The sequence below is a fragment of the Leuciscus leuciscus genome (assembly GCF_965113295.1).
Source record: "Leuciscus leuciscus genome assembly, chromosome: 2".
NCBI classification, from domain to species: Eukaryota; Metazoa; Chordata; class Actinopteri; order Cypriniformes; family Leuciscidae; genus Leuciscus; species Leuciscus leuciscus.
In genome coordinates, this window is record NC_138726.1 from 6,250,036 (window position 1) to 6,322,124 (window position 72,089).

The window sequence follows — 72,089 nt, forward strand, 5'->3', positions numbered from 1 at the left end:
GTGATCTGTCATCAGTAGAGCTCACTGAGTTTGACTGAAGCCACAAAATTTGAGTTTTGCTCTTCACTTCTGCAAACTTTCCACAGAGCTGTCACAACTTCAGCATTCGTGACAGGAAAAACAGTAAGGTAAGAGAAGACTACATCTAAATGTATTTAAACAGAAATATTACACAGAAATATTTGTAAATAAAGGTTTGGATTATGAATATATTGAGCCTTTTTGGCCTACATGTTTATTATTAGTAGTAGTAGTAGTAATAATTATATGAATATATAATTATATAATTATAATAATAATAATTATTATCATTATTATTATTATAGTGTATGTATAAACCATTTTAACAGTGAGAAGATGAGCCTTTTACATATTTTTACCATATATTTTATTTTTAATTTATTTTTTGTATTTATGTCTGTATCCACAGAGTTGAAGAAATGACACTTCTGCTACTTCTAATCATGATCTATGGAGTGGATGGACAAAGAGGATATATTCCCCCCTTATATAACCAAGGTATCCACCTAAGTTCCTGAAATCAGTATATTTCATTATCATTAATCTTGCGCTTTAGAATATTGCTTTTTTACATCACCTCCCGAGAAAAGTATTTGCATAAAGTCTTCATAAATTTAGATCCACTTAAAACAATTTTGTAACAAATGCTCTACTCGTAAAAAAAAAAAAATTGTTTTATGTTTTTTGAAAAAAAAATCTCTTCTTCTCACCAAGGCTGCATTTATTTGGTCAAAATACAGTAAAAACAGTAATATTGTGCAATATTATTACAATTTATAAGAACTGTTTTCAATTTTAATACATTTTTGTATTTTAAAATAATGAATTTTCTGCATCATTGCCCCAGTCTTCAGTGTCACGTGATCCTTCAGAAATTATTGGTCAACTCCTGTTGTTTTTAAATGTGCTTTAGAAATAAAATGATTGATTGATTTTAATATGCCATTCATTTTTATATACTAAGGTGTAAGTTCATACAACAAATTGATTTAGTACATTTCAAACTAGTCAGTGTTCATTTGTATTTTTCCTTGTACAAATACAATAAATATTTTTTTTTAAATCTTTGTAATTTTATAATTAGTGAATTAAAGGCCCAAACATAACAACAACAACAACAACGACACACACAAAAAAACATAGGACCTTTAAACATACCTAAGTGTGGGAAAAAGATGAAAAGTGTCTGATTAATGCTTTTGTGCCACATCCAGCAACAATCATCAGCGAGTGTGAGAAACAAATGAAGAACTCTACAGAGATTCAGAGATGTCTAGAATCAAAGATGAATTATTTACCCACGATTAAACATGATTGCTCACAAAATAAAGCAACTTTGGACGCCTGCAATAGGTAAACACCTTTACCAATCTTTTTTTTTTTTAAGATCTAAATAATCTTGTGTTGACTTGGTTGTGTTCATGCTAATGATATAATTTTGCAGGAAGGAGAATGAAGAAATACACAGCATTATAGATATGACGGAGGAATTCTGGACCTACTATTTTAAGAACCTCGCTTTGACTGTGTTTAAGATGAACATCAAGACAAACGGTCGTGTACCAATCACCGCTCCAAAAGTAAGACTCTTCTCCCAAAAGTCTAAAAGACTATGTTATTTTATAAATACTTTCTTTAAGATGACGCTGACACTATACATGTTTTTATCTCATAGCCTTTGTAAGTGTTAATGATACAGAGAAATGACTTAATTCACTCCTTTTAATTTTAAGGTGTCTAATAAAACTCGAACAATACACATATGGATCCCAATGGAGCCTTTCCAGAATGTCTCCAAGGACCAGCAGAAAGTTGGAGTAGTAGCATATGATTCCAATGATCAGTTTAATGTAAGGTTTAACTTTGTTTTTCTGACTGTTTTATGGGACTATTAAACCTGTTGTTAACCCCTTCACTCTTTATCATATAACCTGTCTGTGGTTGTTTTCACAGCTGGATAATGATATAATGTCCGAAGTCATACGGATTGAAGTTCCTGGACGCGACATTGTGAATTTGACCAATCCACTTATAATACATTTCCCCGTCAATAATTACACAAATCACACAAACGTAAGCATACATTTTCAAATTTTCTTAAAATGGCCAAAACATTTTATTCATTTGTTAATTCTGTTTTTGTGTTGATATACATAGACAAGCTACATATATTCCTGTCAATACTATGATGAACAAGGTGAGTGGGAACTAAAGGGAAAATTGTCATCGTTAAGCTACATACCCTCGTGTCGTTATTAATCCATGTGCTGTTTTATTAATTCATTTATTTATTTATTGAAGAATCTTCATGCAATTCTTTTTCAACAGTTCAGAGTGTCAAGCTGCAAAAACAACAATAATTCTTTAAAAGTATCATAAATGTGGTCTATATGACTATATTCCAGTCAAACTGACTGGAAGTTATTACTCACTGAAAATTCTGCTGTGTGCTGTTCATTTTTAAATATCATTCATGCCCAAATGCATTCAAATATGGCACCTTTTAAGGCTGGTTCACACTATTACTATAATAATAGCTATTAGCACGCGCTGCAGTTATGTCGTCTCCTTGTGAAAAATGAGTAGCCTACACTTTGGCATACTTTTAAAAAGAGTAAATCATATATCTGAGAAGAATATACTTAAGTGCAAACTGAAAGTAATGCTTAAAACTTAATTGCTTTTCGTTTACAATTAAGTATTTTTGAGACACTTAAGTAGGACTTGAGTCCATCTTTATACAGTATGTAATTTCATAATTACTTTATGGTTAAATGTCCTGCTGAATATATACAGCAAATAAAAGTTGCAATTTAGTGCACTTAAAATATATTAAATGTAAGTGTAATATCAAAGAACACACTGCAGTTAAAATTATATCCAATCACTTCACTTGTGATTTAGTTAGTCAACACTTTAAAATAAGTGTATTTCTTTAAAGCATGACAAAAGATTATTAAAACATTATAATTTAAAATGTACTTATTTTGACATCATTGCAAAGTGAACTTTTTACAAGTGTTCATAAGTGTGTTAAGAAACATAGTCATGACAGTGTACACTTATGTGGCTTTTTGTTGCATTAAAATATGAATGAAAATAGTTTTTTTATAATATGCTTTCATGATTTGAGCTACAGTACAAGCACACTTTTTTCCACAAAGGTCTGGTGCATTCTTATTGGCTGCCAGTGTTTTAATAGTTAATCAGTTGGTAAAAAGTATCAACTTGTTATCATTATAGCTGTGGTGTGGACTTCCCTATTCCCTTCTTAGACTTCCCTAATTAGAACGATAATGAACAACTGGAACACATGAGCGTGAGCAAATTTGTGACATTTTAGTTTTGGGGTGAACTATCCCTTTAAAATTTGCACTAAACTGACATTTAAGCTTTGTATTATATTATATACTATTGTATTTGTTTTTTTTGTTTGTTTGTTTTTTTGTTTTTTTATAAATACTAAAATGTATTTACTTCACATGGAATATGTAGGAAACAGCACCTGGAGAACGGATGGCTGTAACACCACTCAGCTCAGCGATGATGTTGTGGAGTGCTCCTGTAATCACATGACCCCTTTTGCTGTGCTTCTAGTGAGTGCTGAGCCAATAAGAAATCATGCTGTGCTAATATTATTTGAATTTCATTGTTTTCATTTAAATGTTGTCCCTCCTTCACTCTGAATAGGTTGCCGTGAATAATATTGATGAACGGCAGTGGAAAATCTTGTCGTACATCAGCTACATAGGCTGCAGTCTGTCTGCGATCTTTTCTGCTTTCACTGTCTTGACGTTCATGTTCAACAGGTGCTGTTTCATTCACATTATACTTTACACTGATGTATGCATATAAACTCATCAAAGCCAAAGATGCATTTACAGTGGGTGCCAAACGTTTGAATATGCAACTTAAAATGCAAACAATACTAATAAAAAGTTTGGCATAATTACTTCTTTTTTGGGGGTGGGGGGGTGGGGGGGGTGTATCTTATGCTCACCAAGGCTGCATTTATTTAATGAAAAATACAGTAAAAACAGTAATATTGTGAAATGTTATTATAATTTAAAATAACTCTTTTCCTTTTAAATATATTTATAGTTGTAATTTATTCCTGTAATGCAAAGCTACATTTTTTGCATCATTACACCAGTCTTCAGTGTCACACGATCGTTCAGAAATCATTGTAATATTCTGATTTGGTGCTCAATTATAAAAAAAAATTTTTTTTATTATTACTATCAATGTTGAAATAGTTCCCTTTCGAAGTGGAACTGGCCCGGAAGCCAGCTTGGCAGTTTTTTTACGATCTGGCAGAGAGCGTGTTTTTAGCCCAGTCTTGTTCTGAGGAGCTAGACATGATAAGAGTTGAGATGGATATTGTGAGTCCGTATCCTACCTCAACCCCAAATATGAGAAGTTAGTTGATGTTTTGACCCGTGCCACAGCCACACTTAAAACAGATTAGTCGGCGGATAAGGAGGAATATGCTTTAGGTTGATTAGATCTAGATGATTCCACATGGGTCATACAATCTCAATTTTTCGAATTAGCTTCGTTTAAACAGGCGCAGGCGTATAATAATTTGGGTAAATGTATAAGCTAGATTTATGCCTATTTTTTCACATCTTCATGGACACCACAATGATTTCTCTCGTGTGGAATATTTTTCCTTGTAATTATGTATGGTTTGCAAAAATGGCAATTGCTGCGTCTGTGTGTAGAGTAGAGAAGCAAAGTGTATGCGCGTTGTGCACACGCTACATTATGGCCAAGCATGTGCCCTTAAAATAGCATCTGAATAACGTGCCACTGACTTTAGACTAGGTTTTTCCTGGTCTGTGGCAGAATTGTTTTCTGAAATTGCAAAAGAGCACCAGGGAAGTATTCTCCTCTTTTCGCTGAACCGCCCCCCAGGAGTGCAAGTTCATTCCCTAATTTAACAAAGTCTGTGGGGAGAAAAGGCTGCTGTGTGTCGGGTGCAAAATAGGAATGATGCATGCATCAGTGTACAAAGTCAATTGCGCTGGGTGCAAGATAGGGCCCTTAGAATTTAAAAGGGCTGAACACAGATATGTGAAGATCCCCAAGACTAAAGATGTGCTTGCGAGTTATCTCTTCTGGCTATCTCTCCACTCCATCCTCCTGGAAGGCTCCGGTCTTGCCATCGAAGCCCTCTCAGACTACATCTAGGCTCCTTGGCAAGGCATACGTGGCAACGGGCCAGGCCGGTGGTGCTTTGGACACCATGGCGTTGTTTCAAGCCTACCCAACGCATTCTCATCCCAAGTCGTCATATACTGACGCTTTTGACATTTCGTCTACATCGAACGCACATGGCACCCTTTAGCGTCAATATGAGATGCACAGAGCTTTGTTCGGTTATGGGTAGGTTTAGGTCTGGGGTAGGGTTAGGGTTAGACCGCTAGGAGGCGCCTTCTGGCCCATATCTATCTGCGTCTCATATTGATGCTAAAGGGTGCCATGTGCGTTCGATGTAGACGAAATGTCAAAAGCGTCAGTATATGACGACTTGGGATGAGATCGGGCTGGCCTTCCAGGCTGACCTGTTGATGGACCACGGCCAAGGCTTGGGAATGTCTCCAGATGCATTCCTGGAGCTCCGCCCTACTGCAGATCTTACCCTCCATCTCAAGGAGGAGGGAAAAGCATTTCTCCTTGATGCCCCGGATACTTTCCAGACTTTTTGGTACCGCCGTTGAGAGTTCAGGAAGGAAAAGGTTAAGTCAGTGGAGTTTGAGAAGTACATTTCTTGCTGCAGTCAGGGTCCTTCATCCCCATCTTCTGACCCTGTAGCCTGCCCTAGCTGGAGATAAACTCATGTGTGCTTGTCTGTGTGCTGTGTGAAGATTGCAGTATGTGAAAAAAAGAAAGATAAGGAAATTGGCTAGTAAACACAGTTTTCCTCCCTTCCCCTCTGAGGAGGGTTCAGGGTTGCAGCGAGCTGCTTTTGAGGAGATTAACAACAACAATATGTTTGTTTATGAGAAGAATAACTCTCCTCCCTCCTCAAAGGAGGAGGGTGTGGGGAACAGGAAATTTTATAATCTCCTCCCATTCCCCCAGTTGTGGCCTTTGGGCGGGCAGTATTGCTGTTTTTAGAGGAAGATCAATTCTCCACCCTCACCCACCGAAGAGGGAGTTGGGGTGCAGAGTGTTGTTACTAGAAAAGAATAAAGATAAGGGTTAGCCCCCTGATAATATATTTGGAAGTAGAGCTGACAGATGTTTGAGATGATTGTCTATGATAGTTATACTCTCTTCTATCACCTTCCTAGGTATCTGGGTATTAAGTGAGGTTACACTCCTTCCCATTGCAACGTTGTGCAGGTTGTTTCCACTCGCTGGCTAAATTTTTTGTTTCAGTGCCTAAGATTCTAGACTGTGTTTTGTCTCCAACAGGCACTGGTAGTTGGTATTGGCATCCCCATTGCGTCAGCTGGCATGGCATTGAGTTCCCTCGCATCAATGTGCTTCCCCATATAATCACATATGAATGAGCTGTACAGCAAGGAAAATGGGCATTACCGCTATTCGCGTCTCACTCCTTAATTTGTCTCCCCTCCGGTCTGGACCTGGAGGTGATAGTGTGGACATAGTGGGGGGACTATGTTAACATGTCTCCTAACGGTTCGTTAGGAGTAATGGGATAACAGAGCATAAGTGAACTTTGGAGGAAGAAGTGTTTGTATCACCACTGCCGTCCTTCTTTCTCTTTGGCCCCTCTAACTTGGAGGTAGGGTGTTGACAGGCTAGTGTCTACACACCCTTTTGATGATCGCTTCTCGAAAAAGCGCTTTCAGGCTTCCTGAAAGCACTTTCGCTATTTCTTCCTTAGACAGAGCAGGCAGTTGAGAGAGCACAGCTCTCTCTTGAGGCCTTTCCCAGTCCTTAAGGATGGGATACCTAACTCTATGCTCCCTTCAGTAAGGTTCCCCTTAGAACTGATGGCCGAGTAATTGAATGGTCAGGGTAGCAGTACTTTAGTCTGACTTCTTCCAATTGGGAATTGTTGGCAGTCACAGAGTAGCTGCAGTCTCCCTAGCTAGCTCTTCCCCCGGATCAGTTATGCAGGAAAGTATATGGAGGGTATTGAGCTGTGAATCCTTGCGCCTTAGCTTTTGGTCACTAGGTGAGTTGAATGGCAGCCTTTGGCAACAACTGAACTCGCTAGTTAATATCATAGCACAGTGACCAGGCATTTGTTTAGTATGGTGCAGTTGGTTTTGTGTTCCCACAGTGTCAACACCATGATCCAGCATCAAAGTTCCACTTCGAAAGGGAATCGGGTTTCCTGAGAAGGGGAACAAGGCACTGCATCATGGTGTTGATTGGTGTGTGTTCACACGAGTTTCAGTCACCAGTTCACGGAGAGCATTCCTATAGCATCAACACCAGGAGGCAGCGTCTCGTTCCACTTCTTAGAGAACCAGGTTACATACGTAACCTTGACGTTTTTGCTGCTTAGTATTTTTGTGGAAACCGTAAAAACATTTTATTTTAAGATTATTTGATAACTATAGTCAAAAACAACATTTATTTAAAATATAATTGGATAATGAATTATGGATTTTATTATGGATGTCCTTACTGTCACTTTTGATTAATTAAATGCATCCTTGCTGAACAAAAGTTTTTTTTTTTTTTACTTACCTCAAACTTTTCAGCCTTGATGAGCATAAGAGACTTCATTCAAAAACAATGTAACATAATTATACCACTGTTTTGACCTGTAGTGCACATGTTTCTCAGGAACGCAAGGGCAGAAGTGTCCAGCAGCATCCACGTGTCTCTGAGTGGCGCTCTGTTTCTCCTCAACATCAGCTTCATGCTCAGCGAATGGGCTGCCACACTGGGAATGGAAGGATTCTGCGTGTTTATCGCTGTGATGATACACTACAGCCTGCTGTCTTGTTTCACATGGATGGCTGTTGAAGCCTTGCACCTGTACCTTCTTCTCATCAGAGTGTTCAACATTTACATCAAGCACTACATGACCAAGTTGTCTCTGATCGGATGGGGTGAGTATAACAACATACAAAAACACAGCAGCCAAAGTCTCATAAGACAACTTTAACGTCAGTAAGTGTTCACAACCCATTTTACTTTCGTAATATAGGATACAGTATTTCAGAGTGAAATAGCGTATTTGATGGGAAAAGGTGTAGGACTTGATTTCGTCCACCGGGATGTTACCTATAGCCGTATTTCCACCGCAGGGATTAGGGTATAAATGAAGTTACCGGTAAATATTTCCCTCTCCCTGCTTGCAAGGTAGTACTTTTTCAAAGATTAGGAACTTTCAGGGGTGGGACTTGGGCACTGAACATGCTGATTGATTGAGTTCATGCCACATTTTAAGTGGTTGACTCCACGCAGCATTTTATTTCAGCCACCATTTTCTTACCACCATCTGTTGCGGTGGGTGAAGTAACAGTTGTTTGCTATTCGAATCAACAATGGAGTTTAAAAGATACGACTGATGGACCGACAACGAGGTTCAGGCTTTATTAAGTTTAAATTCAGAGGATGAAATCTAGCAGAAACTGTAAAGTAACGCGCAGTCCTACATCACCACCGGACTAATTTGCCTAATCTTCACGGTACTTTAGACCGCGGTGGAAACACAGACAGCAACAGGTCTGGGGAAAATGTTCCTGGGAAATAAGTTCCTGGGACAAATCGTTCTGGGTAATTTCCATGGAAATGCGGCTTATGAGAATAGCGGTGTAACGAATTCACTGGAGGCAAGTTGAGATGAGGACCCAAACACAAATTTAATTATCAGACATAAAACAAACACAAAACAAAAGCATGACCAGGCATGGAAAACTCTAAACTAAAACAGGAACACAAAACCAAGACTAGAAAACAAGAATCCGGATCTGGGATATAGAACAAACAATACTTGACAAGGACACAGGGCAAACATGAGGGCCTAAATAAATACATAGACTAATTACAAGACAAGGAACACCTGTGAACAATGATCAGACGATTAACCAATGACAAGAAACATGGTAGGATCACATGACAAACAGGGAATCACATGACAAGACACAGAAACATGTCAATGACAAGAAACAAAACCCAAACTGTGACAAGCGGAGGTGATTGGAAGAAAAGGATAGAAAAAGGGATTTGTGACAACAGATGAATACACTCTAAACAATGCTGGGTTGTTTCAACCTCTGGGTCAAATACAGACAAATCATACTCTTGGGTTTAAAATTACAATGTAAAAATTTAAATCAATAATTGGATTTGTCCATATTTCAAACATGGGTTGAAACAACCCAGCATTTTTAGAGTGTAGAAATGTAATTTAAGAGACAGAATTGAATTACATTATAATAAAAATCCATCCATCCATCTTCTTCCGCTTATCCGGGGCCGGGTCGCGGGGGCAGCAGTCTAAGCAGACATTCTAATAAACATTAAAATATTTATTTGATGAAAGATTGAGCTTAATATAGGAATAACGTACACAGATTATTCATGAATTTTAAAACCAGGAATTTGTGCTACAAATGTAAATATGCTCAATTTTTTATTTGAAGTTATCCATACTTTAACCTAATAGACCTGATAAGGAAATTTCGAACTAACATTGCCGTAGACCTTGAAAGCTTTGGAGCACTTAAGTTTGGTCTGTTCTTAAAGAAGACACTCCCACATTATTGTTGACCTGAAAAATGTATAAAAGCGAAATGGAAAAAAAGTTATAGATAAGTTTATGAAATTGTAATATGTACTGCACTACATTTTTTATACTTTTATATAACTATATTTTTTCAAGTTGTGTTCCAAATTTTAGCATATCTCTGCAATAGCTAAATGACATCCAGCTCCCCCTCTCTGATTGCAATGGGTGGAGCTTGACCTAGTTATGTTTAGGTTTAGGGTGTGGCTTGACCTTCAAGCTCCACCCATTTCACCTAGAGAGGACGAGCTGGATGTCAAGCTCCACCCACTGGCTTTGCAGTGAGCATGCCTCACAAAAAGTGAGATTTTGATTGGGTGCAAGTACCAAACTTTTCCACTAGATGACCTCCAAGCTCCATTAGCGTTCCATATAAGGAAACAACTATTTTCCTATATGGTTTGAGACGTACTTTGGTTCACATCTTTCTTTATGTAGTGTTTCTTTAGATTAACATTTTTTTTAGAAACAAAATTAAACATTTATTCCTACTGGTTTCTAAATAGGTTTCTACTGATCTTTGCATGATTTTTACATGTGCATCATCTTATAATAATGGTTTGAACTTGTCTTGTGATGTGTACTCGTCACAAATGTATGTCTATCAAAAGCTTTCCAATGGCATACAGTTTGTTAAGGTTAGTAAGGTTTATGACTGTTAACAGGTTAAGTAGAACAAAGTAAGCACAAAAAACTAGAGACAGTCAGTTGTATAAACATAGCCATTGTGTTAAGACAGTGTCTGAAGATCTTGTATGTATGGTATGACCCACTATCAGTTAGTCGAGGGGCAGTCATTCTTACTTTTCAATATAAAATTAGGCCAATCTACGTTTTTATGTAACTGATTTCAAAAAGTTATGAACAATATTAAAGAAAAAAAAAACTATGTCTAACTTGTAAGACTAGTCTTAGCGGTTTATGCAACCGACCCTATGACTATAATACTAGAAACATACAAACCTGCAATCTTTTCCTCTTGACAGGAATCCCTGCAGCTGTTGTTGGAAGTTTGCTGACAATTCAAATCACTAGTCCTCTCTATGGCACTAGCACTTTGACATTAACAAATTCAAATGCAACAAATGCAACAAATGCAGTGTAAGTACTCGCTTTATAACTTAATCTTTTCATTTTTAAGTCAAGTCAAGTCAAGTCAAGTCAAGTTTATTTGTATAGCGCTTTTCACAATACAGATTGTATCAAAGCAGCTTCACAGTATTAAATTTAAATAATACAACAAAGTTTGTTTCAAGAGGAATTTATTGATTGATAAAATTAAATTAAATATCCCCAAAATATCCCCAACTGAGCAAGCCAAAGGCAACAGTGGCAAGGAACCGAAAAACTCCATCAAGTGACCTAATGGTGTCCTAAAACTCCATCAGGTGACCTAATGGAGAAAAAAAACCTTGGGAGAACCCAGGCTCAGTCGGGGGCCAGTTCTCCTCTGGCATTTATGAGCTAGAGGCCGGATTGTAGTTTGAACTGTGGGATTATATGAATGCCTGGCTGAAGAGATGCGACTTTAATCTAGTTTTTTTTAGCTTGCTTTTAGCTCTTTTTTTAACTTTAGCATTGTTTATTGTATGCTGTACAGTTGCTGGATCAAAGTGCCTCTCGTCCTGTATGGCGTGAATCTTTCCTACTTCACCGTCATATTCCTGTTCAACTTAGTAGTTCTACTCAAAGTGTCCAGACAGATCTTTAAGCTAAAGCAAGTGGAGAAAAAGAAGCATATGATACCAGTGAAGGACGTGGGAACAGTACTGGGCCTCATGTGTCTGCTGGGAACAACATGGGGTTTGGGGTTTCTTGGCTCTGGATATACCAACTACATTATACTCTACCTGTTCTGCATTTCAAATACAATGCAAGGTAGGTTTACTCTTAATCATAAGCTATGTTTCCATCCACCAATATGTTAATGCGATTTTTGGAATATTGCATAGAAAAAGCTGGAAAGAAAGACCAAGATGTGCATAAATTCACATAAGTGCTCTCAGTCGAGGCATAAAATGTTTTATCCATAAAGAAGCATAAACTATGATGGAAACACATTTACTGAAGAAATCTCTTGATGCGCAACAAAAAAACTCATGTGACTTTGCCTCAACAGAGGATGTGATTGGATAACTGGACTAACCAGTGGACCAATCGCATTGCGTTTGTTGCGCTCTGAGGTGCAAGTCATTTACATTTGATGTCTGAAAAAAGAGGCACAGTGTCTTCCCGAATTGCAGCAACTTCCATTTTTATTACAGATATTTTGCGCCAGTTTCCCAGGAAGTGATGATTTTGTTCTCTTGAACACATGAAATGGAAACGGTGCTTTATTCACAAATGTTTTATGCGATATTCCAATTTTGTGCAGAAGTTAAATTCGCAACTTTGGATGGAAATATAGCTATAGAACCATAGAGGAGGTAAAAAAAGAGATATGTCTGATTGTTGTAAAATGTAAATGTTTTCTAATAATACAGTTGCCTTCATCTTTATTTTTTGGCAGGGGCTTCTATCTTTCTGTGGATGTGTCTGACAATGAGGCCAAACAAACAGAAAGCAGCTCATACCAAGTCTTTATCCACTGTGGACACCTTCACCATTGAGAAACAGAAGGAATAGCCCATGCCTAACATTTACCAAATGCAATCCTACAACCAAAATGTCTAATCTCAATAAAATAGCATGAGTTTTTTTAAGGCTACATGGCATAAAAAAATTTGGGATAGTTTTCTTTATTTTATTTTTTTATTATTATTAATTTTTTATTTGGTGCCACTAGAGGCACAAATATCCCACACTCTGTCTGTGTCTGAAATCTCCTCTACACCCTTGTACAGTGAACTATTTCAATGGGAGATAACCCTTTGGTGTTTGAAACCATAGTGGACATTATTGAGTACACTCATTTAATCCCATAATGCACCACAGGAATACACTCAATTGTTAGAGAATCCCCATAATGTGCTGTGAAGGCCCCAATACACTTCAAATAATATGTATAATTGCGTAATAAGTGGGTGTGGCTCTGAGCCTTCTCATTCATTCACTCACTTGGTCCATCTAGGCAAAGAAGACAACAGTAGTTGTAGGTATAGGTTATTCATGAATACACCAGAGTGCCTTTTATTGATTATAATTAAAATTCTGATTCAAGAAATAAAGAGAATATTCGATTACATTTGCTCAGCCATTTCAAACTTCTTTTCACTCCCCTTTTTTTAAATAGACAATAACGTTTTGTTAACATCACAGCTCGGCGAGAGCCGTTGAGATCGGTAAAGCCACAGTTTACTCCTAATCTCTGACCGTTTCTCTTCCTGATCTCCTCCATATCGCTTTAAAGCCACAACTTCATTGTCTATTTATAATGTAGGGGACGGGAAGCTTTAGATTCTAGAAAGCATTTGATTGGACATAAAATCTGACCAGAAGCTGAAGTGCAGAGTGATGTCATCAAAATCATTGATCCGTATTGGCTGAAGTGAGAGACTGTAAGTTCTGAAGGCTGTGGGCGGGGCCTATGGTGCAATGATGTAGAACTATTCGTCGATGTCTTGCTCTGGAGAAAGTCATATGCAAATATATTTTCCCATGTGACGTCACAGATCCCGCAATATCAAAAGGAGCGGGTGACGTGTCAAGCTCTGAAACTTGCAGGATGTTTCAATGGTACAAATACCTCTTATATGTCAAAAGATCAAGACAAATATGATTTCTCATTTCATGAACCCTTGAATTGTGTTTTTCTCTCTTTATTTGACCTTTTATAGTTATAGTTTTATAATTATATAGAGTATTTTATCATATTGATATTGTGTGAAATTGTATTGTCAATGTTAGCGTTTGTACAATTGTATAGAATGAGAGTATATGAGGTGATTATTTATATATATATATATATATATATATATATATATATATATATATATATATATATACTGTATATAGGGGTGAATTCAGGTTAAAATAGGACACTTTTCCCAGTCATCTCAATAGCAAAAAGTGTCTCAATCAACCTGAATTTATATATATAAGAAGAAAGAAATCAGGGGTTGGGAACTATGCTTTTTAAAACGGCAAACAAGAAATTACTTTTCAAAATTCTTGAAGAAATGATTCTTGTACTTTAGAGAAGTTTCGCTATTCATTTTATGGATGTGGGTGGCGAGTGTTTCCTTTGTACTGATCATAGTAAATTAAGGTAATTAATTTTTTCTTATACTGTACATTTATTGCAACTGCATATTTCATTGACCGTTTCATTTAAAAACAATGACTTGTGATTATTTTTTTTTTTAAATGTAAATGCTCTGTTTTTTAATTCACATTTAGCAATAAAACTACAAGTCTAAAAAGTCCATGTGTGGGATTGCTGAGTGTATTAGCAATGCAAAAATATTGACAGTACATTTTAACAGCTATGACTCTGCTGAATGCATAAAATTACAAAACTACAACATTGTGTTCAGATTCCACATTTTGTTAAGTTGCAGCCCTATGCTAAAATGCTTTTAATAATTTTTTGTTTTAATACACTCCACACCATATTATGGGGAATGGAGAGTAGATTGATGTTGAAAACAAATTAAAGCATTATAGCTACTGTGCGTGATGTTAGCCAGTATACCAATTTAAAGGCTTATCAGGAAAATGAACAGCCCTATCATATATTTAAATGCCAAAACACCAACATGGAAACAGTCATGAGAAAGATGGTGTATTTCCTTATTAAAGCTGTTACAATGCAAATTATATTATTTTTCTGTCATTATGTTGCAGATCATCATATCACTTGGCCCAGTGGCAAGTAGACGGTGCAACCCTTTTTAGTGCACTTTAGTTGCAGAGTACACAAGCAGCCATATCATCCATATCATCAGCCATATCAGCCACATCATCCATATATCATCAGCTATGTCACCCCACAAGTACAAGCAGCAAACTTAATTTGAGAATAGGCCTATGCCTTAAAGACATTTACTAAAGTTGACCGCCAAACGATCACAAATAATTACAGAGCGCATTGATGCAAAAATACATACCTATAGGTAAAACAATTTTTTACTCAGTTTGAAATAAAATTTAAAAAGATTCCTGGAATTATTGGAATTAACTGATTCCTGTCAGTTATTGGCTGAGGCGCTTCAGATCTGCCAGTTATTGGCTGAGGCACTTCAGATCTGCCAGTTATTGGCTGAGGCGCTTCAGATCTGTCAGTTATTGGCTGAGGCGCTTCAGACCTGTCAGTTATTGGCTGAGGCGCTTCAGATCTGTCTGTTATTGGCTGAGGCGCTTCAGACCTGTCTGTTATTGGCTGAGGCACTTCAGATCTGCCAGTTATTGGCTGAGGCGCTTCATATCTGTCTGTTATTGGCTGAGGTGCTTCAGATCTGCCAGTTATTGGCTGAGGCACTTCAGATCTGCCAGTTATTGGCTGAGGCGCTTCAGATCTGTCAGTTATTGGCTGAGGCACTTCAGATCTGCCAGTTATTGGCTGAGGCGCTTCAGATCTGTCAGTTATTGGCTGAGGCGCTTCAGACCTGTCAGTTATTGGCTGAGGCGCTTCAGATCTGTCTGTTATTGGCTGAGGCGCTTCAGACCTGTCTGTTATTGGCTGAGGCACTTCAGATCTGCCAGTTATTGGCTGAGGCGCTTCATATCTGTCTGTTATTGGCTGAGGTGCTTCAGCCTGTCTGTTATTGGCTGAGGCGCTTCAGACCTGCCAGTTATTGGCTGAGGCGCTTCAGATCTGTCAGTTATTGGCTGAGGCGCTTCAGACCTGTCTGTTATTGGCTGAGGCGCTTCAGATCTGCCAGTTATTGGCTGAGGCGCTTCAGATCTGTCTGTTATTGGCTGAGGCGCTTCAGACCTGTCAGTTATTGGCTGAGGTGCTTCAGCCTGTCTGTTATTGGCTGAGGTACTTCAGATCTGCCAGTTATTGGCTGAGGCGCTTCAGACCGGTCTGTTATTGGCTGAGGCGCTTCAGATCTACCAGTTATTGGCTGAGGCACTTCAGACTTGCCAGTTATTGGCTGAGGCGCTTCAGATCTGTCACTTATTGGCTGAGGCACTTCAGATCTGCCAGTTATTGCCTGAGGCGCTTCAGATCTGCCAGTTATTGGCTGAGGCGCTTCAGATCGGTCAGTTATTGGCTGAGGCGCTTCAGATCTGCCAGTTATTGGCTAAGGCGCTTCAGATCTGTCAGTTATTGGCTGAGGCACTTCAGACCTGTCTGTTATTGGCTGAGGCGCTTCAGACCTGTCTGTTATTGGCTGAGGCGCTTCAGACCTGTCTGTTATTGGCTGAGGCGCTTCAGATTACCCGTCCAATGTAAATAAAGATAAGAAAATATTCGCTTACGAGGATAAGTCAGATCATTGGCAGAGGTAATTTTACACCAATGAGGACATATTTATGAATAAAGACATTGATTTTAGCTAATAAAGACACTCTACTTACTATAAGTAACTTTGTAGCTACATGTCAACTAACTGTCATTAGAGTATACAGTAGTAGACTGTCTGCTTAATATTTGCTAACACTTTATTTTGTTGGTCCCCCAACATATATTCTACTGGCTACAAGTAACATGGCAACTACAAGTCAACTTATTCTACTAACCCGAACCCTAACACCTAACAATAACCTAACAGTCTACTGACAGTCTAGTCTACTAATACTCTAATGAGAGTTAGTTGACATGTAGTTGCAAAGTTACTTATAGTTAGTAGAATGTCTAAAGTGGAATATCAAAATAAAGTGGAACCTAAAATACTTAAAAAATTACACAATGTACCTTTAAGTATTGTGGTAGTCCGCCATGTTTCTCACTGAAACACCCCCAACTCGTAAAGATCGGGGCTTAAAGAGCTTAAAGAAAATCCCGAGCTTCCCTCTCGTATTTACGACATTGTGGTGGCGTTCATGTGCGTTCAACTCATAAACACGATCTTTACGAGATGACTCGAACGCACCATTAACCCCCGGGTTATCATGGTTCAAAACTCCACTATTAAGCCCAGGTAAAGGAACAGTTCTCACTTATAATTCAGAAGTGCGGTTTGCACCTGAGTTATGAAACCCTGCTCTGGAACAGGGTTAGCACCACTTTTGCAGTCCCTAACGTGTACAATGTGAATTAAAGCAGTGTTATACTATATACTATACGTTTACCTCAGGTTTTGATTATCTTAAGTGTGAAAAGCCCTTTATCATGACAGAACTAGTACAATGACGTCTCTGTCTCAGACAGCACACACTGGCCGCTCACAGTCTGTGCACTAAATATGTAATTCTCATTGCATACAAAACTGGAAAGTACATAAAACAAAGAGCAAACTTCCTCAAATGGCACATATGAACTAAATAAATCATTAATTGCTTATATGCAAGTCTGACAGTCTTCCTGTCTGAGTGGGTGTTTCCTAACCAGAATAATCTGCAGTACGCAAGCAGTCTAGTCAAGTCAAGTCAAGTCACCTTTATTTATATAGCGCTTTTTACAATACAGATTGTATCAAAGTTGTAGTCTAGTTGATAGAGAGTCAAGAGACTACTGAACAATCCCCACCAGTAATGCACAGACTGAGAGCCGGTCTGGTGAAAACACAAACAAATATCCAGAGTAGCGGAAGCAGTGGAAAGTCCCTGTGCTGGACAGTGTTTTTATTTTTAATAAGTGTGTAACATCTCAAGCTCCATCAAGAGGTGAGTCAGTTTTTGCTCAAGATCTTGTATTGTCAATGCAAGAGTCCAGAACTCTGTAAAGTCTCCTCCAGCACATCCCAAAGACTTTCAATGAGTTTAAGCTCTGGCCAATTCATGTGTGAAAATAATTATTCATGCTCCTCACAACCATTCTTTCACAGTTTGAGCCTGATGAATCTTGACATTGTCATCCTGGAATATAGCCATGATGTGTCTTCATACATGGTTGTTTAAGAAATGAAAATCTACGCACTCCATCAATTAGGGTCAGAAGAACTGTTGCCAAACATATAACATGATGGAAACATAATGATCAATGCGATAATGATCCAATCATAGACTCTTAAGTTGTGGCCTATTTAAATCCAAACATCTGAGTGAAATGCCTTCTCAAACAAGAAAAAGAAATGAAGTTCTGCACTTGATTTTGTCTTTGGGAATCGATTTGGATGGTTGTGATTTACTATTGGTTGATCTCATGTGAGTGACAGGTTGCCCCGCCCTCACCTCACACCAGTAAACACATCATCAGAGAAGAGATGTGTTGTTGATGCTGCAATGTTCCACAATTTTCTGTCATGATGACGTTAACAGAGGCTGTTGTCACTGATGATAAGCTCATGGACAGTCTGTTATTCTCAGGAAAAATTGTGTTGATGATAGTCATAAATAAAAAGTTATGACAAGGCTTGTCATTGTGCTCTGCTTTCTGTAGAGCTCATTGGATGCATCCGAAGCCACAACATTTGAGTGTGGCTGATGATCAACTCTCAGTCTGTGAATTCTGACCTGACCGTACAGACCTGTCAACACTTCCACCAACTGAGAAAACTCAAAGGTATGTAAATCAAACGCTTTTAGGCTCATTTTAGAGAGCGTTTTTAAAAATTAAGCCATTTTAAGAGATGTAAATAGATGTGAAAAGATTAATGTTGTTAAGCAGCTAATGTATGATGATGTATGATATTTAATAGCCTATATATATATTGTAATTTCCATGTCTGTATTCTGAACTCCCAGAAACGTAATATGTCCCACAGAGGTATGACAGATATGACACTCCTTTTACTTCTGATCATGATCTATGGCCTGGATGCTGAAGGATGTAATTATACAAACGGTAACTATTGAAAACACTTACATACTTGTAATAATTAATTTTAAGTATATAAAATTGATTTCCATTGCCAGTTTATCTACAACTGATTGCTAAAGCACAAAGAGGTTATAAATGGTGGAATCCCTCTTCCTGGGATGAGAAATACGTTCTTTGTTTAATTTTTTTGCTCTTTATAATTTGAGGTTTTTAGACTCCAATAAGCAAATTATAAATACAAACAGAACATATTTGCATAAGATTTCCATAAATATACTCATAAAGTACAGGTTGACATTTATTGTATGGGAGACTGAAGCTTGCCCTCAGCATTTTGACTTCACTGATAAAAAAAAACATTCTGTGGTTAAGGAAATACTACAGAAAAAACGAATGTAATTTCTACCTGAATAGTTAGTTCAGGCGGAATTTAAAAAACAAAGTATATTCTATATTAGTACTCAATTTAAGCGTGTAGAAATGAAAGTGTAAATATCATTGCCATCAAATATTTTTCTTAGCTTAGCTAAGTAGATTTGAATGAATACCATATGGGAAATTTACTTAACAAATCTGCATGCAAACACTTTTTTAATTAGTTATTCTATGTGGCTTTATTTTCAGTTTCTGTACAGAACCTGCCATTAACAGTTTATTGTAGGGTTTTTTAACAAAATTCAAACATTAATACGAAATATAAGAGCAAAAATCTAACCCAAAAATTTAATTTATAGGCCATTGGAAATATAAATATTTTATAAAAATTGCAACCTATAAAACGTGACGATTCATCCTATCCTGACATGTATGAGCGATACTCTTGTCCTGACAATGTAACTCAACACAAACGGCTGAGTTAAAATCTACCTTTATTATGTAGCTGACACTTCTCAAAAAAATATGATCTTATTGTTTGCTTGTTTATAGCATATTAGAATGATGATCATGTGACACTGAAGATGCAGAAATTTCAGCTTTGCATCACAGGAATAAATTACACTTTAAAATATATTCGCATAGAAAATAGTTATTTTAAATTATAATAATATTTCACAATATTACTGTTTTACTGTATTTATGCTCCAATAAACACAGCCTTGGTGAGCAGAAGATACTTATTTAAAAAAAAAAACATTATAAACTGTCTCATACTGACCCCAAACTTTTTAATTATAGTAATTTACTGTAATTTTAGTATCGAGAATAGAATTCATAAAATCACTAAGTTGAACAAGGTATTTGAAATCAACATACAAAACCACTGTAGAGAAAGCACTACATTTTATAGTCACTGAGATGACAACTAGCCCCAGTCTTCCCTACAATAGAGATTATAACTGATAAGTCTTTTAAAGATTTACATTTCACTGTGTAATTTGTATTATCTCTTTAGGACATCTAACACTGAAAAATAACACACGGACATTGGAGATGGAAATCTCATTGGAATCTGGACCAAACATTACTGTTCGTGACACTGCAAAAGAATTACTTTGTAATTCAACAACAAACAATACATGTTATATTGAGTGCTCCTTTGTCGATTTCTTTGAAAACCAAAACTTTAGCGAAACACAAAATTTTGACATATGTGCAGAGATAATTCAGAGTAACCATAGAGTTGAATTCAGAATACGTAAGTAAGACTTCTTTTCTTCCATTGCTTTAAACCAGTAACACAACAGCATTTATGAGAAATGTGCATTGAGTATGATAACATGGTGTTACTGTTTACTCAGGACATTAATTATTCCTTCCGTCTATTACAGTAAACACTTCAACACTGTGTACTGTGGTGTATTGCTTGCCTGACGAAATAAGTACGCTCTTGACTGAGAAAGAGAAGCAAATGAATATCCCAAAAGACTTGAGAAACATTCTCAATATTAAAAAAATGTGCCAAGATGTGATCTTAAATGGAGCTATTGTGCATACCTACATTAGGTAAATAAAACCTTTTTAAAATCCTTTAGTACAATCCTTAAGTTTGTTGTGTTTCCAACCCCTATTCCTGGAGGCCCTCAACAGTACAGATTTGGGATGCCTGGCCCCTGATATACTTCAAGTGAAATCGAAGAACTAATGTGATGTAATTTCAAACAAAATCAGACCAAAACGAAGTTCATTTAGTTTTCAAACAAACTTTCCAGAAAAGTTAAACACCTTGGAACTACCATTGGTCCGTGTCGATTACGTCATAGGTGGGTGTGGCTATGAGGCTCCGCCTTCTTTTCCATGAAAATCTTCTTCGGTTCATTTCTTCTGTTCAGTCTGTCGAGGTCAGACGTCCGTGAGTAAAAACATGAACACACTACAGAGGTGCTTCATAGTAGTAAACTGAAAAGCTGTAAAAGCTGCTGCTTTAAATCAATCTACTGTATAAAGTGCTATATGATAAACATGATGTGATGTTTATTTTTTTCATCCCACATTTCTCCCTTCCATTAAACATACATTTAATGCATTATATTTAATAAAAGTGGCACTAAAGACTTTTACATTGTTACAAAAAACGGTAACACTTTATTTTATAGGGCCCTATCTTGCACCCAGCGCAATTGACTTTGTACACCAACGCATGTATCATTCCTATGTTGCACCCGCGCACAGCGGACTTTTCCCTCCACAGACGCACGTCGGTAAACTAGCAAATGCATTTGCGCTCCCGGGGGAGGTTCAGCGCAAAGAGGAGGGGTGTTCCGGTGCAAACGTTCGCTGGTGCTATTTTGCAGCTTTAGAAAACAATTCCGCCACTGACCAGGAAAAACCTAGTCTAAAGTCAGTGGCGCGTTATTCAGATGCTATTTTAAGGGCGCATGCTTGGCCATAGTGTAGCGTGTGTACAACGCACATACACTTTGCTTCTCTGCTCTACACAGAAGCAGCCGGTTTCATTTTTGCAAACCATACATTATTACAAGGAAAAATATTACCACACGAGGGAAATCATTGTTGTGTCCATGAAGATGTGAAAAAATAGGCATAGCTTACACATTTACCCAAATTATTATACGCCTGTTTAACCGAAGCTAATTTGGGTGGGCTTCTCCCATCCCCATACAATGTCACTTCTCTGTGTTTTACGGCCCTGACGAGAACGTCGGTCTCCTCAGCTGTGAACCGCTCCTGGCAAATCCGCCATTATAATACCAAACCACACCTATGAGTAATGAAGCTACTTCAGACCAACCCATTTTAGATTTGCGTCGGACGCAAGAGTCATTTATCCCGCCGGTATAATAGCAACAGCGCCAAAGACCCGCCCACAAAGTTACTTGCGTTTTGCGCTTGATACTTCGTTACTAACGTTTCAGATCGTTAAAATACACTCTAAACAAAAATGGTGCTAAAAGTGGTTCATTGGCTTGTAATCATAGGGGAACCACTTTAAGTGCCATATAGCACCTACCTTTGTCAAATGGTGCTATGTAGAACCATAAGAGGTGCCATATAGCACATTAACCACCCCAAAGAACCGCTAAAGAACCGCTGAAGAACCAAACTGGGCTTAACAGGTTCTTTAAATGGTAGTGGTGCTATATAGCACCTTAACCACCGCAAAGAACCCCTGAAGAACCATTTTTTTTTTGTGTGTAGGGCCCACAGTGTCATTCTTCCGTGTGAGATGTAATTACTGTAGAAATAACTATAAATTATGCATAATTTCATGCAACTAACCCTAAACCAAACCCTAATTTTAACCCTAATTCGGTTGTAAGTACATGCTGGTATCACAGAGCTGATTCAAACATCCACATCGCTATGATCAGATGCTTTCTTAACTGCTGTTTTCTCACCGCCCTCATTTTTGTTGTGTTTATTTTGTTATTGAGAGGAAAACACATGAAATCGCTGAAAAGGTATTTCGGTAACACTTTAAAATTAGTCACAATCATAACATTAACGTGTCTGAGATGTTAGCAAATTGTCTTTTGTTTTTTTTTACTCTCAACGTGCATCAGTACTCAAGGGTTACCTAGTCACTATGCAGGAACTACTAGTGACCTGGACCATTATTTTAAAGTGAAAAAATGGTCCAGATCACTAGTAGTTCCTCCATAGTGACTAGGTAACACTTGAGTAATTAGTGATGCATTTTATGACTACATTCAGAGTAAAAATTATGACTGATTACGTCTCAGACACACGATATAATATTCTTAATAATTAGTCAGTTAGTTAATAGTTATTAATGAAGCTTATCTCATTAAGTAATTATTGATTACATAATAATGAACTATCTCCTAAATTCGACATTACTTACTGATTAGCAAAGCGTGTTTCCATATTAGTTAATGGTAGTAACTGAAGTGTTAATGTAGTGCTACATTAGTCCTGCATTACTTCCTGCATAGTTACTTATTAATGACGGACCATTATTCTAAAGTGTTACTGGTATTTCTAACTTATTTTTACCCCTAACTGAAGAACAAAAAAGAACTTCACCTTCAGTACACCTTTATCTGACACTACTTTCAGATCATAAAGTAACAATCAGGTGTGATTTTTGGGGGAAATCCAAAATGTGTGTTGTTGTAGGGGTCTCCAAGAGCAAGGTTGGAAACACTGTTTTAGACCTGGTTTTATGTTTGCCACACCTTTGTGCAGAGTGGAGAAGAAAGCCATACTTGGTGTTGTAAATATGAGTGTTCCTGTGCAATCCAAGACCTACTATAATGAGGATCTTTCCCTGACTGTGGTTAAGATGAATTTAAGCATGACAAACAGTTCTTTACAAATCAAAGCTCCAGATGTAAGTATACCTGCCCCATAAACACCAAAGGTCCTTGCTGATATAACTCTATAAAGCTGCTAAACTGATGTAAGTTATTTCTGCAGCACCTCTTCATTTTTGTCCATGAGGATTTTTTTTTTTATGCGTATAAAAATCGCACAAAAATATGAATGTACTAGCCAAAAATAATAGCAGTAGAGTGAAATGATGGTGAGCATCTCACTGGTTCGACAAAACCCAATAGGATTTTCCCATAGGCTTTTTGGATTATCGCTAAAAACAAGTTTATGATACGTTTTGTCCATCAAGACAATTATCACAGATGAATACAAAAAATGTGAAAGTGTCTTGAGCTTGTGTTCACCACAGACCTTATGTCAGCCATTTAACAAAGCCGCCATTTTAAAAAAACCATTGACTTCAGGACGGTGGAACCGGGGGCCGGTTTCACAGAGATAGACTTTGACTATGGCTTAGATAGAGTAGATAGTCAGACTTCAGATAGACATCTAAATCAGACCGTTGCACAAAGCACTTAAGACTCTGACTATTGTAAGTAGGACTACACTGCAATGCATTCTGGGTAAAATAAGACACATTTCAAAACAAAAAAAACATGGCGGATCGAGTAAGCGCATTCAACCGCTCAGTGCAGTTTACCCCAGCGGAAAATATGTGTATATTACAGTTACAAGGACATTTTACTTGGGAAATTTAGCGGAGAATGTAGTAACAAGAAGAAATGTTTAAATTATGAGCCATTTTCCCTTTTCTTATTAGACTAGTCTATGAGCAAATTTTAGACTTGTCTAACACTATAGACCGGTCTAATATAGCTTTGTGAAACCGGTCCCGGAAGATCTAAAATGCCAAATCGCTAACTCATGTCATACCTGCACCACTCGATTGTTTTATCAAATACAATGAGCTTTATTCCATGCTCGCTCCACAGCACCACCCGATGCGTTTAGTTATAACTATGTTTAGTTTGTGTGCAAAGGATTAATCATGAATGCACTGCATTTAAGGCCAGCAAAGGATCATTAAGCGAAATCCGAGTAGTCATTTTATTTTTAGATTCATTATTGCAGATCGAATATCCGACTAGTCTTGCATGAGAAACCTTAAAATAAATTTTCTGTCATTTCGCTATTTATGAAAGAATTAGTAGCTTAATTTTTTACACTTCTAAACAATGTAGAACATGTATACTGTAAGAATGTAATTCTTTAATTTAGATCATTATTAAAGAGACCTGATGTCTTTTTTCCTTTTAAGGTATTGGATAATGATGATGTGGCAGAGATTAGGATCCCGGTGAATCCTTTCCAAAACCAATTGGAAAACAAAATTGGTGTAGCTACCTACGATGCCGATCAGCACTTCAAGGTTCAAATCAAACCCCCTTTTAACGCTGTGTCGAGTGTCATGTGATAAGAACACTGTTGCATGTCACACAGATTCTAAAGTTTACAGTAAGCTTACATTTATAAATCAAATTATTGTCTTTTTTTTTTTTACAGCTTAAACTGGAAAATAAAACTGTTACCTCGAAAATCATACGGATTGAATTCCCTGGACCTGACACTAACACATTGACTGATCGAGTTACAATTGAGTTCAAAATTAATCTCACAATCTGTGACCAAACCATAGGCCCATCATATGTAAGTGTAACTTGAAATTTGTAATATTCTCAAATTGCCTCAAAATGTCCTAATAATGATTTGTTCCTGTTTTATATTTATATTTAAAGAAACACAACCTGTCCTGTCAGTTCTATGATGAAAAAGGTACAGTAATGGTTAATTGCTTCTGGGGGTGGGCGATGTGACCAAATTCTTATTTCAGGAAATGAGAAATTTTTATTCATGATAACCATATATGTATACATTTTTTTTGTGTTCTTTTATCTCATTTCTGTTATTAAAAAGAAGAAGAAGCAAATTGCAAACAATAGGCAAATACTCTATAACAAAAAGGGCAGTAGGTACAGTATATTAGGCTGCTGTCACTTTAAGACCAAAAACATGGATCCATACAAATCTGGTTTCATCCAACTGTTTACTTTCACTTGAGACACAACCGTCTGTGTTTACATGAATGCTCCACATGATGGGTATTTTGACATAATTGTTCATGTATTTGACCATTCAAGCGCAGTAAGACGTGAAAGAGAACTGAATTCCAGATTCCGCACTGCATTGAAGGGATAGTTCACCCAAAAATGAACATTAACCCATGATTCACTCACCCTCAAGTCATCCTAGGTGTATATGACATTCTTCTTTCAGACGCGGAGTTATATAAAAAAATGTCCTGGCTCTTCCAAGCTTTTATATGGCAGTGAATGGCCATTTCTGTTTTGAAGTCCATAAAAGCGCATCCATCCATGATAAAAGTGCTCCACACAGCTCTGGGGGTTAATAAAGGCCTTTTTAAGTGAAGCGATGTGTTCGTGTAGGAAAAATATCCAACTTTATCGACTAAAATAACTAGCTTCCGGCAGACGGCCTACGCAAGTCGACTTACGCCTAAAGAGAAACACTTGACGATGTATGACGTATGATGTCGGAGTAGCGTAAGCTTTGACGCCTCTCGCGGTTCAAGCAAACAGGGCTGGTCTACAAACTCAAGCTCTTCCGACATTTTTCTTTAAAAATTCTCGTGTTAGACTTCTAATTCTTGACTGGTGTTTTGTTTTGCTCTATCCTCTGCACTCCCGCGTTCGTCATTATGTTGTGCGCCAGGTCAAGTGTTACTCTTTCACCGTATATTGATGCGTACTGTAAGGCCGTCTGCCGGAAGCTACTTATTTTAGTCGATAAAGTTTTAAATATGGATATTTTTCTTACACAAACACATCGCTTCGCTTCAGAAGGCCTTTATTAACCCCCGGAGCCGTGTGGATTACTTTTATCATAGATGGATGCACTTTGATGGACTTCAAAACAGAAACGGCCATTCACTGCCATTATAAAGCTTGGAAGAGCCAGGACATTATTTATTATAACTCTGAATGTATTCGTCTTAAAGAAGAAAGTCATATACACCTAGGATGGCTTGAGGGTGAGTAAATCATGGGGTAATTTTTGGGTGAACTATCCCTTTAAGTTCTTTTTCACTGCTTATTGTGCTTAATAACTCCCAAATTTGCAATCATCTTCTGAGAGACAGCTTTCCGCGCACGCACTTTGGCAGTGTGCCAGTCAGTATATTTACATACCGCGATATACATCATATAGCAAAAACAATAGACATTTTTTACCGTGGTAACAATATATCATCATACCGCCAAGCCCTGCTTGCTTCAATGAAAAATGTGATTATGCTCTTATATTACAACATATGTCCTTTGATGTTGATTTGATTTTTGTTTACTGTCATATAGGAGACAAAACCTGGAAAACTGATGGTTGTCTCACCAATATTACTGGAGATGATGTTGTGGAGTGCAACTGTAACCATATGACCCCTTTTGCTGTGCTACTGGTGAGTACTGAGACATCCACCCATGAAATTATTCAGTAAAAATACACTGTAAAAAACAATATTTTAATGATTCGTTATCACAACTTTTTATCTTTTGTCAAATCAACTTAGAAAATGAATGTGATTCAGATAACAATATTTTAAGTTTCTAGGCGATTTATTAAACCAATCTCCTTTGTTGTAGGCAAGCAAGTAACTTACTTTTTTATGTTAAACCCAACAATATATATATATATATTTACAATGTAGCAGTTTAAAATAATCAGCTGATATGGTTTCAATTTCACTCCACCTCTTATTTATCTACCTTCCTAACTTTGAATAGACTGACTTGACGATATCCGAAGAGCATTGGAAAATCCTGTCCTACATCAGCTACGTAGGCTGCGGTCTGTCTGCGTTCTTCTCTGCTTCCTCTGTCTTGTCGTTCATGTTCAACAGGTGCTGTTCCTTCTGTTTTCATATAAATGCATATATAATCTGTGCTTTGATTCACATTATTCCATGCATAAATTACATTGCTATAAAAATTGTGAATATAAACTCTTCAAAGCCAATAATGCTCAATTTACATCTACTTTTGCCCATAGTTTTCAGTATATACTATGTGTGTGTTTTCAGTTATGCAAGGGCAGAAGTGTCCAGCAGCCTCCATGTGTCTCTGAGTGGCGCTCTGTTTCTCCTCAACATCAGCTTCATGCTCAGCGAATGGGTTGCCAAACTGGGAAAGGAAGATGTCTGCGTGTTTATCGCTGTGATGATGCACTACAGCCTGCTGTCTTGTTTCACATGGATGGCTATTGAAGCCTTGCACCTGTACCTTCTTCTCATCAGAGTGTTCAACATTTACATCAGACACTACTTGGTGAAGTTGTCCCTGATCGGATGGGGTGAGCATCAAGACTAAATGTAATGCAAATAACATAGCAGCTAATGTCTAATAAACATGCAGGAAGCATTAAAGGGAAATTTGAAATATTGGAAACTCAAATGCAAATTTTTAACTCAAAAAATAACTTAAAACATAATATGATTTAAAACAAAAAAAATCATAAAATGGAATCTTGAAATTGTTTATCCTGCGATCTTTTCCTCTTGACAGGAGTCCCTGCTATTGTTGTTGGAGGCATGCTGTCGGTTTATGACACTAATCCTCTTTATGGCACATCCAATATGACATTATCAGATACAAACAAAACAAATGCAGTGTAAGTCTTCACATTTTAAATTTGCATTAGAGACAGGCAAATGTAGTTAAATTATGTTGCACTCTACGTCAGTCCATCAAATGTATTAAGTACATGATTACATTGCAAACCTTTCTTTCATTACAGTTGCTGGATCAAACAACCTACCGTCCTGTATGCCGTGAACCTTTCCTACTTCACCGTCATATTCCTGTTCAATTTAGGAATCCTAATCACAGTGTCCAGACAGATCTTTAAGCTGCGACATGTGGGCAACAGGAATGGCAAGATGCCCGCCTGGAAGGACGCGGGCACAGTGCTGGGCCTCATGTGTCTTCTGGGAACAACATGGGGTTTGGCCTTCTTCAGCTCTGGATATACCAACTACGTTATACTCTACCTGTTCTGCATCTTAAACTCAATGCAAGGTATGTTTAGTTAGGGTTCAAGAGTGATAGAGAACATATGAGTGTCCATGATAAATCTTGTAGTTTAAATTTACAGTATACTTAGTAGTGGTTCCATTAATGACTCTAAAATGTCATATGGTCTAACCATCAGGTACAAAGTCCTAGCATATTTGGGTTACACTTTCTTTTAAGGTCTCAATGTTACAGTGTTAATATATATTTAAAGGATGAGTTCACCTCAAAATGGAAATTTCCTGATAATTTACTCACCCCAATGCCATCCAAGATGTTCATGTCTTTCTTTCTTCAGTGGAAAAGAAATTAAGTTTTTTGAGGAAAATATTTCAGGATTTTTCTCCACATAATGGACTTCAATGGCAACCAGAATGTTGAAGTTCAAATCAATGCCGTTTCAAAGTGCTCTGCACGATCCCGGCTGAGGAATGGGGTCTTATCTAGCGAAACAATCTGTCATTTTCAAAAAAAAAAAAAAAATGGATATACTTTTTAACCACAATTGTTCGTCTTGTGCTGGTCTGTGACACGCCACGTATTATGTCATCACGTTGGAAAGGTCACGAAAAAAAGAAAAGAAAATAATAACAATAAATTAAAACAAAGATGTCGGACGATTTTGAAGTTGGAGGAGAAAATGAGATGGAATTTTTCGCCCTTCCCTACCTTTTTGAACCGGAGTACACAGACAAATAACTTAGATAGATGACGTGACTCGTGACCTTTCCAACGTTCATAACAGTGTGAACGGCACAAACAACATGGAATCTGATTTTTTTCAATTCTGATTCGGGCCACTTCCATATGAGGTCCTAAATCAGATACAGGTCTGGGCCCGTATTCATAAAGAATCTTAATGCAAAGAGTAGCTCCTAGTGACAAAATTCTAAGAAAATTCTTAGAAATGTGGGCGTTTACTCTTAAAATTAAAGAAAAAATCCTGGTAAAGAAAAAAGTAATTCAGAAAGCATCTTAACCCTTAAAAGAGCACTTAAGGTAAAAATTGTTAGGAGCACGGACGAGGACTTTTAAGAGGCTTAAGAGTTTCTTTAGCAGAGGAGAAAATGGCAGAAAGAGGAAGAGGGAGAAGAAATGTGTTGCAGACAATGAATAACAGTGAGTTAATAAGACGCTATAGATTAGATCGTGGAGGGATCATGTTTGTGACAGATCTTATTAGAGACACGCTAACATCTCCAACACAGCACAGAAATGCCATAGCGCCAGAAATGAAAGTAATCACTACATTGCGATGTTGGGCTTTCTCGCCCTTCTTGTTTTTGATTCCATGTTTGATACATTAAAACCAACATTCAAACCACCACTTAAATAGACATGCCAGCAATCAGTGTAATTGGAAAGAGTAGAACAATTTTTATCATTCTAAGCCAATCAAATACCTTATAGGAAATTAACAGCATGGTAAATAAAAAAAGGATTTATATACACATATAGGCTATAATGTGTGTGTGTGTGTGTGTGTGTGTGTGTGTGTGTGTGTGTGTGTGTGTGTGTGTGTGTGTGTGTGTGTGTGTGTGTGTGTGTGTGTGTGTGTGTAAATAAAATCATGTTCGGGCCCCTAAATGATGACTTCATCACCTTTAATATGACGTGTTTACTTCTATATAATTCTGTGCTGCGCTGCATTTTTGGGCCTGTCAAAATACCCACACTTGTGGTCTTTGCACTTGACTTGACCACATGCCTACTCAGATTCAAAATTTCCTGTATTTGGCATAAGCATTCAAGAACGCGTGAAGACCGTGTGTGCAGAACTTTTGATTACCCAATGGGACACACTTATAGTTTTGTAAAAATGTAAGAGTTTACAGTGAAACATGAAACAGACAACACAATTACGCAATTGTGGTGCTTACAAAATTAAGCAATAAAAAACAGTTACAAATGTTGCACAAAATACACACACAAAAAAAAAAAAAAATGGTAACACTTTAGTTTAGGGTCCAATTCTCACTATTAAAGGTATAGCGGAGGATCTTTCCAAATTTTAGATAAGACCCGCCCTCTCCACTTTTTGAAAAGTTTGATTGATTCACCAGAATGATTGACAAATAGGAGGACCAATAGTTTAGACTACCCACCAGGAAGTAAAACATCCTCCGCTATACCTTTAACTATTTGCTTATTAACATGCATAAGGATATTGGCTGTTTATTAGTACTTTATAGTAGTAAATATTAATGCCTTATTCTGTATGACCATATTCTACATCCCTTACCCAATACCTAAACTTAACAACTACCTTACTAACTATTAATATGCAGTAATTAGGAGTTTATTAAGGCAGAAGTTGTGGTTAATAGTGAGAATTGGACCCTAACCTTAAGTATGACCAAAATTGTATCTGCACCAATAAAATGGGCAACACTTTATGTTTTACTACCAAATTATATGTAATCTCTAATTAATCTAACTTACAGTGGAATGTTTTCCTCAACATCTCACGAATTTGGGGCATGTGCCATCCTGAACATGATGCATGATGGGATACGGTAAGCCTCGAGGCAAAGCTTATCTCATCATGCATCATGTTTTTGGTTTTATTGTGCATTAAGGGAACTGAGATTTGGTGTTCTCAAGACCTCGGTCAGTCTTGTGCCCTTTCTTCCTGTGTGTCCACACGCTCGCACTGGCCAAGACCGCAAGTGAGGGTATTTGGACAAACCCTTTGTTATTGTTCTCTTGCGCATTCGGGTCAGTTCAGGATCGTGACCTATTCACACTCAAATCTGACATTGGCAACATTACAAAAATAATGTGAACAGCCAAACAAAACAATATAAAAATTGGATCTGAGCAATAAATCTGAATTGATTATTTGCAGTGTGAATGTAGTGTTTCCTGTTTTTTTTTTTTTTTGGCTTGTTGGTTGTACCACATGACTTTGTTCGTCACGCCACATGACTTTTATTTGGCAGACGTAGGTTTTTCAAATACTGTATTATCATTATGCCAAACTACTTAAGGTTTTTGTTCATTTCATTTCATTTTTATTTTATTATTATTGTATCACCCTGACTTTATTCCCCCCCCAAAAAAATAAAATTGAATACAGAATTTAAAAACATGCTCATCATAGTAAAGGCTGTATTCAAGTCATGTCATTGACCCATGTCTGCTTGCAAAATAAAAAAAATCAATGATGGAGGATAACAGCAGGTGGAAAAGGAAGAAATATTTGTCAAATTAAAAAGATGCGTAGCATAGTTAGGGTCAGAACAAGGGTTGCTTTAAAGTCACAACACAGTCTAGGAGGAAGTGAAATACAAAAGTGCAGGGTTTTTTTTTGTTTTCATGTTAAACCACAAGTAGAATAATTATGTGACGTGACGATTCAAGAAAAGGGGAATGGAAAGTTTTCTGGATGCCAAAAAATGATGGACTGAAACTTTAAGTTTGTTTGTTTACAGGGTTTTACATCTTTGTGTGGATGTGTGGTACAGCGAGGAAAAACAGAGCGCAAACAACTCAATCCAAGACTAAATCCACTCTGGACATCTCGAAATAACGACCTCGACCTCTCATGCGGTTTTCTTATTAAAACCTCTGACATATTTAACAAGAAGACATGTTCCAGCTGTAGAGATCTTCACCCAGTGACCCACAGACATGCACTCTGGCTTATTTAAAATTGGCACACAACACCACAACATGTCTACAAGAATCACAACCTTCAGAAAGTGTCATCATGACCAGTTTTTTTTTTTTTTTTTTTTTTTTTTTACTTCCTTTTTGCTAATTTCACTTCATTGCATTAAAGAAATGCAGTTCCCTCTTTATAACTACACATACTAAAACCTTGATCTATTATCTAATCATATCTCATCTTATATTTACTTCATCAAATCTAATAAATGTAATAAAAGCTGTGATTTGTAAAAAAAATAATATTGTTCTAGTGTTGCTGAATTTATTAATAAATCTCTAAGTGTAAAATGAACGTTTCAGCCTGTATTGGAAACACATTACAACAATGCTATTTTAAAGCAATATACAACCTGGAACAAATGCAGCAGCATTGTGAAAATATCATATTTTCATATTTTACACTAAGTGAAAATAGCGATAGATTCTATTTACACTACATATGTAAAAATAACAGTATTTTCTTTGCGATAAGTATATATAGTAGTAAAATGCTATTTATACTTATAAATAGTGGGAGATATATTTGCACCTCAGTGCTGTTATACATTAAACGGTATACAATAATAACATACAGAGTGTAAATTATTATATTTATTAAAATTATTAAATGGCGCCCACTTTATTATTAAACACACATTAGGCACTTTAATTCCACTTTTCGAATGCTTTCTTAATTTTTATTGAAAATAAATGCCTTTCCGATCTAATATGTGATGGGAAAAAGGAGTAGAGAGAGTTCGGCAAAATTCGAAATAAGGTTTACGCACATAACGCACATTACCCCTCTACACTATCGACAGTCCAGCGTCTTCTGTAGTGTTGTCCTGTCCAGCCCGACACCAGTGGCCAGTTAGTTTAAATAGCCTCTGCCAACAAGACGGGCTATTTTACTCTTAGTGTAAATAAATACTCCGAACAAATAATGCAATGAATAGTTTTATTTATTTTTATTTATTTATTATTATTCAATTAGTTATTAATTTAGTACCGGTAATGTCTGGATTGTTTTCACCTTAAGGTCACATAGAGATTTGTGTTGGTAAGTTCTTGGTAAACTGCATCATGGTTCCTGTAGTTAACATCTATGTTGCACAGGAAGCCACAGGAATCACATGACACTTTTTCAGAGAGACTGACAGATCCCACTCGCTCTAGAGGAACAGAGCATTCAACAAGAGAAATGAGAGGCTTATACTGTTTAGTTCTTTGGATATATTCCTGCACAATATGGACTGGAACTTGTGAGTATCAATTTCAGCTCCCAATTAGGAGTATAATCAAGTTATTTTAACTCAACAAATTTTGATAATAATCATGTTTACACTGTTGTGATTTACTTTCTTGGAGTGCTGGGTAGATTACTTACAAGTTGTAGTCAGTTACTGTTACTGATTCCAAATTACATGACAAAAATTGTAGTTAGTAACATAATCGATTCCATTACACATTTAAAGTAATATAATTGAACAACTTTTTGATTACTTTTGATCATTCATGGGGTACTTCAAGTAAATATATTAGAAAATTTTAAAGATAAAAAAGTAGGAGGGAGAATCAATGAATTATGAATAATTTACTGCCATTGTGGGAATAACATGTAATCAGTAAAAAAGTAACTGTAGTCTGATTACGAGTATTTTAAATAAATCTAATTACAAGAATCTGATAACGTAATTCAGATTACATGTATTCAGTACTAACCAGCACTGCTAGCATGTAAGAATTTTTATCAACAAAGAATATTTACCACCTATAACATCAGTTTCTACAGGTGAGTCTTGGTTTTGTCATGAGGTTCCAGACAATTGTGAAAAATCTGAAAAATCTGTTCCAGTTCCACGGTAAGTTATTTTATCCAAACATCTTTTAACAAGTGAAAAGTTTTTAAATGAATTAAACATTTTGAGATGTCAAAAATGATGTATTAACAGAAAGTGTATTTTTTTAACAGGTGTATAGAACAGAACATGAGACAATGCAAGCAATCAAGATTGCGACTAATAAATAGGCCAGACTATTGGTTTAAAAAGATTCCCCCCTCAGAGGTAAGATTAAATATCGGTACTTCTTAAACATGATATACGTAACATGCATTACACAATCCACAGACAAAGTACATGAATAGTGACATCATATAAATGTATATTTATTAGCTGTTCTAAAAATATTAATGCATATTATGGCAAATTAGACAATGGTCTGATTGATAAGCATGTAAAAACAAACTGTATATTAACAGAAGTTGAACTTCAAGTTCCATATGGTCTTGGTTTTTACATTACATAGGCCACGCACTGGATTGTGCCTTCAAGATTGTTTTGGCAGCCAACACTGGATGCAGAAAATGCATGTACAATCAACATCTCCTCTGAAGCATTACAGAAGAGCAGAAATGAACAGGGGGGAAACAATGATTCAGAAGTGAATTTGATTGTGTCTCTTCTCAATGAGAACATCTTCAGGGTCAGCAGCAGTTCAGACATCGAGGTACACAGAAGTACTTTATGTCTGTCCTCCAAAGACTTGTTTAATTGCCAAATTAAATGTGCATTTATCTTCTTTGTGGAACCTGTCAAAACATCGTTTTTTTCTTCGGATCATTTGTCATTGTGCTATTGACACAGAATGGAAGTGACCCAAATGAGCCAGATCCAGTATTGCATGGGCGAAACGTGCTGGGAGTTTGGCTTGGTGAGAATGAAGTTCACAATCTTTCTCAGCCTGTTCAGCTCACATTCAGGAATAGCAATGAGGTGAGATGCTTTCACATCACACCATTATACAGCTGTAAAAATACAGCTTGGCCTTGTGGCTTTTATTTATCAACTGCCAGTTTTCACTTCTATAAAAGTGCAACTTCATTATTGCAGAATGAAAGTGGACTTTGTGTCTACTGGCATCTCGATGAAAACGGCAGAGGTCAGTATGATTTTCACGCCATCTTCAGAGCGAAAAATTAATTATTAAGCATGAAACCTCTCTGCATAAACTGAAAAAAAATTGACTAGGTCAATGTCAAAAGCAGTGCAATTTGCGTGTGTGTGTGTGTGTGTTTTATTTGAAATACGCATTTGAAGAAATTATATTTTTTCCCTGGCCCAAAGTAACAGGATGGATGCAGCCTCTTTAAGGGTAACTTAACTCGCTCCAAAATGCAACCTAGGGTATTTTTGTTAATCTACCCGAGGCAAACTTTCGTTTAAAAGCATAATTAGAATGGAAACGCCACTTTTAAGTTTGACCGTATTTTCGTTTTAGGTTAAATGCCTTGTGAATGGGAGTGAATGGAGCACTTTTATGATAGCATAAAAAATCGCTATTTTTAAAACACTAAGAAGGTTCGACTAGACATTCTCTGGTTCGACACAACATGAAACTTTGCTGGAAGTATCACCAGGGGCTCTACACATGAACTCGAGCATTGAGAACATTGTTTGTGTACACAGAGTTTACTAAAAAGAAAGATGTTGAACAACTCACTGACTGTGTTTCCGTCCGTCGGCATTTTGTCAGTCAAAAATAGTCGATCTCCGTAACAGGGAGGAGAGTAAAGATGGAAAGCTCCTAAAGCTTAGTTCAATATAAATTCACGGATAATTTGAAGTTTTCTCATTAGTGAAAATCAATATTGACCTTGTATTTGAAAAAGGATCCTCATATAAGAAACAATACTAAAATTCAGAGTCAGTTCATTCGCATTCGGAAATCGACTATTTTTGACTGTTAAAATGCCAGCGGACAACAGATACAGTGAGTTGTTCAAAATCTTTCTTTTTAGTAAACTCTGTGTACACAAACAATGTTCTCAATGCTGGAGTTCATGTGTAGAGCCCCTGGTGATACTTCGAGCAAAGTTTCATGTTGTATCGAGCCTCCTTAGTGTTTTAAAAATAGTGATTTTTGATGCTATCATAAAAGTGCCCCATTCACTAGGCATTTTAACCTAAAACGAAAATACGGTTAAACTTAAAAGTGGCGTTTCCATTCTAATTATATTTTTAAATGAAAGTTTGCCTCGAGTAGATTAACAAAAAGAGCCTAGGTTGCATTTTGGTGAGCGTCACCCTTTAATATACACATTAGTCGTCAAAAAAATAATTTGTTTAGTGGTTGATTGTGAAACTATTACACCAGTACACAAAATGTAATCACAATCCAAGTAGTACCAATAGTAATTCATGGTTACTACCTTTAAGCCTAACCTGAAAGCGCATTATTTCAGCCCCGTCATATTTTGTAAATTTGGTATTCATTTAAATTCTTTGAATTCTGGTTCCTTTTATTAAATCACATTATAATACTACTAAAAAACACGAAACTTTCTTGTTGGGTGCCAATTCAAAATGCTTTAGGGTTGTATGCAACAAGAATGAAGATCAAGTAAGTCGTTCTGTGAAAAAATAGCAGATAGTTGATGAAACGCAACTCATGTCTGAGGTTTTTTGACAGAAAAAAAAAGGGGCAAAGTTGGTCTTATTTAACCACTGTATGTGTTATGTGACGTTACCCAAGCATGATTTTCAATGTAGTTAAAGTTTATTTAGGGCTGTCCATGACGAATGATTTTCATAGTCAACTGGTAGTCGTTCATTTAAGCCATTCGTTGACTAGTCACAACTTTATGATATTAATTTGATCACTTAAATATACTGTCTCCTGGAGGCTCATTATTATACTAAACTATAATAATAAACCTTTAAAATATAAAAAAAAGAAGAATATATAGAAATAAAGAATATAAAAAAAATTTGCAATATCAATCAGCATAACAAACCTTACTTCTATCCGGGTCACGGCACCAGTTTTATGTAGCTTATCTAATTCTGGCCATAATAAATTGTATGGCGAGGGCAACAGTTCAGGATCAGCTCACCTCCATTTATTGGCTCTGGAAAACATATGGGACACTTCATCAGAGGAATATCCATTGCGCTAACTTCTTCCCATGTCATACGCAGTATTGACTGGGAAGAGTAAGGGGCCGTTCACACAGAAAGCGTTTTTCCATTCCACTGGGCTACTTTCCCATTGTTTTTCAATGTGAACACGCACTAGACGGACGTCTTTAACTGCTGTGCTCATGTCTTTTGCAGCGTCTCTTGCTCGACACAGCGTTGTGGTGCTCAAGTTAAAAGAAGTTCAATTTTAAAAAAAACACTTCTCTAGACCTTGTGCTTTTTTTCCCGTTCCATTTACCGGCGACTCGTGTTTTTAACGGCAAAAACACGTTCTGTGTGAACCGGCCCTAGAGAACATGCGTTGTACCGAACAGCATTTTCACCCCTTGTCCCGCACGTCGCATATTGAGAAAATGTCCCGCATTTTCATCAGTCTATTGGTTTTTAATTATCATATTAAGAAAACGTGCATGTGTTCTTTTGCCTTTTTAAGAAAGCATTTTATTTATTCTTTTTGCGGCTTAGTTTTTCCCCTGTATTTAACAGCGCTTCGTCAGAAGTACAAATACAACAGCCGTTTTTTAAAACCTATCCAACGGTTGATAAGAAAGGAGTAAACACAGTCACTAGGTTGTGACGGCTGTCAATCAAAATGTGGACCGGTGATTCGTTCCATGTGTTCCCTGTCAGAAAACAAATGGATAATTCGGTCAATTTAAATTAACTTAATTGTTAAATAACTAATAATTAATCATTAATTAAATTAAATTATTTAATTTAACAGAATTTATCAACTTGTTGCCTGCTGTGGTTGTTTTAATTCACATCCTTTCTAAAAAATATAAAAGTTTATATACATTCTTAATATATATTGGACTTGGTCAGAACTGTTTCAAAAATAGTGATCTGCATGATGCCTGCTGCCTTTGGGCTCAGTGATGTTGAATTTAAATGACATGTAAAATAAAGGCATGTTATGTTACATTGTGATGTAATGGTGTTTTCTGGAAGGGACTAAACAACAAAGTCGTTTTATCAGCTGAAAGTTAGATGGACATTATATAACAGTTTCAGGTTATGTTTTAGTGTTAGTGTAACACGTCCCACATTGTCCCACACAAACTTATAACCGTCCCACATTTGGTTTGTTTGATGGTGGTCACCAGCGTCAATTTGCATTCTGAGGCCAGGGTTACCAGGTCAACATAACAAAACCAGCATTACTACTCATACCCAGCCCAATTACTACTCAAAACCAGCCCAATTACTACTCAAAACCAGCCCAATTACTACTCAAAACCAGTCCAATTACTACTCAAAACCAGCCTAGTTACTAGGGCTGGGCAAAAAAATCGATTTTTCGATTCATCGTTTTTTTAAATGTGGTCGATTCAAAATCGATTCTCAAACGCCAAGAATCGATTTTTTTCCATCTTTATGTATTAGTTTTCCTCCACTGTTCATAGGCTTGCAAACTCAATTTTATAGCTAATGCTGTGAGATTTTATGGTAGTTTTATCTAAATCATAAAATAACCTCAATTAGTGCTGCACGTTTAATCATATCGCAATCGCTATGACAAGCCTATACGCAATTAGGCTATATGACCAAAATGCTGCCAAAATGCTGTCGTGACTGTGACAGAAAAACTTGCGATGATAACTTGCGCACAAGACAGCACAGAATAGAATTATCTTTCGCGCTTGAACGAAGAACACACACAATTATGCCAAAATTTATTTTTGTCGAGTATCTTTATAACATAAGAGCAGTCTTATGACGAACGTGAAGAGTTGTGCCTCGTGAGAGAATGAGTCCGCGTGTGAGTTCCGCGTCTCTGTCAACAGAGGCTGGTCTTAAAGGGACAGTACACTGTAGCCACTAATTATCTCTGTCATTTAAGTTAATCAAAGAACAAAGAGAACAGAGAAAAACACTCACTGCTCTTGAATAAAGAACTTTTGTAACTTTGATTAGTCAATATATAATTTATAATTAATGCAACACAGACTGTTTGATAATTTTATTCAATTTCTCTATGGCCTAGCTGTTAGACAGGAAGGGCACATATTATATTATATGCAACGTTTTTATATGTGGGTTTATGTGAGGATTGTTAACCTGTTTGATCAAGACATGCGACTGTTCTGACTTGTCCAATTTTCAGCATCAATTTTTCATCTTGCATCAAAATCCTGTCTATTCATTGTATGCATTTGAAATATAGAGTTGGGTTCTCTTTTAATGTACCCAAGTGTACCTAAAATAAAAAGAGTTTAATATACAGGTTTGTAGCTCTTAATTTCTTTTTATTAATTAAACACTTGAAAACTTGTTCACTTTTTTTTCTTTTCTTTTTCTTTTTTTAATAAATATAGGATTTGTATTTAATATTCATTGAGTGAGTCGAATCGAAATTCATTTAGAATCGAAATTGGAAAAATCGAATCGAGAATCGAAATCGAAAATCGAATCGAGAATCGAAATCGAATCGAATTAGAGCTTGCGAATCGAAATCGAATCGAATTGTAACATCTGAATCGATACCCAGCCCTACTAATTACTAGACTACTCAAAACCAACCCATTACTACTCAGAACCAGCCTAATTACTAGGCTACTCAAAACCAGCCCAATTACTACTCAAAACCAGAACTAGGCTACTCAAAACCAGCCCAATTACTACTCAAAACCAGAACTAGGCTACTCAAAACCAGCCCAATTACTACTCAAAACCAGCCTAATTACTACTCACAACCAGCCTAATTACTACTCAAAACCAACCCATTACTACTCAGAACCAGCCTAATTACTAGGCTACTCAAAACCAGAACTAGGCTACTCAAAACCAGCCCAATTACTTCTCAAAACCAGCCTAATTACTACTCAAAACCAGCCTAATTACTAATCAAAACCAACCCATTACTACTCAGAACGAGCCTAATTACTAGGCTACTCAAAACCAGAACTAGGCTACTCAAAACCAGAACTAGGCTACTCAAAACCAGCCCAATTACTTCTCAAAACCAGCCTAATTACTACTCAAAACCAGCCTAATTACTACTCAAAACCAACCCATTACTACTCAGAACCAGCCTAATTACTAGGCTACTCAAAACCAGCCCAATTACTTCTCAAAACCAGCCCAATTACTACTCAAAACCAGCCTAATTACTACTCAAAACCAGCCTAATTACTACTCAGAATCAGCCTAATTACTACTCAGAACCAACCAACCAACTCAGAACTAGGCTACTCAAAACCAGCCCAATTACTACTCAAAACCAGAACTAGGCTACTCAAAACCAGCCCAATTACTACTCAAAACCAGCCTAATTACTACTCACAACCAGCCTAATTACTACTCAAAACCAACCCATTACTAATTACTAAGCTACTCGAAACTAGAACTAGGCTACTCAAAACCAGCCCAATTACTTCTCAAAACCAGCCCAATTACTACTCAATACCAGCCTAATTACTACTCAAAACCAACCCATACTCACAACCAGCCTAATTACTAGGCTACTTAAAACCAGCCCAATTACCACTCAAAACAATTACTACTCGAAACTAATCCAATGGCGTTCCGGGTCCCCCGGTAGAAATCATGTTCCAGGTGGGTAACAGTCGCATTCTGGGGTCACTTCAATTCATGGACTTAAAAAACAACCCGCAGCAACAGTGTAAAAGAAGCCCACTTCAGCAGGAAAACCACAGACTTGCAACACTGTCCGAGGCTGATGTAATTCCCGCACTAACCAAAGGCACTAACCAAAGGCATAGCGTGAAACATCAATAAGCGTCCCTCTTAAACTAAGTACCTTAAATAAAAGATCATATACCCAACATTACATGACTCGTGTTAGTATTTACTATAGAATGATAACTAAATACATTTAACCCCATGGAATTTTTTTTTTAGGAGTTCACTATGGTTGAATAAAGAAAAGAAAAAAAAAATTATTATTTTGTTACATTCACACATTCAAGTTAAAAATGGCCGCACATGCTCTCACATTAAAAATAAGGTGGGTAGAGAGAAATGCAGGTTCAAAATGTATAATGTACAAATTTAGTGGCTAAGTATAAGTGTAAAGTGGCTAAGACTACTATTTGCATCTTTTAAATGCTAAGCCACGTTTGAGGTCGATGAATGATAGGCGAACGTATGGATCTTCTGTCAGACATAATTAACACAAGGACCAGTTGTATTAACAATCTGTCCGTCACAGACTGCATGCCTTTTTTTTTCTGTAACCAACTACCTCTGCAACCAAGCCTCTTCTCATCAACTAATATGGCAGTTTCACTTGTGTTGACCTGAAGTTTACAGGAAAGATAGTGTGAAGGCAAGAAGATAAAGTGGAACAGACTAGTATTTGTAGCATCACTGTTTCCTGAGAATGGCCTGTATTTTGTAACAGTCATAGTGAAACTAATGTCCTTATTTACTGACAGTTCTCATTTGAATAGATGTTTTTCCATTGACTTAGTGTACATGCAATGTGTGTGTGTGTTTGTGTGTGTGTCTGTTTGACAGGTAACTGGAGAACAGACGGCTGTGAGACTAGCATTGAGAATGGAGACTTTGTGTGCAGTTGTAATCATCTGAGCTTTTTTGCAGTGCTCATTGTAAGTGCATTTGTCATAAAATTGCCTTTTTTGTTTTTAAAAACATTGACTTTCAGATTAAGCTTGGCTGCTGCTTATGATTGATTTGAATGCACTCTTTTGTCCTCAATGTTTCTGAAAGAGTCCTCAAATCCCTGAAGGGTCCCATATAATCCATCTCAACTACCTTTCATACGTTGGCTCAGCCCTTTCAATCGCATTTACAGCCCTTATGATTGTAATGTTTCTGTGCCAACGGTAAGCTTATTATTAATTCGGACACATTTTTTTAGACACTTGACAGTTTCCGAATGAGGTGTTCTGTGGTACAGATATAAATAGATAATGTCTCTCACCATCCTCTCAACAGGAAGAATCAATGTGAGAACTCAGTCTTCATTCATGTTCAGCTCTCGGGTTCCTTATTCTTGCTGCACATCTCCTTCTTGTGCAGCGTGTGGTTTTCGGGTCAAGGAGACACTGAGTCAGCGTGTCAGGCTCTAGGACTTCTCCTACACTGGTGTCTTTTAGCCACTTTCACTTGGACAGCCATTGAGGGCTTCAACCTTTACCTGCTGCTGGTGCGGGTCTTCAACATCTACATCAAGAGATACCTGCTTAAACTAAGTCTTGTGGGATGGGGTGAGTTCAAATTCACATTCTTAAGTCAATATACACCATTCCCGCATTACTCAAGTGCCCTACGATTTCCACGACGCATTGGACGGAATCACGCAATCCAGTCATAAAAGTGGAATTTACTGTATAACGTGGAATGTCACAGAATTTGGCGAAATTTGGATGAATCAAACAAAAGTAGGGCTGTACACTTAAAGGGGTGGTATAATGCCCTTTTCACAAGATGTAAAATGAGTCTCTGATGTCCACAGAGTGTGTATGTGAAGTTTCAGCTCAAAATACCCCACAGATATTTTTATATAGCATGTTCAAATTGTCACTTTTTGAGGGTGAGCAAAAACGCACCGTTTTTGTGTCTGTCCCTTTAAATGCAAATGAGCTGCTGCTCCCGGCACAGAGGGCGGAGCTTCAAGAGCATTCACATGGACATGCACTGAAAATTTCAAAAACTTTTAGACTTTTATGTTCAAGCCGGATTCAGACAATGATGGAGAGACTCAAGAAGAAGTGACAACATGTAGAAGCAACAGGACATTTCTGTTTAGTTGATGAATTTATGTAGCTGATGTGTAGTTATCTTCTAGTCATTGATAGCATATTCTGTCATGATAATCTATAAATCGCGTTCCCGGTGGCGGGGTTTATGTAAATTTTAGGGTTGGTGATGTCACTAACTCGGGAGGAATGTCGTGTAGTCCCGACCAGCCGTTTGTTGTAGTCCTTTAAAAGAAAATATCTCCCTTTGCTTTGAACTTTGAGCGTTGTAACTTTGCAGATGTTGTTTATGCTCAAACAGCAACATTACACACTAACTAAAGTTAAAAAAGTGAAATCATAATCAACCAACCCTTTAATCAAAATGCAATATGAAATATAGCTGCAATCAGCAATTATGTGGCCAAGCACAAAGAAGGCATGATAAGTCATGCCATCATGGCTAGGAGATTCAGACCAACTGCAACAATGAGCAATTTAAGACATATTAAGATGATTTTAGGCAAAATGGCTGAAAAATCATAAATACAGGCACTAGTAATTTGACTGAATGGTTTAGCACTTTCGATCAATTGGTGGTGCTGTGACCAAATTGGTGTGGTGTGGTCAGAGTGAGGTGACAATGACATATACAACGTTTGGTGTCAACGAGCCAAAGCATTGCAGAGATACAGCCTCAGAGTCGTTTTGGAATCATGCCACCAATGTTGTTGATGCGTTTTACAAAAACAGCTTTGGCTATCGACACGAAATCCATAACTTTTTGCCGGCATGGTCTGAAGATGACCTGACTCAAATTTGGTGAAAATCGGACGAACGGCCTAGGATAAGTTAGAAAAAATTATGTTTTTACAGAAAATAAAAATGGTGGACAGGAAGTTCGGCCAACTATGGCAAATTGATATCTATGTTCTCGACACCACCCAAGGAATCTATTAAGACCAGTTTCATTACAATAAGCTAATTAAATCCAAAGTTATTAGCATTTTTGAAAATTTAATTATAGCTTTTGACCACAAGGTGGCGCTGCCAAGAAACTTTTTCAGCACCTTCAGGGCATGCAATCGAATCATCTTGAGCCAAGGAGCTATAAAAAAAATATATATATATTTTGTTTTTTTAGCCCTTACGGCATAAACATAAGTTAAACCAGTTGGTGGCGCTAGAAGGACTGATATAGAGACTCCAAAATTGCTGTGGTTAATGTTCAGACTGTCCTCTATCTGTGTGCCAAATTTCATAACTTTCCCACAAGCAGTTCTATGGGCGGCCATAGACTTCCAGAGCGGAAAAAGAAGAAGAAGAAGAACCGGAAGAATAATAATAATAACGCCAATTATTACAATAGGTGCTAATGCATCTTCAGTGCTTGGCCCCTAACTAGTGTCTTTGAATATTAAACCTCAAAAAGACTGGATGTCTCTGTGTGAATGAGCATTGTGTGTATTACATCTATTTACTGTATTAATCTTCTCCCACAGGTATTCCCACGTTCACAGTGATGATATGCGGTGTGACTAAAGCGTATGGCAAATATTCCTTTCACATGGATAAAGAGAACTCGACAGCCACACCAATGTAAGGTCAATCTATTCAAATGACACTGCACTTCTCTTTCTGCGTCATCTCTTGAGCGTGTGTGTGTGTTTTATTATGGTGTAGATGCTGGGTGACCACACCGATAGTGAGCTACATTACAGTGAACGGTTATCTGGGACTGGTGTTGCTCTTCAACATGGCTATGCTGGCGGTGGTGCTGCGGAAGATGCGTCAGATGAGATCACAGGCTCTTCAGGTGAAAGACCATCAGAGGAGGGCATGGAAAGACTGGGTGTCTCTACTGGGACTCTGCTGTGTACTGGGAGTGCCGTGGGGTATGGCCTTCTTCACACACGGCCCATTGAGTCTCACTTCGCTCTATGTTTTCACCATTCTCAACAGTTTTCAGGGTAAGAACTTGTTTCAATGCTCACCGAAACAAAAGCATGTGTTAATGAAGGACAAGCATACACAGGCCTAACTGGTACTTTCATGAACAGGGTACAAAAAAAAACAGGGTAAAAAAAATAATAAAAAAACACAAATACTGTTCTTTTGAGTGAAAAATATCAGATATAACATATTATAGCATGAAAAGTTTACAAGCTTTAAATGTGAATTCAGGTTTTATTTATTTATTTATTTATTTATTAGCTAGCGTTAGGGTGGGACACTTTTTGCAATTGTGTACCATATTTCCATATGAAGCAAAAATATATATAAGGTCATTCCATGTCAAAACCAAATTTCTGAAATTTCCCAGGCTCAAATTTATGATTTAGTTAATATTTTTTCTGAAGAAAGACAAACATAAAAAAGAAAGCCAAATTAATATTTGATGAAAGCCAAAATATTAAATGTAATGAACATATTTACTGAATAATTCACTATTTTGTAGAGGAGTGTCATAATGGCCATTTTCTCCTGAGATTTGGAGCCGAGTACAGGAGGGTAAAAATGACTTTAGAAATATGGCAGCATCATTATTTTATTTTTACACAGAGATTGGTAGATCTATAAGTAAAATCTGTTTACTTTAGCAATCTTTGTTGCATTAAATGCCAACTGTGAAAGGTAGGTATATTCTAATCTAGGCAATTGTGTTGATAGAAAAAAACAAGATACATGTCAGATATTCCTCTTTATAATAAAAAGTTACGCAAATTTGGTTTTTAGCCACTGAAAATGTGTATAATTAATCAATTTCCTCATGAAGCCGCATTAAGATCTCCATAAATCTGTGGTTGAACCATCGAGGGCCTTTAAAATGAAGAAACCAAAAGAAAAGTTTGTTAAGAATCAGAATCTAAAAGGATATTAAGATTTCTTTAATACTTCTTGAGTTGCATGCAGGCAAACTGGCTGCCATCTTTAAGTCATTTTTACCTCCCTGTAATTTGGCTCCAAATCTCAGGTGAAAATTGTCATGATTTACTCAGTACATATACTGTACATTCATTACATTTAATATTTTGGCTTTCTTCTTCATGTATGTATTTCTCTCACCAGGGTTGTTTTTGTTTTTTGTTGTTTTTAATCAAAATGTTTAGCCACAGAATTGACCCTATATCAAAATCTCATATCATTATGAAATTCCCAAGATTTTTCCTTCATAAATCAGAAGTAATACTCAAAGTGAAAATGGCACATGTATTAGCGCTGGTTGTGCCGTGACGGAGTACCGGGTGGGAGTCTGGATGAGATTTTGCCAAGTAAGGATCAACATATTCCTGGATTTTTGTTGATCCTGGAACAACAAGTCTGAAAATGTAGTCCTAGCACTCCTAAACCTAACCCTAACCCTACCCTAAACTTGACATAAACTGTAAACTTGTCCCTCCAATCTGATTGGTTGATTGGAATATTGTTCCAGGATCAACGAACATGTTAATCCAGGAGCATGTTGAAAACACGTTCACCGTGGCACTTGACATCACTGACATCTGATTGGCCACCCTAAAATTTTATTTCATTATAGAAAAAAGCCTTTATTTTGGCCTTTAACTTGAGAACGTGTCGCGTCTGGTGCGCATTATAGCGTGTTTGAACGAGGGCTGCCGACTCTCATGCATTCAGCCTGACACACACACACACACACACTGTTCTCATGCTCTCACACAACACATCCATCTGCACGCGCAGTGAAAACCACAGCAGAACTTAGAGGACACTGATAAAGCGCTGACTGATAAGACAATCATGTCTCATGTAATCTCCAAATCAGTGTTTCAACCACAGAAAAACCGCTTGTGAACAAAGTCACGCAACATTATAGTTTTATTTCAGAAAAGCCATTCAGTGTGTGGGAACTCTATAGTTAATCAGAAAAATGTACTCTAGAGAGGAGCATTTTGCAATAAAAAAAAAGCACTATAAATTCATTATAATCTACTTACTTAACCTATATAATTCAAAAGTCGTTATTATAAAAGCGGTCTTGTATGCAACAAATCAGTTGTTAATTTTAACCACGAATAACAGGGTTGCCTAAGTTTACAACATTAGTTGAGAAAGTTTTTTCTTGAGAAAAATGTACATCTATAGCATATGTATTTATCCAAATGAATCAATATTGAAACGCAAGCTTATGAATCATTATTCCCCCACAGGAATAAATCTAATAATCGTTCATTTCTGCGTTTTTGATGCCAGGTTAGGATTTTACAATCATTTTTTGTCATTGTCAATAAACCCCCCTGCATTATCGTTGACCACAACTCTAGTTCCGCTATGATAAATCGATGAAGAATTTATGGGTATGCTAAGTTTTGGGTTAGAAATAGGTTCACTTTTACATGCAAAACCATGTTTGGTTTGTTAATAGGCCTACAGTGTGTTTGCTGTCTTTATCAGTTTATCACCCTAGAAACTACTTGCCTATATGTTCACTTGTGGAAATATAACACAGATATCATATTTAAAAGTCAGATTTCTGGCAGCAAGAAATAATAATAATAACCATGCAATTAAATCAAAATGTAAAATTGGAGTTAAATATCAAAAGAATTTCAGAAAGGATTTAAACTTTGGAACATATTCGTATATTATTGTTTTGACCTTGTGAGGTGGACAAACAATATCTTCTGAAGATTAAGCTTCTCCTTACACTGAGCATTTGTTGAAAAAGAAAAATGTAGACTTTCTAAAGGCATATTTTGTAGACTTTTTTTGCATGAAGTGCCAGATGTTTATTTACTAGATTTGTGTTTTTGGCCCTAAATGAACAATGTGAAGCTCTTGATGAGAGATGTCTTTGACACTAATACAAAAAGTGTAAAATGACATCATCACTGTTCTTTTCATCCTCTAGGTATCTTTATTTTCATGTGGTTTTTGATTCTCACATGTCAAACACGGAAAGAGAAACAAATCTCATCTAAAGGCACCATTCAGGTCAGCTTCCAGAGCAATGAAGATGTGACAAGATAACCAACGGCCTTGGAGTTTTAAAGGTGGATCCATCAAAACTTCATGTATTTCTTTCGTATTAATATTGTACTCGTTCAGATCTTTGTGATTTTTAACCTGGGGTCTGCAGAGCCTCGGGAGACTGCAAGGGGGCGCTATAGGAAATCTGCATATAGTTTTAATAGGGGGGTATTTATTTCTAAATGTTGATATATCCTTTTTTAATTAAATTCCAGAATAGTTATTTTCATTGTCATTGTCACATCTGGCTTACTATATATATATATATATATGAACTATTCATTGTGAAAAATGCAAATACATAAATCTAAAATTGCTCTAACATTCTAACTTTACAATGAAACTGAATCAACACTGAACTGACTTCAGCTGAACAACAGCCGAAATGCATTATTTTCCTGTTATCACTGTAAAACTATCTGTATTGTATAAAGCTCTATAAAAATAAAAGTGACTTGACTGGGTAAAAAACAAAACAACTGTTGACTTTACATATATTTAGAACAATGAAAAAAAGTTAATTATTCTAAGGAAACCCTATAATTTGTGAATTTTATCACACATATACAGTAAATAGCTACTTTCCTGTAGCTCAGTGGTAAGAGCATTGCGTTAACAACGTCGATCCCAGGGGATTGCACATACCTATGTATAAATGTATAGGATAATGCAATGTAAGTCGCTTTGGATAAAAGCGTCTGTCAAATGCGTAAATGTAAATGGGTCTTTAAAGGGAAATATATTGCTTTATATTTTTGCAAGGGTTTCATCATATGTGGGGGTCCTTGCTCTTAAGTGAAAGAACAATCAAATAAACTTTAACAGGAGAGCTCAGAATAGAATAGAGCTTTGTTGTCATTGTAAGCAACGAGATTACAAAAAGTCACCATGCTCAGCAAAAAACAAATATTAGAAAACAATAACTACACATGGGGTTAACATAAAATGAAATGAAATAACAAAACAAAATAAAAAAAAGGGATGAAAAAGAGTAGCAATATACAATGAGGAGATTAACACGTAAGTACTGTGGACTTTGATTATTTAACACTGAGGTATGATGGATTATGGGTAGCAGAAGTGGTGTTCTGATGATCAGTGTAGTGTCGGCAACACCTAGTGTTCAGAAACAGAAAGCACACATTTCAGTCTATGGAAGCCACTGAATAAAATGACTAATAAAGGTAATTATGAGTTTTATCTCCCAATTCTGACTTCCCCCCTCGTAATTCCGAGTTCATATATCAGAATTGCAAGATTTAACCTCCACATTACGCCTTTTCCCCTCAGAATGGCGAGTTCTGGTCTATATGAGTTAATGTTGCCTTCACACGCGCTATTCGAAATGTCCTACTTCCCACTTCTGAAGAAGAGACTACGAGCTCATCGCATTCAAATGTTGACTTGAGAGGGTGTTCATGTCCTATATATTCTAACTAAGAAACGAGGTTTGGAATCTCCCGAATTAAACGTCCCACTCAGTGCTCGAATTGAGTCAAGTCTTATGGGGGGTCCCCAAGTTTTTTTGGGCGGGGGGTTGGTTAGTCTCGCAATATACACTTTATACAAAATATACAATATATTTGATCATAATATGCATAAATATATACTATTTATTAAAAACGCTTGAATTCACATACATATATATATATATCTCTTCTTTTAAATTACTTACTTGAGTAATATGGATTTAGAGGGTGACAAAGCAGCAGACCCAAAAGGGCAGCTATGGCAAATATACCAGGGCTAGAATAAAATTAAATATCCCCAAAATATTCCCAACTGAGCAAGCCAAAACCGTCATACATTTTATTTTCAGGATTTTTTGATGAATAGAAAGTTCAAAAGAACAGCATTTATTTGAAACAGAATCTTCTGTTACATTATACATGTCTTTACTGTCACTTTTGATCAATTAAATGCAACCGTACTGAATAAAAGTATTAATTTCTTTCCCAACATTTTTTTATAAATTCTAACCGCAAGCTTTTGAATGGTAGTGTATAATACTACAAAAGTTTATATTTCAGATAAACTTTCTATTCATCAAATTATTTATTTTTTAAATACTGTAAATAACGGTTTTCAACATTGATATTAATCATAAATGTTTGTTGAGCATCAAATCATCATATTAGGATTTCTGAAGGATCATGTGATGAACACTTGGAGTAACGATGGTGAAAATTCAGCTTTGATCACAGAAATAAATTATATTTTATTGTATTATTATTTTACATTGTAATAATATTTCATAATATTACTGTTTTTACTGTATTTTGGATCAAATCAATGCAGGCTTGGTGAACAGAAGAGACTCTTGAATTTTTGAATAGTGTACATCCAACAGAATGATTCTAGCTTTATTTACCAATGTAGTATTTACCCTAAAAACAACTGGATGATTGATGTGACACTGTGATAATGTTTGTTCCAAAAGACTTGATTAAATGCATGAAACTTGTTTATTATAAATTGTGGCAAAACAGGCTGTCAGCCTGTGTGTTGGTTGGGATTTTTCAACTATTTCAGCACATACGATTTTTAAATAGTTACGTCCAGTAGGTGGCGGCAAAGCACTGTCATGAGTGAGTGAGTCAGCAGACTATTCAACCATTTCAGTGAAAAAGGCTGCTTTATTCATAAACAAACAATACTATGGCAATCAAAATAAATCATTGCTATTTCAAGAGTGAATCCCGCATAAATGCGTATGTAATTCCCAAAACTTTGCCGTGTTTATACAGCCTTTGGTCCTAGCAGAATGAAAAACAAGTCATATACAAATAAATACAAATTCTGAATGGATATTAGAAAGCGCACAACGAGCGCTCCCTTTATAATTACTAAAAATCTGTTATCCATCTTCATCGAGATCTCTAGCACTAGCACTCCTGTAGAACCAGGACTGTTAATTATGAAAAAAATAGTAACGTAAGCCAAATGTTTCCAATATATGCTAGGAATATAAAAGCCCCGACATGGAGTGGATAACTGTTAGATATAAAGTAGAAAGATATATAGCGAGAGACAATTACCCCTCAAAAAAGTCAGTAAGAAGCTTTCTCTTCCCGACTGCGAGTGGAGGTTTATTTTTCTCCATATTTTAAAAGCTAAAATTAGCTTCACCGGAGCGGCGCCAAACAAACAGTCCTGTCAGTCGACGATGTCATGCGCGCGCACAGCGCTCTTTAGGCGGGGCGTTTACATTTTAAAGAGACATGACAACTAGCCTATAAACACACTTAAAATAAATTATTGTAAATAATCAATTCATGATATTTACTGTATCCTTTGCATGCATTTATTTTGATTTGTCATTATTATTTTTACTAAAATAAAAATATCCGAGGGACCCCCCTAATTCTATTTTTTACTTCTTATGGGGGGTCCCTAATACCTTATGGGGGGTCCCGGATCCCCCCAGCCCCCCCTCAATTCGAGCACTGGTCCCACTTCAAGCCGTTCAGACTGTCGTTCACATGTTGACCACATGATATCGCCACGACACAACGAGAGCGTCGTGTTTTTGTGTCAACTATGGCAAAACAGAATTAAAAACAACATAAAATCGCTTTGAAAGCAGATGACGAAAAGCAAAAAGTAAGGAATTATTACATAAACTTTGTGTCTAATGTTAAAGTTTGTTTTTACGTTCATGCTCTTGAAGGCAGGACTTGCCGACATCTTAGAAGTGACGTCATCGATGTCCCCCGAGTTCACAGGTCGAATGTCCGACTTTGAGTGTTCGCAGCATTACACAAATATTTCATTATTTACATCCCTCTCTTCCAGTTTTCCCATATTTAAAAAAATATATATATATACACACACACACACATATTGAAGACTACCAAAAAACTGACAAAGACAAGATTTACTTTAAAAGTTTTATGAAAATACCAATGTGAGGAAAATTGAGATACAAAATTTTATCAATGGTAATATTACAAAAAGTATAAAAAAGAAAGTGCACAAAAACTTCTTTACAGCATTAATTGTACAGACAGCTTTGAATAAATAGCATAAGTTAAAAATGACAAATGAACGTAATGAAATGATCAGCTAAAAATCTCTGGTAAGGCACATTGACTGAGAATGTGCCACATTAATAGTCAAAAACATTTTTCCCTGAAATTTATCGACATCTTGTATTCGCTCTCGTGCATTTTAAGAACGAGAGCATCAAGTCAACACTAAAGTCGACTCAAAGTATTGCTGGTGAATAAAAAACAAACATTCATTCAAATAATAACCTAACCAAATTCATAAACTCCACAATCTTGCTCAAGTTTGGAAGCAAAGCAATTTCCCCCTAAAAAAAAAAAAAAAAAAAAGAGGCTTTTCTGTCACATCGACAACATTTTGATTGATCCAAACTGTAACAATAAAAACAAAACAAAAACAAAGGCTGCAGTCAATATATCAAGGCTGAAAGACTGTACAATTTCATCTTCGATTAGCTTTAGTGTACAATATTGAGACATGGAAAACGTGGTTAAAAACACAGTGTAAAGCCTGGTCGGAAATTCATCAATCAGTTATATCTCTTACTTTCTGTATTATAACACTCTCATACAACAACATACAAAAAAATTAAAAAATACAAACACCAACAACAGTCATAAAACTGATCATGCCTACAAATACATTATGCATGCTTTCAATATGCCATTGTGTAAATGATAACCGTTTAAATACTCTGAGATGATGCGTTTTAGCATCTTGGTTTTAAAGATTTACAAACCCGTAACCGTATTTTAAATATCGAGAAACATCTTTATGCCAAACCAGAAATAAATGAGATTTTACAAGCATGTGTCCAAAATTCACATTGTGAATATTGTGCCCAAAGAAACCTTGTCAGTAAATGCATGTGTGTGTGTGTGTGTGTGTGTGTGTGTGAGATTTAACAGAGCACAGTTCGCAGCTCGAGTCAGAGCAGAAGACTGCAAGGTAAAATATTGTATTTGCTTAAGTTAAAAGTACACCCATCTCATTAAAGCCTTGGCTGTAATGTTATATTATAGCACTTTACATTATTCATCTTTAACCCGTGAAACTAAATGCCAAATAGAAGTCTTTTGGTGCACTGGAATGGAAAATAAGATTATATTTACAAAACACTGGTAACTCCCAAAAACAATTTACAGTAATAAAAAAAATGGATTACATTAAATTTCCTAACTCAGACCTATAAATATGTCCTAATGCCCAGTTTTTTTTCTCCTTTTCTGGTTATATATAAAATAAAAAAAAGGTACAAAACTTACATTTTACAAAATAGGCATAAAAAAAAAGTATAATAATACAAAAGCAATGGGAAAACTCAACTCATACACAGTTATCTAACAAAGGGAAGATATCAGAGTCTACCACTGGAGACAAAGCTATGAGGGCCTCGAGGAGGGTGCGATTGGAGGATCACCAGGCCTCCTTCATGACCTCCGGGAGAGGGGAAGGAAGTGTTTGGGAGATCTGAGAGTCCGAGGAGGATGCCAGAGCGGGACGCTTCTTGTTACAGCAGGGCTTGAAGAGACGAGGATCGATGATCACCTCACCGAAACGCCCCTTGTAGACGATCCCACAGCACACCTTCTGCCTGAAACACATCGACGGTGTTATTCACCGGCTCAACCACTAGGATGTCAACATGCATTGGTGAACAGAAGGATACCTCTTCCAGTAGGACAGGTCGAGAAAGGAGAACCCAGACGGGGTCGGACGTCTCTGTTTGGTCTCGATGTCTGAGCCGTCATCTGATTGGTTACTGTGGCTGGGAGACTGAGACGGAGACATACTGGATGTGGTGCTGTGGGCATCTGAATCTGTCAAGACATGATGACGGCAAACATTAACATGCCATCTGCAAAAACACAAGCTCGCTGGAACACACAACCATTTTAGGGTGGCGACTTTGTATTAGTTTGTGCGATGTGAATTGTAGGATAACAAGAATTAATTTGTTATTATACATAATGTACATAGGATGATTGTTTATATTAGGGATGCACAATATATTGGCTGATAGATTAAAGATAACGATTGATTATGGATTATTTCCTTCAGCTGAGACGTTCAACATGATGGTATTAAATGGCTTGAAATATGACTGAAAAAAGGAAAAATATGGTTAAGTGCAACATGTGCAGTAAGTCTGTCATATAAGCGGTATTATAATCGTGTGCTTGGGACATGGCTTTTAACAGTGAGCCTTTTGGACAATATATCAGTTGTTATATCAGGCTTTCAAATATAAAGATTATCAGTATCGGTCGATTTTCACATTGGTGCATCCCTAGTTTATATTCTGTATTTTAACAGTATTGTTCTATAACACCATATGATTACTTGCTTTTGATACTTTTAATATTTTGAACCAAATATGATTTCCTCATTGTTATTATTATATGTATTTTAAGTCATTTTAAAGGCGTAGGTCTTTGTTTAGGTCTATTTTTACTACCACAAAAAAAAAGTATCTGACTACTCGATTAATTGTCAAAATAATCAACTGATTACTGACTCGATTACCAAAATAATCGATAGTGACAGGCCTTTATCCCATGTGACATTTGATAGGGTTTGGTGAAAAACAACCAAAATTGTATTTATTTAATGAAAACCCTGAGCTCGACTGCGTTCATGAGTCTCTATTAGCGCCGCAGTTCACTCCGACTTGCCTCAATATAAACACACAAGCTATTAGATATGAAGATGAATAAACACACGACACATGAACACATTACACAACACCTTTTGGGGATTTCTAGGCGTTGCATTTCATATCTCAACTCCGTCTGTCAGATGACATTCTCATAACTTGTGTGTTTATTTTGGGGCAAGTCAGAGTGAACTGCGGCGCTAATAGAGACTCATGAAAGTGAACGTCGAGCACAGAAGACCAACGGCCAAGGTCAGGATTTTTGTTAAATAATGCATTAAATTTCGATTTGTTTTTCACCAAACCCAATCGTACACCCCCTATTTTTTTATTCTCCTTTTGTGGTCCATAAAAGAAAAAAAAAGGGCATATTGCATTAGAACAACACCAGGGTGGGTAAATTATGACTTAATTTTCATTTTAGGGTGAACTATCCCTTTAAATATATATAAATATATATATATATATATATATATATATATATATATATATATATATATATATATATATATAATTATTTTTTTATGATCGCACAAAAACGTACGAATGAAATCATACGAATTAGCCACCAATTCACCAAATTATGACAATTGTTATATGAACCGTCATGAGATAAGAGATAAAAAATAATAATAATAATAAAAAATAATAAAAAAAGAGTAACTCACTTTGTCTTTTGAACTTATGAAGCTTCTTCAGTTTACTTTTCTTCTTTACATCACTATTTTTGACTTTCTTGGGTTTGGTCAGCTTGAATCCAGGTCCTGCTCTGGCATCAACCACCTTTGGGGGGGAAACAAGATTATTCTCCAAATGTCTGAAAATGAAAATGGGTGATTCCAGTGAAAACAAGAACACGGTCCCTTACATGATTCCAGTTCTTCTTTGATCCATGCGGTAATTTCTTCCAGCGTTTCACCAGCAGCACACAAGCATTGCAGATGTCTCCAACCCGATCCTCTGCCAGACTTATGAAAAAAATATTGCAATATGAATGACAGAAAATGTATTTAAGGACAGAACTAATTTTATGACTAGAATTGCATTGTCTATTACAAAAAAAACAATTCCGAATTGGAATTCCTCTTTTTGGAAACAATCCCAATGGGATCACATAAGCTGGAAAAATTAAAGCTCTCGTATGATATTATTAAATTCCAACAGGATTCTCGTTGATCTAATTAGGATTAAAAATTGTGATTGGAAAATCCTTTAGGATTTTAATTTTTGGGATACAAGCAGAGAGTCATGGATAACCACTTACCCGAAGCAGAGTCTGAAGTTTTCCTCATATCTGCTGCTGTCAGTGAACCGAGAACTTGAGGACTTGGTTTTGCAGATACAACAACCCTCGTTACTGCGGTAAATCTTGGATTTATGGAAGCCGAACATCTTTACGGGCTCTAGAAATGAATGGAGAGCGTCATTAAAACAAAAGGTCTCCTGCTCGTTTTGCGCGGGGGATTGAAGGGGGCGGGGGCACTAACACTAACATATATCTCTTGAACTTGACAATTTCATCGCGTTGTGCTCTAGATAGAAGTTACGAAGAAAAATGCAGAATCACAAGCGCGCGTCTGGGATTAAAAAAAGCGTGTTTGCTCTGAACCCGTCTCGCCTGCAGCAATGACCTACTTTTGATGTTTGACAAAAGCCTTTCACTGCAGCCACATTTAATACACGATCATTGACTCGCACGAGAAAAACAAACAGCAGAATCATGCGTGCACTGGGATTTGATTACTTGGAAAATCCTAGAAAGAACGATAGTGGGATTTTTAACTAAGTTAACTGGGAACCCATCTTAAACAGGAATTCTCTAAGAATCAAGTCATGGACTAATGGATAAATCAATTCCTATTTTGTCCTTTCCTGGTCTTATTTGATTCTTGATGGATTCCCGTTTAGTCGCTCCAAATAATAAGAATTCCTTTGGGAATTTTGACATGGGGCGAAGCGGGTGAAATAGGCGGAGTTGTAAAATCGAAAGTAGCATTAAATGGGCGCCTGTTCACGGGGGTTTAGACAAAACACTGAGTTAATACTACTTTAAAAACACCTCTTAAACGACATGTAACGTTATGCCATAATATAATGAACATCGCGCGCTTGATACATAAACACAAACGCTTGAAAATCAACACCCAAACATGACACGACTCATTCACAAAGACTCCACACATTGCAAAATAATTATTAAGATGAATTGTGACATACAGTATGTTTGGATTTATGTTTTTTTTTTAAATATATTATTAGTTCGTTCGCGCCATATTTGCATATATTGAAACCAAAAGAAAGCTACACGGACATGTGTCGTAAATTAACACTCACACGCGCTTTTAAATCGCTTAGGAAGCGGTTTCTAAACAACACACGGATGATATTATCGTTAAAATACGATCGCTATTCTGAACTTGCCCAAACAGTGAGCGAGCGCCAAACGCGCGTCCCATTAACAATAACAGCTAGCCCGTTAGCACGCGACCATGCCACGCTCACATCCACGCGCGCCAAGCCCCATTGTTGATGTAAATAACCGCGCTGTAAACGCACTAACATTATACACACAACACGTTACGCGCTCCGATACTGACAGTACAAACAGTTAAAAACGAGATGCTACATTCGTATAGTTAGTTCGCAACAATAACAAAGGACTTACCGTCAGAAACTTTGAATTCCGTCCGTTTTACTCGTCTGTACTGCGCATGCCTTACTACGACCACACACAGAAACACAAATGAATGGTGGGGGCGGGGCCTGCGTACAAACATTGAGTAAAGGGGTTTGTCGGAGGAAGACCATATAAGGAGCTTAGACGCCAAGTTTAAACATCCATTCGACCAATCACTGCGCTCGAGCTTGCCATTTAAGAATGTTTTATCCGGGGAAGTACACAAACGTTCCGCACGTAACGCATTGTTCTTGTTGTGACTTGAATGTGTGTGAATGGACTCGTTTCCCGCTATGTTGTTGTAGCTCGAATGCTTGGAATACGGGACTGTTTGTATTTATATTATATTATATTATATTATATTATATTATATTATATTATATAACACGCTGACATGTAATGTTCCTGATAAAGTGATTTTATTATGTCTTGACTTTCAGTCAGTGAAACGCAGTTTGCATTATTATAAGTCCTAAACACCACCAGCATTATAGAAAAGCATTATTCTTTTTTTTGTAAACGATATCAGTCTTAAAATAGGTATACATATCTTGTCCATGCACTTTTTCTGACAACTCATCGAACGTTTATTTTAAATATATAAATTTTTTATTTCATATCGTTAAAGTTGAAGTTCTTTAAAAAAAAAAAAACTTGCTTAAAAAGTATTAAGTATAAGGTTCAGCAATGAGAGATCTATTTGTTTTTTTAGTTTTTCTCAAAAGATTTAAAAAAAAAATCACCCTTTTAATACTACAAAATATTCCACGTGGTCTCTCAATTAATACGGTTATTAAACAATAAAAGTCTGATACATTATTATAGAAAAAGCTAAATGCTGCTTAAACTGGTCATAGGACATGGAATGTTCGATTAAAAAAATACTCACTGATTGAACTGCAAAGATATAATCAAACACGAATTTTGCTCTTGATGAAGCTTGCATCATTTAAAAAAAAAAAAAAAGGCAGAAGCATCATAACCATATTGAATTGTCACCTTTAATACATTTTATACACTGTACACAATTGTTCAATATTTAACACTACATTACACCGCTTTGTCTATAAATGTCTCGAGATAAAACACAAGAAAGAAAGAAAAACTCCCAGAATGCTCATGCCAGCTGTGTTTGAACAGGAACCAGAACATTCATGATGAAATTGGCACATGAATATCAATCAGTCTTTGATGTGCTTCTCCAAGGTATATCCTACGAATGATGCTACACTCTAAAAACAGGCGAATATTTCATCAATATTCAAAAACAAAAATGTTGGAGCTGTAAATATTGCATAGCAGAAACAGAAGGGCTGCTGGGGTTTAACTAGGGACACAAACACAGCAGCTGTGCCAGTTTAATTCTACTTTAAATATGGCATTAGAGTCGCCCACAGTCCAGACCTGAGGGCTAAAGAGTGTTACGCTGCTTTGCTGCAACTGCTTATTAGGTGAAACGCTAATGTTATCCTTTTTTCGTTGATTGTTCTTGGTTTTTACAGTCTCTCTCATAAAATATGTTTGGACATCACTTTCAGAAGTCGTATGTATGATTTTAGGGGATCATAATAAGCTTAAGAAGCTTTTCCTGCGTGGAACACAAAAGGAGATATTTAGATGAAAGTCCAAGCTGCTCTTTTCCCATTTAATGAACTGTGGTCACCATTCACTTTCATTGTATGGGGAAGAAAGAAATAGGGTTTGGAATGATAGAGTAAATGATGACCGACTCAAGTCTCTTCTGCTCACAAAAACTGCATTTATTTGATCAAAAATACAGTAAAAACAGTAATATTGTGAAATATTATTACAATGTAAGATAACTGTTTTCTATCTCTATAGTTAAAAAATAAAATACAATTATTCCTGTGATCAAAGCTGAATTTTCAGCATCATTAATCCAGTATTCAGTGTCACATGATCCTTCAAAAAAATCTGGAGTAATGATGTGGAAAATTCAACATTTTGCATCACAGGAATAAATAAAATTTTTACATATTAAAATAGAAACAGTTCTTTAAAATTGTAGTAATGATTCACAATATTACCGTTTTTGCTGTATTTCTGATCAGATAAATGCAGCCTTGGTGAGCTGAAGAGACTTATTTTTTTTTAATAAAAAACATTAAAACTTTATTCCAAACTTTGACCGGTAGTGTAATTTATCTCTTTAAACTCATTTGCATTTTAAACCACACAAGCCTCTGGCATTGTTTAAAAAAAAAGAGCCTTTTCCATTTTTCTTATCTTTTCTTTCTTTCTGTTTTTTTTAAGTAAAAATATGAATTCCCCCACAAGTTGTACTTATAAAGCATACTTCTACATCATTTGCTTCAAACTCTGCATGGTGACAGTACGGATTCGATTAGAGCACAGAGCAAGCAACCTGACACATATCAAAATAACACTGTTCTTCTTTGAAAATATAATAAGTTTTTCTCACATGTTTTCCCTTTTAAATATAGCCATTGTCAGCAGTCCACAACAACAACGAAAAATATTGAGCTTTCAGTAAAACGCTATAGCACAGGTGGGAGTTTTCACCTTTCCAGAAACGTATGAATCAAAATAGAGGACATATTTGAATGTCAGTTGATAAAAATGATGACACGTTTGAAAAGACTCATTGCACTTAATATATGGCAAACATGACAGTAGCTTTTGACGTAAGCCAGGTTAAGTCCTTTTGTTCAAGTCTCTCCATGTAAAAAAAAAAAAAAGTTAGTCCATGGTCCCGCTGATCTGTGTGTTAGTCCTACATGGAGACGGCGTTAGATCCCGATGCCTTTGACGAGAGACGCCTCCAGAGTGATGTTGAATTCCTGCAGAGTCTGTAGCACTCGAATCAGAGAGTTCACCAGAGAATGGTCCTTTAAGAGCGCCATGTCCTCGTACATCTGTGCTGTGATTGGACACTCGGCGAGGAGCGCGATCCAGTGGTGCAGCAGGTGATCTCTGCGAGCAGAAAGACAACACGAGTCAGCACACGTGACTGATCCATGTGACAAAAGAGCATGTCAATTCAAATAAGGGCACATATAATACACCTTTTTCTGATTTGACCTTTCCTTTAGTGTATAATATAACCGTTTGTTCATGTAAACATTCTGCAAAGTTACAAAGTCGAAGGGTGTCGATCTCTCCGGCAGAAAACAGCAAGTCCCAGCAAACACAACGTTCCCCTAACGTTAATATTTGGTTTCCGTTTGGTTGTTTTTTCAGAACCAAATAACATTATAGGAATGTTCTTTTTTGGTTTTAATTTTTTGCAACCATAAAATAATGTTCCCAGAATGTTGCAAGGTGGTTATTTTTAATTAACCTTACCTTATACAGAACGTTCCATAACGGTTATTTTGTTTAATACTGTATAATACTGATTATAGACGTCCATACCGCTTATACTATAATGGGTAGTGTGCTGGATGATAACTGACATACAGCGGGGTTATGATATTGGAGTAAAGAAGTTAGGTGAACGTTAGAATAACATACAGGGAATGTAAAATATAACATTAAAATAACATGGGGGGAACGTTAACGTAACGTTAGAATAACGTTCTACAAACCAAAAACTAACGTTCTATTTTCGTTTAGAAAACTTTCCTGGCTAACCAAAAACAAACCTTAAAAAAAGAATGTTCTGGGAACCTAAGATTGTTAGCTGTAGTCCTTCCATTATTTTTGTAACTTCACTACTGGGCCGTAACCACCTCAGACATTTAGGAGGACAAGTCCCACCCTAGGGATGGGCTATATATACACCGGTAGACACGATAAACAGGTAGAAATGTGTCAACCTGTAGAAATTTCAGAGAGAAATATGCTTAAGTGACTATGCCGTGCTGTCCTGTCATGAAAGCATTAATGTGTTTTTAAGCCTCGTTCAATCACAATAAGCAGTGAAGGAAAACTCATTTGTGTATATGGCGCACTGTCTAAAGCCGCGTTTCCACCGCAGGAACTTTCCCCAGGAACTAGGAACTTTGGGCTGGTACTCGATGTGTTTACACCGCAGGAACCAGGGTCTAAATGAAGTTCCGGGTAAATATTTCCCCCTCCGATAGTCCCTGCTCATGAGGTAGTACTTTTTCAAAGTTCAGGAACTTTCAGGGGTGGGACTTGTGCGCTGCACAAGCTGATTGGTTGTGTTCACGCCGCATTTTGGTTGGATGATTCCACGCAGCATTTTATTTATTTTTAACCTCCCTTTTAAAAAAATCTATTGCGGTTCGTGTCGTGGCTTCATGCAGTAAGAGTTGTCTGTCTGCAAATATGGAATTTAATAAAAAAACTGGCGGACTGGCGACGAGTTTCAGGCTTTATTAGGGGTATTTGTGGAAGAGGAAACTTTCTGCGCGTTCGTCTCAGCCATCTCACGGTCAATGTCCGCAATAGCTGATAACATACAAATATATCTAACGTTAGCATTAAGAGCTTACTGAACACGCTTTATCAGTGCTCGTCTCTTTTATGCCACAGCTTTTATTATTAAGTCATTATGTTTACACATTGTCATCTATTGCAAGGTTAGGTTAGTAACAAACAACTATTTACAAGACTGTCACTATTTATGACTGATAGACGGGGTTCAGGCTTTTTTTAAGTGTATTTGCGAAAGAGGAATTTTTTTTTCCGCGTTCGTCCAATGCATCTCACAATAACTGATAACATACGTTGTCTAATTTTATACGCATACGAGCTTTCCGAACACGCTTTAGTATCAGTGCTCGTCTATTTTGTTTTGTTAATTACCTCGTTAGTAAACCAATACATAACTGCAGCACAGTTTGAATCTCCTCCATAATTATAAATGTGGCGCAACTGATTATGTCCGTCGCAGACTGGGAGGAGCAGTTGCGCGCAGTTTACCTTCCCGGTACTTTAGACCGCGGTGTAAACGCAGAAAGCAACCGGTCTGGGGCAAAAAAAGTTCCTGGGAAAAAAGTTCCTGGTACAAATTGTTCCGGGTAATTTCGGTGGAAACGCGGCTTAAGAGATGCTTTCTGAGCGCACACATAAAGCCACAGCTCATACAGCGTGAGAGAACTGAAACGTGTTCTTTTTGGGCTTGAACGGTCAAATACACACAATGTGTCTAAATGCCTGTCATCAACAGCTGAGAAAGAAAACATGTATCAGTATATTAGATTTGTGCATTTGGTCTTAAAGTGACAGTAGCCTAATAAACCTGCTGCCGTCTGTGTCATTAATGTTATTCAAACAATCTCTCACTGCTCTTGACTGAATCACTTTTGTAACTTGGAATAAATGAATATCTAATGTACACAATGAAGAGCATGCAGTGTTTTTTGTACATTTGACTACTTTATACAATTGATGTAGTATTTCTTATTTCTAGTGTTTGACGTTTTCAGGAAGGTCTATTTCATTTGTGTGTCTTTGTTCTATTGTAGTTTATTGTCCTATTGCTTGTAATTAGACAGGAACTAAAACAGAGTGTTTCAGGCAGAGGGTGAAAGAGGTGCTGCAGAAATGTATATAATGGAAAAATTATAATGGTGTCTTTTTCTTTAAATCATGTAAATAATTTGTAGCAGATACCACACATAGTTATGAACTGGTAAAGGAGCATTACTATGGACACTTTAAAATTCATAAATACTCAAACAGTCAAAAATTTCGACGTAAATCATGACCAACCTGGCCCCGAGACACACGAGCATCTGAAACTTCCCGTCTTTGCCGATGTTTCTGGGTGTGCTGTTGATGGCGCGCATGAAATGGCAGAAATGACGGACTCTCATCAGCCAGTTCTCATCCTGGGTCATCTGACTCTGCTCCGCGCTCTCAAAGTAAACCTGTGATTTTTCTGTGGTAATACGGAATATAAACAGGAGGATTTAGGATTACTTGCAAGATTTTGAGGTATCATTCATGTTCCCAAACAAACTCCTAGTCTCAGCTTCAAACTACCGACCGCCCACAGTTCTCACACTAACCGTCTGACACACTTCCTCAGAGTGTTAATACTTAATCTGACTGGCTTTCTAAGTAACCTTTTGTTAGCTTTTATTATACAAATGAGCTTCTTCCAGGCAAGTGTGGTATATACACTACCGTTCAAAAGTTTGGGGTCTGTGAGATTTGTGAGATTTACAGTAAAAACTGTAATATTGTGAAATATATTACAAGTTAAATATCTGTTAAAGTGTAATTTATTTCTCTGATGGCAAAGTTGAATTTTCAGCGTCATTACTCCAGTCTGCAGTGTCACATGATCAACTGTTTATATAATATGCTGATTTCTAATATTCTAATTTATGCTCAAGATACATTTCTCTTATTATTATCATCAATGTTGAAAACCGTTGTGCTGAGTAACATTTTTGTGGAAAACATTTGTTTTTAGGATTCCTTGATGAATAGAAAAGTTCACAAGAACAGCATTTTTGTGGAAAACATTTGTTTTTAGGATTCCTTGATGAATAGAAAAGTTCACAAGAACAGCATATTTTTTTGTAATATTATTCATGTCTGTACTGTCAGTTTTGATCAATTTGATGCATTTTTGCCAAATAGAAGTATTTTTGAAAAGTACGTTTGACAGTAGTGAATAAGATGGCGCATAAAACAAACTGTGATTGATCTCTTCACATGTCAGTCGAGCTGCTCTTCCTGTCTAAGTGGGCGGCTCTTGACCAAAATATGCAGTATAAATATACAGTATGGATAACACCTAATCATGTCTGATAAGACAAAAAACTCCTATAACACCAAGCATGAGAAATTAATAATAACTAATAATAAAAAAAAAAAATTATGGAATGTAACAGTATTTGTTACCTAGAAAGTCCCAAATGAAGACGTTCTTGAAAAGGCGCGGTGACTTGAATCCGTGCTGGAACACCTGCTCTAAAGCCCAAACTAAACCATACTCTCCACACAAAAGCAACGTGAGGCTTCCTCTCTACAAGAGAAGGAAGAAGAAAGATCATCAATATGTGCTGATTTCATCCACATTTCTCCTTTCCACTGTTTGTTTGTCTTTACCTCTTTTTCTGGCTTATGGAAGTGTTTGACGATCCCATTAATCGCCTCTCCCACTCCTTCCTGGATCTGGCCTGTGTTTAACTCTATAGAGGACACACAATGGGAAACATGCTTGAGACAACAAATATCCTCCAGCAATAAGTGTAGTTATCAAATCTATAAGATGTGACTTGACTTTAATGAGATTTCAAAAGTACACACTTGGTTTGCTGTTCGGCGAAATGGTGACAAATCTTCGCATCATCCCGGGGGATTGCTGCATTGGAGGAGTCCGGCACATTCTTTCTTCGTTCTCCGTGTTAGTCACCAATTCGCCCACCAGTATCCTCTCCAAGCTGCCATCGTCCACTCCTTTACCCAGCCAACGGCCACACGGAAACCTACACAACAGACAGTCAGTTGAGGGACTAATAATGAATAATGTGATTATGGTGCTACTAAAATCTTGGCACTCACTTGTAAGTGTGCCCTGTGATCCCATTGCGGACCATTACGCACTCCACTAGCCACTTAGCATACAGCCCTGAGTTATCATGGCCCATCTGTATGGTGGTCAGCTTCCCCAGGTTCTGGCACTGTGTGAAGTACAAACAGAATTATACAACAAGCCTTGACCAAACAGATTACCAAAACAGGAAGTCACCTTGGGGTTTTCAATAGTCAATATCTAGCATGGAGCCAAAAAATACAGCAAAATATATAGTGAAACTTTACTTTATCGCTTTTTAATGTATTATATTATTGTTCCTATTTTTCTTAATCTTACTTATATAAATGTTCTTTCTATTATCTTGTGTATGTATGTATGTATGTATGTATGTATGCATGTATATAGGCAAGTGTGTATGTATGTGTGCAAGTGTGTATGCATGTACACTCACCTAAAGGATTATTAGGAACACCATACTAATACTGTGTTTGACCCCCTTTCGCCTTCAGAACTGCCTTAATTCTACGTGGCATTGATTCAACAAGGTGCTGAAAGCATTCTTTAGAAATGTTGGCCCATATTGATAGGATAGCATCTTGCAGTTGATGGAGATTTGTGGGATGCACATCCAGGGCACGAATCTCCCGTTCCACCACATCCCAAAGATGCTCTATTGGGTTGAGATCTGGTGACTGTGGGGGCCATTTTAGTACAGTGAACTCATTGTCATGTTCAAGAAACCAATTTGAAATGATTCGAGCTTTGTGACATGGTGCATTATCCTGCTGGAAGTAGCCATCAGAGGATGGGTAAATGGTGGTCATAAAGGGATGGACATGGTCAGAAACAATGCTCAGGTAGGCAGTGGCATTTAAACGATGCCCAATTGGCACTAAGGGGCCTAAAGTGTGCCAAGAAAACATCCCCCACACCATTACACCACCACCACCAGCCTGCACAGTGGTAACAAGGCATGATGGATCCATGTTCTCATTCTGTTTACGCCAAATTCTGACTCTACCATCTGAATGTCTCAACAGAAATCGAGACTCATCAGACCAGGCAACATTTTTCCAGTCTTCAACTGTCCAATTTTGGTGAGCTTGTGCAAATTGTACTCTCTTTTTCCTATTTGTAGTGGAGAGGAGTGGTACCCGGTGGGGTCTTCTGCTGTTGTAGCCCATCTGCCTCAAGGTTGTGCGTGATGTGGCTTCACAAAGGCTTTGCTGCATACCTCGGTTGTAACGAGTGGTTATTTCAGTCAAAGTTGCTCTTCTATCAGCTTGAATCAGTCGGCCCATTCTCCTCTGACCTCTAGCATCAACAAGGCATTTTCGCCCACAGGACTGCCGCATACTGGATGTTTTTCCCTTTTCACACCATTCTTTGTAAACCCTAGAAATGGTTGTGCGTGAAAATCCCAGTAACTGAGCAGATTGTGAAATACTCAGACCGGCCCATCTGGCACCAACAACCATGCCACGCTCAAAATTGCTTAAATCACCTTTTTTTTCCCATTCTGACATTCAGTTTGGAGTTCAGGAGATTGTCTTGACCAGGACCACACCCCTAAATGCATTGAAGCAACTGCCATGTGATTGGTTGATTAGATAATTGCATTAATGAGAAATTGAACAGGTGTTCCTAATAATCCTTTAGGTGAGTGTATGTATGCTGTATGTATGCATGTATGTATGCAAGTGTGTATGTATGTATGCAAGTGTGTATGCATGTATGCAAGTGTGTATATATGTATGTATGTATGTATGTATGTATGTATGAATAAAGCTCATTCTGATTCTGAAACAGGGGTAATGTGCAAAAGAACGTAAAAGAACGTAGGTGTGTCACCTCAAACGTAATCTCCAGAGTGTTTTTGGGGACCTGCAGGACCCCAGTCTCAGCTAGTTCCCCTGAGACGCACACCCAGGGGTTGGCCGTAAACATGGAGCCACCTAGTTTCTTACTGGGAATGATGACCACATGGTATGGTATCACTGTGAACAACAACAAGGACAAGGTCAAGAAACGTTTATTTGATACAAGAGTTAATATAATTAATATACATGGTTTAATTTGGCTAGTGATGCAACATTAAGCAACACCATGAATATTACAGTGATTTAATGTACATTTTATTAGGCCACATTCATTTAACATGTTTGTTAATTGCAAATATGAGTGTTAAGACACGAAAATGCCTCAAACGTGTCAATTATTTCTATTATTATGAAATGTATAATTATAATAATATATATTTTGGTATTAATTAGTTTGTAAGATATGCTGCTGCTTAAATAGATATTCATAAATCCCATATCAGATCTAGGCAAGACCATCTTTAAAACCATGAAGCTTTTGCAGTTGAGAGTAACAATTATGGCTGAGAGTTTACAATCTATATATATACTGTATATATATTGTAAACTCTATTACTCAACCCTAATTGTTACTCTCAACTGCAAAAAGCTTAATGATGTACTGTGTCTGCAGTTCGAGATTGATGCCTCTTACTAATTGTGGTGAAGACATTGGTAAAGCAGAAGTAGTCCACAGCGTTGAAAGAGAGGAGATGGTAGAGGAACTGCTCCTTTTCATCATCACAGCGCAAGAAAGCATATCGCTTATAGAGTTTCCTTCAAATAAATACAACCAAACATGGTAAATCATACAGCTTTAAAGGAAACAGAGATGAAAGTTAAGTGCATGTTTAAAAGAACCTGAAGAAAACGAGTTCAAATGCATTTCAGGTCGGAAGAGGACACCACAAAGAATGTGGATGAGCCACTTCAGTTCAAGGCCCATTAATAATAAAAATAAAAAAAACACTTCATTTTTAATGGAGCCTTATTCTTTGCTGTGCTACATCTCTTACATTTGAACTGTCTGATATCCAAGTGTTCGTCTACAGTACATCTGATTTATGATAGTGCCTTCTACGCCACTAAAGAACTCGTCGATAGCTCTTACTTGGTGAGCTCATGGTCAGACAGCAGTTGTTTCAGGTGCCGGGACAGCAGTTTCTTCTCCATGGAGAGACGCACCCATGCCCTGGCCTTCCCAACATCTGTCTTGATCTCACTGATGTTCTGGATGTGCCTGAAACATGACAGATAACAGACGGCTTTCAATTCCAATTTCCACTAGAATTATGTAAATGAGTTACAGTCCCAACAAGATGTGATGCCACATGCGATAAAATGTATGTTAGCTAAGTTAATAACTATTGATCTTTGCAATGGAAGTGAATAAATCAAAAACTAACTTTACCTGGACAATAACTTTATTCTAGAGCTGCTGTAAAACCTAAACAATCTCTGTTCCTTTAATTTCCTATTATCACTGTAAAGCTGCTTTGAAACAATCTATATTGTTAAAAGCGCTATATAAATAAAGGTGACTTGACTTAAATACTCTGAGCGAAAGGGTATTTTATTTTTCGAATGGTTTTCGAATCCCTAAATGGTTTTCAAATTCCACATATACAGAAAATATGCAGTATGTAAAGAATAATGTTTTTTGAACATCAAATCATGTAAATATATTTTGGCAGACCCCAAAAATACAATTATGAACTTGTAAATGAGCATAATACGGGCATGTTGAAAGTATAATATAGTGTCCCGAGTCACTGCAACAATGCAATAAATAAAGGAACGGTATGTCCATCAAATGAACTCACATTACTACATCAGTCATTTAAAGTGATAATTTGCGTGTACATCAGAAAACCTGTTTGAACTTGTAAATGACTGGATTTTGTGGACTGGATTGAAGTGATGGCACAATAAGAATCAAAAGAGCTCTTGCCGAGAAACCTCCGTGCACGGGTTCACAGCACTGAACCCAATGCATTCGCCAGCATTTCAGGAGAGAAAATGGGGGCAGGAGAAATGTCTCAGACTCCCTAGAGCATCAGCCAGCCGCTATCATGCATGCCACGTCCAGACACATTCTCTTCCACTCCACCTCTAGGAGTCAACACTGTCTGACCTTCCATTACATAAATGCATTATAGCGTTCAGTGATGCCCTCCAGACTCGACAAGCCTCACAATTACAGTCTGCTGAAGCCAGATTTTCAAGTAGACCTGCAGCCATAATATTAATGCACTAAACAATGTCATTGCCTTGCTATATTATGCTGACATCAGGAAAAAAAAAAGGTATCACAAAGGTAATACTTTTATGATAAATACTGTGTTGTTAACACCAATTAACCATTTCTGTTGAATGCATCGTCAATAGGAGATGCTGACATGGCTAAAGAGAGGGATGTTGTGCCGAGGCTTTCATGCACCGGCACAGTTCGGCTCAGCGGGGGGTCTGGTGTTAATTAGGCTGGAAATAATGTGGCGACATGAAACGTCTCAGTGCTTTCTTCACGCGATGTGAGGAAACCCCCTTCCCATCTAAGACCATACACTCTCTGAATTGCAGCAGCATGCCTGTATTTTCATAAAAACGATATAAAAAATTCAGTTTCAGTTCATAAATTGATTTAAATGTTAAACTGTAAAAAATAAAAAATAAATTTTTTGACCTTGGGTTTCAGGGTATAGTTTCATATTGTCTGACTATCAATTTGATTCTTGTAAGGATTAGGAATATTGTTTTATTGGAATTACAAAAAATTTTAGACACAAAACAGGTTTATTCTGATGTACTGACACGCAAATTATCACTTTAAATGACTGATGTAGTAATGCAAGTTCATTTGATGGAGTTCCTTTATTTATTGCATTGTTGCAGTGACTCGGGACACTATATTACACTTTCTTTTTTTTTTTTTTTTTTACATGCACGTATATTATGCTCATTTACAAGTTCATAATTGTATTTTTCGGGTCTGCTAAAATACATGATTTGATGTAAAAAAATAAATAAATTTTACATACTGCACATTGCTGTATATGTCAAACCAAAAACCACTCATAACCTATAGCCAGAACCAAGAGCTAAGAGTACATGCAAAGGTCTCCGTCTTCTCTGTGTAGTGCGATTGCTTTGCTCTATACTCTAATGGTTTAATTCTCACCTCATGTCCTGGATCAAGGAGACTTTGAGAGGCGGCATTGCGCAGCTAGCATCCGACTTCCGTCTCTCTGTGTCATGAATGATACCTGAGACACAAAACAAGGAAAATATGCTGAAAAATCAAACATAACAATGAAAAAATGAACATTTTCAATGAAAGCCAACTACCTAAGCACTGCACTGGCTTTCTGTTCCAAACCCTAGCGAGCTGCCGACCTGGAAAGCATTTCGGCATCATAGTAAACATTTCCGATGTGGAGGTTGTTCCACCAGACAAAACAATATATCTAAGGCAGCAATGCATATATCCCAGAATGCACTGCACCAAATTCAGTGAACGTAAAATAAAAACACTTATATTGTAGTCAACAATAAAAATGTACTTGCGTTTGTGTGTTTTATGCTTTATAAAATGCAGTGTTATTGTATTATTATGTATATCCTATTATAGTATTTATAAATTTTTTTTAATTAGCTTTTATTTCTACATTTTCGGTGTTCATTTTAAAATTTTGTGTAACATCGTGTCCTGAGAACGTTCAGACTCAATATGAACAAACGAGTGTAATCTGTGACAAAGATTGTTTCAGTATGTATTTTTAATAAAGATAAAATGGTGTAATATTTACAAATTTGATTATCTACTTATCCATTCGGTCGAGAGTGCAGTGCGCTTGCAGAGAGACTCCGCCCACATGCTGTTTCTTATTGGCTGAGATTTTTATTTTATTTTGTCACGTCTCATAATCATGTTGCGTCTGGAGTGGACAGACAAATTGCTTATCGCTGAAATCACATCACATCTGGTTAAGACACGGTGTAAGTGTAATTCTTATACATACTTATTACTAAGTTTTTTTACACTTAGTTTTAGTAATTTTAGTCCTCCAGGTCATCATTTCTAGTATTTATATTTTATTTCAACTGTTTCAATTAACAAAAATAGTTAATAGATTCAGTTAAGGCCTGTTTACACCAAGAATGAAAACTTCAAAGATAACAACAACTACATTAGCATCCACGCCAACGCACGATAACGTTTTGTCTGTCGCTTAAGTCAGGTGGATTTTGATTGGCTGTCAATGTTTTTAATTATTTGGCATCTAGAAAAAAAACTATTCCAATGATATCATTCCTCTATGCAGTTATCTTTATAGTTGTGGTGTAGACTGTCCTATTCTGACAAAATTAGAATGATTATTAGTTAACAATAACAACACTGACAGAATCGGTGGGTTCACGCCATGTCGTAATTACCCTAATTACAGGATTACGGCTTGTAATAAATAATCGTAATAAATAAATGTAATAAATCCTCGTAGAACTCTTAAAAACAACTTGTAAACTGGGAATTTTATGAGCTTGTTCTCCGACGGTGTACCACCTGACACTGCAGATTCATATTGGCGTTGATGAGTGTTGTTATAAAACGGCACAGGTTGTCATCTCGTAATTATGGTAATCACAATATGGTATGAATGCAGCATAAGTCAAGTTGTTGGCTAAGCAACATGAGCTAAATCAGGGTTTCTGCAGGGTTTGGTCAGTCAAATTTAAGACTTTTTAAGACCTTTTTATGACCATTATGATTGAAATTTATGACCTACACGAATTACGAAAAATCATTAAAATTCCTTTCAAAAGTTTTTTTTTTTAATTGACTTTCATTGAAAGTAACAAGATGTATTATTTAAATGCCTAAAGACAGCTCCAACGCCTTCTTACCCAGTGTGCAATATGCTTGATACTGATTATTTGCAACAGGCTTGAGCCAACTACTAAACACACCATCTTTGAGCCATGGCTCGTTAAATGTACACTTTCCCATTGTGATAGACCGGGAGATTTCAGTTAGGGCTGGGCAATATGGCCAAAAACAATTATCACGATAATTGTTTTATATTAGTCAATATCGATAATTATCACGATAAATGTCAAATCTTTATTTCTTTCAAGTTTAAAGGCAGACTGTTGCTTCTAAGTGAAAGTTGTAGAAACCAGAGCTTTAATTGTGGTTTTAAACTAACTTTACTCTTTATTGTCAGAAAATATAATGACAAACACTTGCTAAAACAGGTGAACATTTCACAAATCTGAGGTAGGACATTCAAACATTTGTCATTTGTCCTTAACAAAATAAATATCTTTATTGGGAAAATAATTACTTAGTTTCTGCATGTGCTAATAGGGGCCAAGTCTTGAAACAGGTTTGTGTTGCCTAACTTTGATGGCACGTATCTTCAGGAAATGTATGAAAAACAGTAGCCTAAATACATTATTAAATACTGTAAATATTCCATTAGTCCTTTAATACATTATCAGCACTAATAATATAATAAAATTCAATATGTATATCCCACATGGTGCAGTTAATATTACTAGGCTAACGTTACAGTAAATCCATGATAAATGATGGGAGATTGTAGACGGAAAAGCCTTCAGACTGTATCGTTGTGCAGAGTTTCTCCTGTTGGTCAGCGCTGTTTAATCTGCCTTTAAACTGGTTTAAATCACTGAGACAGTGTGTTCTTCGCTGAATTCAAGCACTTCTCACTGGATCTTGTGACCGAGACCGATCAGAGTAAACGCATCA

The 72,089-nt window shown here is 36.8% G+C and overlaps 5 protein-coding genes and 1 long non-coding RNA gene across 10 annotated transcripts in view; 3 read left to right on the top strand and 3 right to left on the bottom strand.

Moving 5' to 3' along the window:
* Window positions 1-464: 464 nt before the first annotated feature.
* LOC309492972 (adhesion G-protein coupled receptor G5) lies at window positions 465-14,373 on the top strand (the record flags this gene model as incomplete). Its single annotated transcript, XM_082162001.1, has 12 exons — window positions 465-519; window positions 1,236-1,374; window positions 1,466-1,601; window positions 1,755-1,871; window positions 1,975-2,094; window positions 2,179-2,218; window positions 3,517-3,617; window positions 3,712-3,830; window positions 7,795-8,063; window positions 10,732-10,846; window positions 11,346-11,623; window positions 12,255-14,373. The coding sequence occupies 12 exons, from the start codon at window positions 465-467 to the stop codon at window positions 12,368-12,370; spliced, it is 1,605 nt and encodes a 534-aa protein (XP_082018127.1). The 3' UTR covers window positions 12,371-14,373.
* Window positions 14,374-18,144: 3,771 nt separating this feature from the next.
* Window positions 18,145-32,302, top strand: LOC309493000 (adhesion G-protein coupled receptor G5). Its single transcript, XM_082162052.1, has 14 exons — window positions 18,145-18,296; window positions 18,479-18,578; window positions 19,948-20,190; window positions 20,324-20,498; window positions 23,163-23,307; window positions 24,568-24,678; window positions 24,813-24,956; window positions 25,046-25,082; window positions 26,681-26,781; window positions 27,107-27,222; window positions 27,403-27,671; window positions 27,884-27,989; window positions 28,116-28,396; window positions 31,825-32,302. The coding sequence occupies exons 2-14, from the start codon at window positions 18,488-18,490 to the stop codon at window positions 31,920-31,922; spliced, it is 1,917 nt and encodes a 638-aa protein (XP_082018178.1). The 5' UTR covers window positions 18,145-18,296; window positions 18,479-18,487; the 3' UTR covers window positions 31,923-32,302.
* Window positions 32,303-32,428: 126 nt separating this feature from the next.
* On the top strand, window positions 32,429-48,154 carry adgrg3 (adhesion G protein-coupled receptor G3). 2 transcript variants are annotated; one of them, XM_082162054.1, is made up of 12 exons: window positions 32,429-33,303; window positions 33,825-33,903; window positions 34,014-34,107; window positions 34,349-34,549; window positions 34,687-34,815; window positions 34,933-34,981; window positions 41,503-41,594; window positions 41,716-41,831; window positions 41,944-42,215; window positions 44,189-44,285; window positions 44,370-44,656; window positions 47,557-48,154. In XM_082162054.1, exons 1-12 carry the CDS (start codon window positions 33,147-33,149, stop codon window positions 47,673-47,675), a joined length of 1,692 nt encoding a protein of 563 aa, XP_082018180.1. In that variant the 5' UTR covers window positions 32,429-33,146; the 3' UTR covers window positions 47,676-48,154. The 2 variants fall into 2 exon arrangements, with proteins under 2 accessions (XP_082018180.1, XP_082018181.1); XM_082162055.1 differs by having other exon boundaries at window positions 33,834-33,903.
* A 3,397-nt stretch (window positions 48,155-51,551) lies between these two features.
* sinhcafl (SIN3-HDAC complex associated factor, like) lies at window positions 51,552-57,156 on the bottom strand. The gene is made up of 6 exons (XM_082162078.1): window positions 57,005-57,156; window positions 55,604-55,742; window positions 55,208-55,307; window positions 55,008-55,122; window positions 53,353-53,503; window positions 51,552-53,277 (listed from the first exon to the last, which is right to left on the bottom strand). The coding sequence occupies exons 1-6, from the start codon at window positions 57,114-57,116 to the stop codon at window positions 53,100-53,102; spliced, it is 795 nt and encodes a 264-aa protein (XP_082018204.1). The 5' UTR covers window positions 57,117-57,156; the 3' UTR covers window positions 51,552-53,099.
* Window positions 57,157-57,995: 839 nt separating this feature from the next.
* The window catches only part of dennd5a (DENN/MADD domain containing 5A), a 64,519-nt gene continuing 50,425 nt past the window's right edge, over window positions 57,996-72,089 (bottom strand). For 2 of the 4 annotated variants that reach the window (XM_082162023.1, XM_082162021.1), the window contains 11 exons: window positions 69,665-69,712; window positions 69,498-69,582; window positions 67,431-67,559; window positions 66,975-67,096; window positions 66,312-66,457; window positions 64,487-64,605; window positions 64,232-64,410; window positions 64,031-64,113; window positions 63,824-63,947; window positions 62,681-62,849; window positions 57,996-59,971 (listed from right to left, as the gene is read on the bottom strand). In XM_082162023.1, coding sequence (XP_082018149.1) covers window positions 59,788-59,971; window positions 62,681-62,849; window positions 63,824-63,947; window positions 64,031-64,113; window positions 64,232-64,410; window positions 64,487-64,605; window positions 66,312-66,457; window positions 66,975-67,096; window positions 67,431-67,559; window positions 69,498-69,582; window positions 69,665-69,712 — 1,388 coding nt within the window. In that variant the 3' untranslated portion in view covers window positions 57,996-59,787. The remainder of the gene's footprint in view (window positions 59,972-62,680; window positions 62,850-63,823; window positions 63,948-64,030; window positions 64,114-64,231; window positions 64,411-64,486; window positions 64,606-66,311; window positions 66,458-66,974; window positions 67,097-67,430; window positions 67,560-69,497; window positions 69,583-69,664; window positions 69,713-72,089) is intronic. The other 2 variants (XM_082162024.1, XM_082162022.1) reach the window with 1 other exon arrangement.
* LOC309493029 lies at window positions 64,891-66,305 on the bottom strand. Its single transcript, XR_014203773.1, has 2 exons — window positions 65,965-66,305; window positions 64,891-65,906 (listed from the first exon to the last, which is right to left on the bottom strand). It is a non-coding gene; the product is annotated as an uncharacterized lncRNA (long non-coding RNA).

Coding starts and splice junctions, on each gene's coding strand:
- LOC309493000 (XM_082162052.1), top strand. CDS start 18,488: ATGTCCCACAGAGGTATGACAGATATGACACTCCTTTTACTTCTGATC. Junction 25,083..26,680: donor TCAGTTCTATGATGAAAAAG/GTACAGTAATGG, acceptor ACTGTCATATAG/GAGACAAAACCTGGAAAACT. Junction 28,397..31,824: donor CATCTTAAACTCAATGCAAG/GTATGTTTAGTT, acceptor GTTTGTTTACAG/GGTTTTACATCTTTGTGTGG.
- adgrg3 (XM_082162054.1), top strand. CDS start 33,147: ATGTTGCACAGGAAGCCACAGGAATCACATGACACTTTTTCAGAGAGA. Junction 34,816..34,932: donor CATTCAGGAATAGCAATGAG/GTGAGATGCTTT, acceptor TCATTATTGCAG/AATGAAAGTGGACTTTGTGT. Junction 42,216..44,188: donor ACTAAGTCTTGTGGGATGGG/GTGAGTTCAAAT, acceptor CTTCTCCCACAG/GTATTCCCACGTTCACAGTG.
- sinhcafl (XM_082162078.1), bottom strand. CDS start 57,116: ATGTTTGTACGCAGGCCCCGCCCCCACCATTCATTTGTGTTTCTGTGT. Junction 55,743..57,004: donor GGAATTCAAAGTTTCTGACG/GTAAGTCCTTTG, acceptor ATTCATTTCTAG/AGCCCGTAAAGATGTTCGGC. Junction 55,123..55,207: donor CAAAGAAGAACTGGAATCAT/GTAAGGGACCGT, acceptor TCCCCCCCAAAG/GTGGTTGATGCCAGAGCAGG.